The sequence below is a fragment of the Miniopterus natalensis genome, chromosome 11, assembly GCF_054644295.1.
Source record: "Miniopterus natalensis isolate mMinNat1 chromosome 11, mMinNat1.hap1, whole genome shotgun sequence".
In the NCBI taxonomy this organism is placed as follows: Eukaryota; Metazoa; Chordata; class Mammalia; order Chiroptera; family Miniopteridae; genus Miniopterus; species Miniopterus natalensis.
Window position 1 is genome coordinate 36,416,503 of NC_142091.1, and position 72,089 is coordinate 36,488,591.

The 72,089-nt window shown below is 39.6% G+C and overlaps 1 protein-coding gene and 1 long non-coding RNA gene across 2 annotated transcripts in view; both read left to right on the forward strand.

The window, feature by feature from the left end:
* The first annotated feature begins 4,274 nt into the window (after nucleotides 1–4,274).
* PAK1 (p21 (RAC1) activated kinase 1) lies at nucleotides 4,275–55,280 on the forward strand. Its single transcript, XM_087821643.1, has 14 exons — nucleotides 4,275–4,491; nucleotides 14,799–14,899; nucleotides 15,397–15,544; nucleotides 19,528–19,565; nucleotides 26,770–26,886; nucleotides 29,562–29,736; nucleotides 31,863–31,926; nucleotides 35,107–35,155; nucleotides 39,624–39,736; nucleotides 42,941–43,058; nucleotides 46,045–46,144; nucleotides 47,147–47,343; nucleotides 50,660–50,797; nucleotides 53,927–55,280. The coding sequence occupies exons 1-14, from the start codon at nucleotides 4,302–4,304 to the stop codon at nucleotides 54,011–54,013; spliced, it is 1,635 nt and encodes a 544-aa protein (XP_087677769.1). The 5' UTR covers nucleotides 4,275–4,301; the 3' UTR covers nucleotides 54,014–55,280.
* Nucleotides 55,281–65,771: 10,491 nt separating this feature from the next.
* The window catches only part of LOC107524445 (uncharacterized), a 12,985-nt gene continuing 6,667 nt past the window's right edge, over nucleotides 65,772–72,089 (forward strand). Inside the window, exon 1 of the long non-coding RNA XR_001601973.2 lies at nucleotides 65,772–67,872. This is a non-coding gene — a long non-coding RNA (uncharacterized LOC107524445). The remainder of the gene's footprint in view (nucleotides 67,873–72,089) is intronic.

A 72,089-nucleotide genomic window follows, 5' to 3' on the forward strand; every position in this document is an offset into this window, starting at 1 on the left:
CTCCCTACCAATGGCCCCTTTGAAGCCTCACAGTGACCCTGCCTTTATTATAGAGCCATTCAGTTGATTCATAGTTAAGTAGTTGCTCATAAGTTATTAGTCTCCCTGAGCCTTTGGCGCATTGGTAACACCTGGTCAGTCTGTCTTTCTGTCTGTCATATTAGTTTGTCATCTAGGATGGACAGAGGGATACCATCTGAACTAACATCCTCTCCTCCTGCATGTTGGCCTCAGGCGTAGCTTTATACTGCAGCGTGTCAGAAGGCAGAATGAACAGTGACGGGATCTGTGAAGTGTAAAGGCAGTGAAACTTCTGGAGAAACCATAGGAAACGATTGGTTGGAGGGCTACGGGGAAACTGGAAAAGTAGTATAGAAACATTAAGTCCAAGTAAATTCAGAGGGAAGGATTGAGAAGCCACAACATTGTGTACTGTGAGTGTAGTTGAAAGTACTGGCCATGTTTAGCAATGAGAAAGTAGATGGATGGGGCGGTGTCTTTTTTTCTTTCATTTTATTAAAAAAAATTTTTAATTAAAAATATTTTCTATTACAGTTGACATACAATATATTTTTTAAATGTTTTTATTGATTTTAGAGAGAGAGGAAGGGAGAGGGATCGAGAGATAAAAACATCGATGAGAGAAACATCAATCAGCTGCCTCCTGCATGCCCCCTACTGGGGATCGAGCCTGCAACCCCCCCATTGTGTCCTGACCAGAATCCATCTGGTGACCTCTTGGTTCATGGATCGACGCTCAACCGCTGAGCTACACCAGCCAGGCAACATACAATATTATATTAGTTTCAGATAACACAACACAGTGATTACACATTTATATAACTTACAAGGTGATTAGCCTGATAACAGCCTGATAAATTTAGTACCCATCTCATACCATACAGAGTTACTATAGTATTTTTGACTATATTCCCTATGCTGTACTTTACATTCCTATGAGTGTTTTAAAAACTGGCAATTTGTATATCTTAATCCCTTTGATTTTGGGGGGTCTTGAAAGATGATTTCAGGCGTCTAAGTTTTGTCTGGGGAAGAAGCAATACTCTTTTCTGAATGGCCTTAAGAAATAGGATTTAGAACTAATAGATGGAAGTAGTGTTTGTTTATTTGTTCACTTGCTCTTTTATTTGTTCATTTGTTTGTTTATTTGTTCAACAAATCTTCATTGATTACCTGTTCTTTACCAGGCCTGGTATTGGGAATTGAGAAGTAAGTAAGACTTGTTGTTTCTAAGGAGTTAATAGTCTTCGTCTGGCAGGGGAAGGGAGTAAAAGGGGAGGCAAATGTGTAAACAAGCAATTGCAATGCAGTGTGAGGTAGGTAGAACTTAATATAAGTGAGAACTCTCTAAATGAAGTGACCAGAGATAGAATAGGCTGATTTTTGAGACTGTAGATCTTTTGCCGCTGGAGTTTTTCAAGCACAGTCTGGATGATCTCAGCTGGAGTATGGTGCAGAGGATTCGAACATTGTATTCCACCAGCATATTTTATGTTTTAAGTAACTTGGGATCTTTTTGAAAGTGGAGTTCCACCACCAAGAATTCTCCAAGCTTGGTGAAAGAACTGAGAAATGAAGGAAAGCTTTATCAGAAAGGTTGATGAAGCCTTTTTTGGCATAATCCTGGGCTGCGGTCATGAGAGGGAGTTACAATCAATGAAGTTGTTGGCTGAGAGGCAAGGAAGGGCCTGCTTAGGGTATCAGGTGTCTGCAGGGAGTATAATTTTGGAACTGGCAGCTTGGAGAGGGAAAGTATACTTGAGAACTGAGCCAGTAGAAATTCTCTTTGGGGAACTGAGGGACTTGAGTTGGGGCTGGTAGGAAAAGCAAAAGCAAATCTGCAAAGTGAAACTGGAAGAAATTAATTTAAAAAATCACACTACCCAGAGAGTTAATCTAGACGAACAAGATTGTCCTTGCTTACTTGATTTCTTTTGTTCAAAAAGAGAAATAAGGAGCTGTTGGTTTGCCAAAGGAAGGTCAGGATGAATTATACAAAAAGATGACATTTGAATTTTACCTTGAAAGATGAATAAGATTTTTATCACTCAGAGGTAGGAGAAGTCATTGACTAGATTAATTAAAATATTTATCGAATCTACTGTAAGTCAGATACTGTACTGTAGGTACTTTTGGATCGCAAAAGTGATGAAATCGAGCCCAACCTTTGGGGAACATTCTGGCTCCTGGTGAAGACAATTATAACATAGTAAAAATAAATGTAATCATCTAGAAATGTACCCACTGTCATGGGTCTGGAGGGGATACCTAACTTCTTAGAAGTGAGAACATTTCCAAAGGGCATGTGGAGAAACCGTTGTGGGAGGAGAAAATGAATGCAGGGGATCATTTAGTTCTGCATTTATTAGAAAATGTTAAAAAGACTCTTACAGATTTTGTTTATAGCAGTTAAGCTATTGATATCTAAAGCAGTAGTATTCAAATCTGGCTGGCATTAAGATCACTAATTTTTTAAATTACAAATTTTTGGCTTTAGCCCAGACATACTAAACAAAAATTTATGGAGGTCAAACCAGGGCATCTGCATTTTCTAAAAAGCTCTGGGCAATTATTATGCTGCTTTTATTATTTTATCTTTTATTTATTTATTTTTTAAAAATATATCTTTATTGATTTCAGAGAGAAGAAGGGAGAGGGAGAGAGAGAGAGAAACACCAATAATGAGAGAGTTGTCATTGACTGGCTGCCTCCGGCACGCCCCCAACTGAAGATCGAGCCCACAAGCCGGGCATGTGCCCTGACCAGGAATCGAACCTCATTCTCCTGGATCCTAGGTTGATGCTCAACCACTGAGCCATGTCTGGCCGGGCCACTTTTATTTTTTTAAAATTAGAGACATTAGCCTTTAAAACATCGATGTGTTTTATTCTAAGGACCTTACATTCTAAGTAGTCATAGTTAAAAATATAAATTCCACTGTAGCATGGAAAAATTTGAAACTTCATTAATTCTGGAAACATTCGTGCCTATCCATTGACACTTATTTGAGGTAATAGCATCTATCTTCATTAAAAACTATTGCTACTATGTTACAGGGATTTTTTTCCCCTTTCTTTTTTAAAAAAGATTTTATTTCTTCTATTTTCCAAAAGCATTGGAGATAGCCAATAAATCCAGTATCATATAGGATAGGATGGTTACTGCATTGACTATCGTATATTTAGAACAAGGTCAAATTTAGAGGAAGGCAATAGTGCAGAGGTGATATAGGCCAGGTGTCAGCAAACTTTTCCTGTAAAGAACTAGATAGTAAGTATTTTTAGGCTTGTGGACATATAGTTTCTCTTGCAACCACTCAGCCCTGCCATTGGAATGTGAAAGAAGCCATAGACAATTTGTAAATGAATGGATGTTAACTATGTTTCAGTAAAACTATTTACAAAACCTCTTCTTGATCCCTCAATGCTGCTGCTTCTGGTCAATGATTTCTCTTACCTCTGAATGATGAAAATCTTATTCGTCTTTCGAGGTCAAATTCAAACTTCATCTTTTTGTATAATTCACCCTGACCTTCCTCTGGCAAACCAACAGCTCCTTCTCTTTTTGAACAAAAGAAATAAAGTAAGCAAGGACGCTCTTGTTTGTCTAGATTAACTCTCTGAATAGTGTGATTTTTTTATTATTATTAATTTTTTCCAGTTTCACTTTGCAGATTTGCTTTTGCTTTCCCTACCAGCCCCAACTCAAGTTCTTCAACTCCCCCAAAGAGAACTTATGCTGTTTACAGACCCTTGATAGAGTGATTCAGTCCATTCCAGAGAGGGAATGTGATTTTCCTTAGGTTACAGAATTAGAGATAGGCAGAGAATTCACTATGAGGAATGCTGTTAGCAGTTTTATTTAATCGTCATGTGAATGATAAATGGCACACAATAATTAAAGAATTTTTCTAAAGTTAGTAAGTGGCACTGGGATTCATACTTAATTTAGCTGGGCCAAATTTCTATCTTTTAAACTACATCATCATGGTTTTCTGTGCTCTCCAGTGCCTTAGATAGGAGAATGCAGAGAAAAGCAAGAACCTTGTGCATTTTCAGCAGTGCTTGGCACAGAGTAGGCGTTATATCTTTGAGTATTGTTGACTAAATTTGATAGTGTAGTCATGGTATGCAGTGGAAGGGCTTGTACTGGGCCCTGGAGGAGGGATTGTATAATTTGGATTCTTTTAAACTTTTCAACACATATTCCCTTTTGCTCAAAAATAATAAAAGTGTTATGTTCTTTTTTTCTGATTCCAGTAGCTGCTGGTGGTGGTGACAATGTCAAATAACGGCATAGACATTCAAGATAAACCCCCAGCCCCTCCAATGAGAAACACCAGCACTATGATTGGAGCTGGTAGCAAAGATGCCGGAACCCTAAACCACGGCTCCAAACCTCTGCCTCCAAATCCAGAGGAGAAGAAAAAGAAGGACCGATTTTACCGATCCATCTTACCTGGAGATAAAAGTACAGTATTACATTTTTTTCTCATCATTTGTGTACTTAATTTTTTATTTTTGTAACCTGAATAAAAGATCTGTTCTTTTCTTGACTTAATTTTTCTTTAATACTTTCCCCCCCTATTAAATATTTCCCTTGTCTGTCTTTCCTAAAGTGGCTTAGATAAAATGGAAAATAGACCTATTTTTAAACTCTGTTAATTATTCTGAGCAAAATTCTAAGAAAATAATTATGCTCTTGCCAGACTTTGGACAATCTGTATATGTTTATTTACTTAAACTGTTTATGAACTCTCACAATGTTAGAAATACTGACTTGTCTTCATTTGGAAATGTTTTTTTCCAAGCTAGTTTTATTTGGAACGTCCTTTCTCCAGATTCTTCGTTGCCTCTTCTTTATTCATATGTCCTGAGCTCACACCCAGATTTGGAGATTAAATATCAGTAAGAAGGGCAAGTAATAGCTGAGGAAAGAAAGCAGGACTCAGCATGAGTTCACTAAGAAAAAGTCATCATAGGCAGGCTCATTTCCTTTTTATTAATAAAACTTCTTGGATAATCAGGATTTTAACAGTGTATTTGATAAAGTCACTGAAACCCTGTGGACAGGATTTATCTTTAATGAAATAGAGGTTTGAGTGTCCATATGGATAGATGACTTTTGTTTGACACCCCCTCCCCCAAGTATTTAAGTGTCTGTTGATACGAAGTAAAATTCTCAGTCATGCTTGCAGGACTTTGTTCGTGTGGCATGCTGAAGAAATTGGCTTTCTGTCTGTAAATAGTTATCATGAGCTTCTGACTTTCGGTGGACCTGGTTCAAATCCTGGGTTCATCACTTACCTGCTCTCTGACCCTTGGTGTGTCAGTTAACTCCTTTGAGTTTTACTTTTCTATCTCTAGGAAAGAATGGAATTATCCTATCTCTAAAATTGGGGAAATATCTTACAGGGTTGTTGTGGGAAGATTATATGCCGAGTTCCTAGTACAGTACCTTCTGCACAGAAGATACTCAAATACTAGTTCCCCTTCTCTTTACTCATTTGTTGAAGGTGGGACGCGTGGCTAGATTACATGACAGTGTCAGAACTGAGATTCTGAAACAGTAGGCCAAGTATAACAACCACAATAATGAATTGCAGAAAATATCTTGTGTTGCAGAAAAATATAACTATATAACTATATAACTACAGATCGGGGGAGGTGGTAGATGACGGCATCATTAACCAAGCAGGGAGCCCAGGGAGAAGAGCAAGTCGGGAGCGGTGCTGGTTGGAGAGCAGGGAGGATGATGGCTTTAAACACTTTGCATTTGAGGTGAAAGGATAATTTCAGACACTTTGCATTTGAAATGTCTTGACATAGAGATGTCTAATAAACAATGAATCTTACAAATAGGGAATGGTTGGCGAATAACTGAAATGAGAACTCTCAAGGATTTTTATTGAGTACATTGGCTTGTATGTGAGTTTCCCCTTTCCCCTACTCTACCTTCATTGTGAGCTCTTTTTGGGTCTAGATAGAAGAAAGATGGGTAAGTTGCTTAACTTGTATTTTCTGGCCAGTTCATTTATAGAGTAGCTGCCGACTTCCTAGGCACAGGGGCTATGATGGAGGCGGTGTTACCCTGCCCTGGCATATATAGCCACTTTGTTTATCCTTCAGTTTAGGTTGTGGGCTAATTTTTAATACTATGCTTTTAGCAACTGTAGTTGTTATAAGATCTCTATTCTTATAACTATTAGGCCTTCAGCCCAAGTTTCTGCATGTAGTGAAGAGGGCAAGTAAAAGCTGAGGAAAGGAAGAGAACTTTTAAAATTAAAAATGAAAAGGTTGGAATTGTTCTTGCTGACAAATTAGAAAACACTAAAATTCCTGCCCAATATGCATCATCAATTAAAAACCTGTGCTTCAAAGGATACCATCAAGAAAGTAAAAAGATAATCCACAGAATGGGAGAAAAATTTCCCCAGTTATATAATTGATAAGGGACTTGTATCAAAAATATATCAGGAGCTATTACAGCTGAACAGTAAAAAGACAACTTACTTTAAAAAATGGGCAAAGGATCCAAATAGACATCTTTCCACAGAAGATACACAAATGGCCAATAAGCCCATGAAAAGATGCTCATAATCATTAACCATTTAGGGAATGCCAATCAGAACCACAATGAGAGACCTCTTCATACCCACTAGGAGGGCAATAATAAAAAGAGGTAATAATAAGTGTTGGCAAGGATGTGGAGAAATTGAAACCCTCTTACACTGCTGGTGGGAATGTCAAATGGTATAGCCAACTGTGGAAAAGCATGGCAGTTCCTCGAAAGGTTAAACACAGAGTTACCACATTACACTGAAATGAAAACATGCCCACACAAAAACGTGTACGTGAATGTTTGTAATAGCGTTATTCACAATAGTGAAAAGGTAGAAACAACCCAAATATCCACCAACTGATGAATGGATAAATAAAATGTGGTGTATCCATACAAAGAAATATTATTTGGTAACAAAAAGAAATGAAGTCCCAATCTATGCTACAGCTTGGGTGAACCTTGAGAACAGTGTTAGTGAAAGAAGGCAGTCAACGAAAGACCACATATTGTATGATTCCTTTTATATGAAATGTTCAGAATGGGCAAATCCGTAGACAAAAAAGTAGGTGAGTGGTTGTTGAGGGCTGTGTGGAGGGGCAGATGGGATTAGGGAGTTATAGCTAAGTGGTATGGGTTTTCTTTTGGGGTTGATGAAAATGTTTGAAAATTGATTGTGGGGATGTTTGCCAGGCTCTGTGAATATACTAAAAGCCACTGAATTGTACATTGTGTAGGTGAATTATATGGTATATGAATTATATTTCAATAAAACTCTTAAAAAAAAAAAAAAAAGAAGATTCCTGCTTGTAACAGCAGATGGAAGCATATCCTTCAGACATCATTGGAAACTGAAGGGATGATCTTAGGTACTGAAAAGGGAGGGGAGGGGGTCTGGATATCTGGGTTGTAGTCTTGGTTCTCCCATAAATTGGCTGCCTGATTTGGGTCAATTACTTCTCTGTAGACTTCAGTGCCTTCATCTAAAAACTTGGAATCAATCCAGTGGACAAATATAGGCTTTTATACCTTTGAAATCCTCTAATTAGATAAATGAGATATTATAAAGATGAAGTTGGATCAGGTTGTATATGTAGGTGAAAAGAATCTAGGCCATTGTAAAGTACTTGAATCCGTGATAAAGCTGTAGCCCCAGAGGTTCTGGAAATCCTTGCTGAGTAACCTTAGGCCAAATCTGGTCTGAAAACAAATCTCTTACCTCAAGATTAAAGCTATGTCTCTATAAATTCAGAGGTAGAAAAGCATAGAGTTACAAGAAGTTCTTGTGAAATGATCTAGTAACCTCTTCTTCATTCCCTAGTTATAGATTTTCCATACATGCCCTGAGCTCATTGATTTAAGATCCCAGATGGCTACGATTAATGTGTGCATCAAAATGAAATGTTTTGAAAAGTGGGGTTTTGCCTTTTGTTTGGAGCCTTTATTTAGCTCGACTTTGTGCTTGTTGATATTGCCATTCATCCAGTCAGCATTTGTTGACCTGCTGCTTTGTGCTTAACTTAGTCCTAGCAAGATACACAGGAGCATCAGCAGTCTTTAAAGTGGTATGTCCTTTATAAAGTATTTGAAAATTTATACCAGCTGCATAGAGAAATGATCTAGAACTGGACTTAGGTAACCTAGATTGAGTCCTATTGTGGTAGGCGGTTAGCAGACTTGAGCAGATGAAGGATGATGGACCAGATACAGATGGTCACCAGGGTGGAAAGCTCTGGGTGGCGAGCAATGAGCAAAACTGGGAAAACAAACACCTCACCCCAGGGTAACCTTTCCTCCTCTAGTATATTGCTGGTTATGTGGTTTAGACCCCCTGACCTTTTATATTGCTGGTCATGTGGTTAGGGCCCTCCCCTGATCTTTCCTCTCCTGGCATGTTGCTAGTCATGTAGTTAGACCCCCTTAGAGGGGGAACGAACAAGGGGTCGGAGAATAACCCTTAAGCATTAAGCCCCCAGGACAGTGAGGTTTTCACCCACATCAGATACATATAGGCCTCAGTTGTGTTTTAGCTCCAGGCCCAGAAAAGCAGCAAAACCAGGCAAGCGACACCATGGCTAACATCAGGACCAGCTGCATTGACTAATGACCCCTGCCCTGGTGCCCACATGACCCTGAAAGAACACACCTGGAAAGCTGAGGAATATTCTACTGAGATATTGAGGTCCTCCCCTGGAAGCTCCCCTAAACTCTCTGTCCTTAACAGCCCCTGGGAGGAGGACCCAGTGCACTCTCCCCGGAGCATGCCCACACCTTTCCCCTCCGCCTTTCCTTCCCTCTCAGGCCGGTTAGCTTTACCTTTCTCCTAAGCTCCAAGGGCCCTTCTGTTGCCTCTCGAACTTGTTCCCTATCACTTCTTTTACCTCTGTGACTGTTTTTTATTAAATTTTTTCTTTTTATTAATATGTCTTTATTGATTTCAGAGAGAGGAAGGGAGAGAGAGAGAGAGAAACATCAATGATGAGAGAGTCATTGATCAGCTGCCTCCTGCACGCCCCCCACTGGGGATCGAGCCCGCAACCCAGGCATGTGCCCCGACCGGAATTGAACCACGATCTCCTGGATCACAGGTTGATGCTTAACCGCTGAGTCATGCCAGCCAGGCTGTGAATTTCTAAATAAGCTTCCTCTTATAGTTTGAGTCTTTACTCAGAATTCTTTCTCAGCCAGAATTCAAGTACTGAGGTCCAGTCTGACTCTACCAGTCTAACACCTGGTGCCGCTCTTGCCACCAACACTACCTCTGACATTTATTAACTCTGTGATTACCCCCCTTCCCCTGCCGCCCCTTATGGGATTATTGTAATCCCGGTATCTTCATCTGTAACATGGTAGTAACTATAATTTCCATCCACCCCATACCATTAGTAGGCTTTTGTCATTTGACATAGTGGGTGTAAAAGCATTTTCTAAACTGCAAAACACTGTACAACTATGAAGTGTGTGTGTGTGTTTTACTAAAAACCTCCTTTCTTGTTTTATCTGATACCCACAACAACTCATTTTCAGTTGGGGAGGCTGAGGATTGGAGAAAAGTAAACTGTTCAGCATTTCACAGCTGGGAAGTGGCAGGGATGAGTGTGGAACTAAGTCTTCCTAAAGGATGTGCTACATCCTAGCACACTACCTCTGTCAGTTGTTCTCAGCCCAGATTACACATCTGACTCACTCATACTGCTTTTAAAAAATACAGTTGCCTGGGTTTCACCACAACTTTTGGATCTGGGTCTTTAAAAAGTTTGGGGGGTAAGAAAATAGAGTTCCCTGTGGGCTGCGGTGGTGACTGAGATTGGAGTTGGCAATCGGGAGAATGTCTGTGGGCTTTAGCTAATGCTGACCTCCAGCGAGGCTTCAGTGTGCCTGGGGGAATGCGTAAATGATTGGAAGAGGCTGTTGCCTAGGGCCTGTAATAGTTGGTGCTGAGCTGCAGAATTCCATGTGGGAAAGCCTGGTTCCTGTGGTTGGGACCTGGAGCCTCTGGTTTATTCTAAGAAGTCCTGCAGCATTTCGTTTGGAATCTTTTTCTGGCTGCATTTTCACAATTTCCAAAGTGGAATTCTCTGAGCTTGGGAAGCGTTTAGCAAAGTTAATTTTAAAACTGGGCGATGTCAGTGTTTATCTCTCCAAGTTTGGAGCGTTTTACTGCCTTAAGTCCAGATTAACTCAGCTGAACCAATGAGAGGTGCTTCTTAAAAATAAATCTCTTAAAAATATAAATAAGGCCTACTGCACGCTGAAACTTGGATGGCTGTACCAGCAACATGGGATTTTGCAGTGTTCGCCTCATTTCCCGTGTTGTCAGAAAGCCGAACAGATTAGGCCAAAGGTGGGGTTAAAGTTAGGATAGGTGAGGTTGTAAGCTTGTTTATCCACTTTATGTCCTCAAGCCTGTGATCTGTAGTTTCAAGAAATCAGGGTGGTTCTTCTTTCTCCTCAGTCAGTTTTCTGTCTTAATGAGTGAGCTGGGAAGTATTACTCAGACACCCTTTCCTTTTTTTCCCCTTTCCTTTCCCTTCCCTTCCCTTATTTTTTTAGCATCTTAAAACAACAAACACTTATTATTTCACAGCTTTTGAGGGCCAGGAATCCAGGAGCAGATAAGTTGGGCAGTTCTGACCCAGGTATCTCATGAGATTATAGTAGAGATGTTTCTGATACTTTCTTATGTTAAAGAGAACTCAGTTTAGAAAGATAACTTTAGCTTACAAAGCATATGCATTTTCCTTAGTTGATCTTCAAAATAATAATAACAACAATAAAAAAGTAGTTCCTAACAGAGTAATAACACAATAGTAATAACCTTAAAATAGTAATGACAATAACCTAACAACAATTACTCTTATCATTTGGGTCATGATTTTGTCAAGTAGCTTCTATCTTCTGTTAGGAGGTAAGTCTTAAAAAAAACATCCCTCAAGGAATCATACAAGATAGGAAATGACTAAATGCTGACTCAGTGTCTTGGGAATTCAGAGGGAGGAAAGGTCAGTAAATCCATTTTGGAAGAAGTGGGACTTGAACTAGTCTTTAAAAGATGGCTGAATATTTAACAGGGAGAGTGAGAAGAAGAGCAGAAAAAGTGAGCAAAAGCTTGGAGGTGGGAATGTGAGAGCAGCCTGTGGAAGCAGAGCTACCTTCAGCATTACCCTGTGTGTTTATGTGTTAAACGACTTCATTTCCCTGGGGCTCTCTTCTATAGACTCTTCATCCTCTGAGCCACTCTCTTTTTTGTGACTTCATTACCAAAATTCCTTTTGTATCTGCCATTCCATGCCTATGATGGTATTTATATAACATAATAGAAATAATATATAAAAATATAATCTATAAACATAAAACAAAAATATAAATAAAATATAAAAATGACATAATTGTTCTGAACAGACTTTTAAGTGACTGGATTAAAAGAAATTTGGGAACAGAAAGCAATTTCAAAGCCCTGCAACGTGTCCCATGCATTCTAGCTATGAGTAAGACAGGTGGATTTATGTCATAAACGACGGCTTAATTTCAGCCCTGGCAAACCCTTAGCTTCCCTCTGTCAAAGCAGTTGCTTCTGGAAGAGAAATTGTCAAATGCACAAATAGCTAAAACCTGTAGTCTTTTCAGATTGGTTTCTTTCACGTAGCAATGTGCACTTACGATTTCTCTTGTCATGACTTGATAGGTCATGTCTTCTTAGTGCTGAATAATATTCCACTTTCTGGATGTGCCACCGCTGATTTATTCATTTACCTGCTGAAGGACATCTTGGTCCTTTCCAAGTTTTGGAATAAAGCTGTTACAAACATCCGTGTGCAAGTTTTTGTGTGAACATAAGTTTTCAGCTCATTTGGGTAAATACCAAGGAGTGCAATTGCTTAATTATATGGAAAGAATATATTTAATTTTGTAAGAAACTGTCTACCTGTTTTCCAAAGTGGCTGTACCATTTTGCATTCCCACCGGCAGTGAATGTAAGTTTTTGTTGCTCAACATCCTTGCCAGCATGTGGTGGTGTCAGTTTTCAATTTTGACCACTGTAACAGGTGTGGAGTGGGATTTCATTTTTGTTTGCATTTGCAGTTCCCTAATGACATATGATGTTGAGCATCTTGTCCATCTGTATATCTTCTTTGGCAATGTGTGATCCATGTCTTTTGCTCATCTTAATTGAGTTTTTTTCTTATTGTTGAATTTTAAGTATTCTTTATATATTTTGGATAATAGTATATTTTGTTGTTTTTGCTGTCAATCCTCACCCAAGGACATTTTTCCATTGCTTTTTCAGAGAGACTAGAAGGGAGGGAGGGAGGGAAGGAGGAAAGAGGGAAGGAGGGAGGGAGGGAGGAAGACACATTGATGTGAGAGAGACACATCGACTGGTTGCCTTCTGCAAGAGCCCAGACTGGGGACTCGGAGCGAACCCACAACTGAGATACATGTCCTTGACTGGGAATCGAACTCATGACCCTTTGGTGCATAGGCCGACACTCTAACCACTGAGCAACACTGGCCAGGGCAAGAGTTCTTTATTAAATATATCTTTTGCAAATATTTTCTCACTGTCTGAGGTTTGTCTTCTCATTCTCTTGATTCTCAAACTTTTATTTAAAAAAAAATTTTTTTTTAATGATTTTTTATTGATTTCAGAGAGAGGAAGGGAGAGGGAGAGATAGAAACATCAGTGATGAGAGAGTCGCCATTGATCAGCTGTCTCCTGCACACCCCCAGCCCAGGATCGAGCCCACAGCCCAAGCGTGTGCCCTGACCGGGAATCGAACTGCGATCTCCCGGATCCGAGGTCGACGCTCAGCTGCTGAGCCACGCCCGGCCGGGCTCACCTGTATATTACCTTGTGTGTGCCCCACCCCGAGTCAAGTCTTTTTCCGTCACCACTTACCCTCCCCGACCCTCTTTTATCTCTCTCCACCCCAGTTTCCCCTGGTAATCAGCATGCTGCTACCTGTGTCTGTGACTTTTTTTTTCCTTCGTCCCTTGACCTTTTTCATCCAGCTCCCCAACCCCTCTCCCCTCTGACAGCTGTCCATTTGCTCTCTGTATCTTTGAGCCTGGCTAGGCTTCAGTACTATGTTCAATAAGAGTGTCTATCACTGTCTTGTTCTTGATCTTAAGGGAAACACTTTTAGTATTTGCTTGTTGGGTATGATGTCGGCTGTGGGTTGATTCTTAAACTTTTATATGCACCGAATCATTTGGATCGTACTAAAATTCAGATTTGTATTCAGCAGGTCTGTGGTGGAGCTTGAGATTCTGTGTTCCCCATAGTCTCCCACCTGATGCTGATGCTGTTTTAAATAGCAAGTCTATAGATCACCCTCACTGTCGTTAGGATTGGAGAAGACCAGAATGCAGGTGATAGGTTATTGTTAGAATGATTCAGGCCACAGGTAACAATGCCTGAGATAGGGTGGTGGCCATGAAGAGGGAGCAGGGTGGATAAATTTGATAACTGTATGGAAGATAAATGCATTGGGAGAGAGAGGAGAGATAATATAATCATAAGCAGCAGCAATCCACGAGAGGCAGATTGACAGAATAGAAAGGCTTTAGAGCTGGGAGTCTGAAAATCTTAGTTCTGGTCCCACATTTGTTTCTACCTTGCTCTGTGACCTTGGGCAGGTTATTTAACTTCTTAGAACTTCTGTTTCTTCTTCTGTCAAACGGACACCATAATCCCTGCCCTGCTTGTCATACAGTTGTTTTGAGGCTGTAGTGAACTAATATATATAAAAGTCCCATGTAAATATAAGAGCATGATACAGATACAAAACTGATTACATCTGCAATGACCCTATTCCAAATAAGGTCACATTCTGAGGTACTAGGAGTTAGGACTTATGATTTTGAGAGGGGAACAGGATTTAACCCCTAACTAGGCTGCTTCAGCACCATAACTTTCTGCCAGGTCAGCAGGACCTTAGTCAACATCTACTTTATGCAAAACCATTTTTGGGAGAGGGATGACTGCAGTATTTGGACTTAATGATCCTTTAAGGTTTTGGGCCTGGGCACTACCAATTACTAACCATTTGATTTTGGGCAAGTAACTTACTCTCTGTGCTTCAGTTTGTTTATTTGTAAAATAAGGATGATAGTACCTAGCTGATGGGGCTGCTGTGAGGCTAAACTTAATTAATACATATAAAGAACTCGAACCATTTTCTGGTAAGCATCTGATAAGATATTAGTGATTCACATTATTAAACTTCCAAATATAAAATTCTGTAATTTAAAGAACCTTAAAGCAGTCTATAATCAAAGACCAAACAAGTAGGACGCAGGTTATAGAACTCATAGGATATAGGATTTCAGGGCTGGAAGTGTTTTTAGAGATGATCTACTTGAGCCTTGTTTCTCTTTTTACAGAGGTGAGGGAAACCAGGGTTCAGAGAAAGGAAGTGACTTTCCCTGGATCCAATGGCGCATTAGTGGTAGAACCAGGACTGTTAACTCTGATGAATGTTCTTTCTGTGCCTCCCTTACTTTAGTTTAACAAAAGATTAAGTCTTTAATTGCGCATTGAGCATCTATTCCAATTTAAGTCTTGCATTGGGCTCTGTAAATACATAAATGAGGTAGACAGTTCTTGATCTCTAAAGAAGCCTACAGCTCAACAGAGTGCTAAATAAATCTAAAAATATAATGATGTTTCTGTTGTGTGATTTTTTAGAATTTCATTTTCCCTGTTTCTTTTGCAGCAAATAAAAAGAAGGAGAAGGAACGGCCAGAGATTTCTCTTCCTTCCGATTTTGAGCACACGATTCACGTTGGCTTTGATGCTGTCACAGGGGAGTTTACAGTAAGTCCCAGGTCACAGAAAGGCCTTTGGTCTTTCAGAGTTCTGGCTATTCACTGTTAGAGTCAATCCTGTCTAGTTTTCCCAATGCCTCTGTCTTTGCCTAAGACACTCATACTATCTTTATATTCATGAGAGGAACACTTTACCCACCTCCAAAATTACACCAAAGAAATCTTTGCATCTTCATTCGGTAAATGGAGCTCTGTGAGGTGGCCCATTGGCAGCAGGCTCTGTGCTGGGCACTGATGATACAGAGACAAATCAGACATGGTTCCTACTCTAAAGGAGGAATAGCCTGGTGAAGGAGCAAAGTCTCAAGAAGTGACTAATATGAGATAAGTGTAATCAAAGAGGCTTGTGTAGCTCTCTGAGGGTACAGAGAAAGGAATGACCAAATCCGTCCTTGGCTGCCAGTGGGTATCAGAGCAAGTGCTGATTTTCCCTCAGGGCTCCCTGTGCCTGTGTCCTCCTGACCGCCTTGCATGTCTCTCTTACAGGGGATGCCAGAACAGTGGGCCCGCTTGCTTCAGACATCAAATATCACTAAGTCCGAGCAGAAGAAAAACCCACAGGCTGTTCTGGATGTATTGGAGTTCTATAACTCAAAGAAGACCTCCAACAGCCAGAAGTACATGAGCTTCACAGGTACGAGGGTTGTGTCCAGGGCATTCTGGGGAAAAAAGGATTTTCTTCTGGGTGGAAAAGAGCCACTTGCCTGTTGGTGTGGGGTGAGAGAAGAAAGTATTGGGAAGAGTGGAGACGGTACTTTCACTAAGACAGAATTTTGGAATTTGGGAGCCAGAACATTGGTTTTTTGCATCAAACTTGAGTCTTTACTCTGAAACTGCACGTTTTAAAAAAGTAACATGTAAAGAACGTATACTTTGTGCTAAATTCTCACACTCACTAGCTTCTAACTGTCACTTCATTTCTTTGAGCCTCAAAACGGGAATAATAATTCCTGTCTCTGGAGATTGTAGTGAGGAATAAATGAGACATTGATTTGAAAGTCCTTTATAGATTATAAACAGCACCATGGAAATGTAGCTGTCATTATCATTATCTTTAATATCATTAAGTTATTTAATAACACATTTAATGTGTATCTTTTAAGTAGGCAAGCCCAATTTTTCCTCAAGGCACTGATTTTTATCAGTCAAATGAAAAACAGGTCAGTAATAATCAATGTACTTTAGATGTACTCTCTATTATATAAGAGACTGTTTTTCAGAGTTGCTTTTAAATAGCAGAATTGAGATTAGAATCCAGCTCCCCTAATCCTATACCAGCAACCTTTGAGTTTACTACTTGCCTCTAGTAAGTTCATTTGGAGAACCTCCTTTCTTTCTTTTAAAAAAAAAAATATATATCCTGATTTCAGAGAGAGGAAGGGAGAGGGAGAGAGAGTTGAAACATCAATGATGAGAGAGTCATTGATCGGTTGCCTCCTGCACGGCCCCTACTGGGCATGAAGCCCACAACCCAGGCATGTGCCCTGACCGGGAATCGAACCTCAGTCTCCTGGATCCTAGGTTGATGCTCAACCACTGAGCCACGCCCGGCTGGGCAGGAGAACCTCCTTTCATAACAGAGAAAATTTTCTTTTCCTAGATAAGTTATGAGAAGGCCTGCATTTCTGGAAACTTACCTTTTGTGTAGCATCTTAGAATGTTAGAGCAAGAAATATCCTTAGAATATATCATTTCCAGTTCCCCCTTATTTTGCAGACAAAGCCAAAAAAGGCTTCTTTAATGTGGCGAAATTAGTGGCAGAGCTCGTCTCATCTCTGAGTTCAGTGCTCTTTCCAGAGTTCATGCTGTCTTTTTTGAAGGGCAGTGTTGTTGGGGAAGGTGAGAACCAGGATGAACTAGCTAATTTTGAAGGATGCTTTCCCCAGCAAGTATCTGGCTTGTATCAAAGGGCACAGATGGTGAGGATGACAGACTGCAGCTTTGCTCACGCTGTCATGGTGCTGCCCAGGAGAGGGTCGTGCATGTCCCCAGCAGTATTTCCTTCTTCACGTCTGGCCCTGCTGGGTCTATCTTACTTCTCCCATTGAAGGACTGGGGCATTCCAAGGAGGAATTGGGGTTGAGGGATGCTGGAGGGCAAGTTTTCTAGTCAGGAGATTAGAGCTTGTGTTTTAGGGCATTTGTCATGGAGACATGAGATTAGAGCTGACTTTGAAAGCCTCAGCAGGAAAGTCTTTGGAAGAATTTCTGTTTTTGTGTGTACATGTGTATAGATGTGTACAAGGGCCATGGATGTATATGGAAGCATAGCTCTGTGGGTTTGCTTATGTTTGGAATTAAAGTCCACTTAAGTATTCATGAATGAATAGATACACACATTCAGGTAATTGTGTGTATACTCACCTATGCACGCATATGTGAATAACATTGAGTATGTGTGTGTGTGCACACGTGCATGCACATATGCATGCAGGATTTTTAATTTTCCAGAAGTTGAAGATCAGGGCCCACTCTAGGCAAAATTTTATGTTTGGCACAGTTTATTTTTAATGTCCTGTCTCTCCTTTTTCTATTTCCCCTCTTCTCATACTATTCATTATGATAACGCTACCTCAGCCTGTATATGCTTGTATATGAATGATCTCATTTTATTCTCATCATCACTTTGTGGGGTTGGTAAGGCAGATTATTGTCCCCATTTTACAGACTCAGAGAAATTAATTAGGCTTAGAGAAACTAAGTGACTTACCTTGGGTGACTCAATTGATTTGTGATGGAAGTATGTTTTAAACTTGGGCCTTTCAACCCTCTGCGGTTTATAACCCAAGCAAAATCTTCCATGCCAATTTTTGTCAACTTTTATGTTTTTTCAGCATTTTATTTTCTGTATCAATTAGTAGCTAATGTGATGGGCAAAAAGTAGTTCAGATTGGCAGCTCGAAGCTCTGGAGTTTAGCCCTACATTGCCACTGATTTATGTAATCTTGAACCCGTTTCTTTTCTTCTCTGAACCTTAGTTTCCTCATTTGTAAAATGAAGGGATTGGAAGTACTGTCTGCTCTGTCATTCTGTGCTGTGGAATTTGATTTTGATATATAGACATTGTAGATTGCATTTAAAAGGAGCAATGCTTACTTCTTATATGGACGAGATATTTATAATCAGAATATGCAGTTCTCAAAAACAGTGTAAGGTTGGGGTAGTTCAGCGAGGGCATAGTATTGTGCTTTGCTTTGCCTAAGCTGATGTTCTTTCGGACAAAAAGAACAAATGAATTATGTTTAAAGTACATCCTGAATTGATTTCTCCAGAGTACTGCTGGCTATTCAGGGCTTGTTCTAAGAACATTTTGTCATAGCTTGTGGGTTCATTATTTGTCATAGGCCCGAAGAAGCTGTACCTGGCACTTTCTTCTATAATGGAATTGGGATTGTGGACATTCTCTTGGCTTGGTTCTTGGTGAGGAAGATGTTGGATGTAGTAGAATATTTCTCCTTAATTCCAGCAAAGTCATTTGAACCAGCAAAGTCATGTTCTTCATGGGTCTTTAGGAGTTAATAAAATCAAACACAATGCTTGGTCTTTAAACTTATTTTCTTGCTAAAATCTCCATTGAGTATATGTTTCATATTTCATTAATTCTAAGATATCACTGATTATAAGATGCATCATTATTTTATATACCACTAAAGGAAAAAGGTTGCCAAATAAAACATGAAATGTGCTCTGGCTGGGTGGCTCAGATGGTTGGAGCATCATCCTGTGCACCAAAAGATTGCGGGTTCAATTCCCGGTCAGGGAACATACCCATTTGGGGTGCATATGGGAGGCAACCAATCGATGTTTCTCTCTCACATTGATGTTTCTCTCTCTCTCTCTCCCTTCCTCCCTCTCTAAAAATCAATAAAACTATATCCTTGGGTGAAGATTAAACAAACAAACAAACAAACATGAAATGCCTTTGATTATTGGAAACATCTCTGTTTTAGAGATGTTAATGTGAAAAAATGTGCATCTCAATGAAATATGGTAATTACCTTATTGAGGGAGCTTGAATCTATTATCAGAAACAAGATCCTGTCTTTAATTAGACTTGACATGATTAATGCCTCTCATTTCCTGAGCCTTAGCCTTTCTCTCCCTATGGGGAATAGACATGAATGTAGAGGATCCTTTCTAGAAGCTGGAGCTGCAGGCTGGTCATAATTAGTCATGGATGGTTCAGGACAGTGCCAACCATGAATCCTTTCTCTTTCTTTTAGATTAGGGGAAATTTCCTTGAGCATTCAGGCCTGATGATGATATAGTTGCTGATGTGGATACAGTTCTATCATAGTATTTAGATTTCGACCAGAATGCAAATCTTGTCTCCCGTTTAACCACTCTATGTACCTTTGGCAAATTACTTAACATCTCTGAACCTCAGTTTCCAAATCTATAAAAGTAAACATAATAATAGTACTCAGAACTACAGTGAGGATTAAGGGAGGTAGTGTGTATAATGTGCTTAGCATGGTGTTGGGTCCATAGCACCAGTAATACTGTTCTTATTCTCCGAGCCCGGCACATGCTCGCCTGGATAGGCTTCCTTAGCTCTTAAGAACAGATGAACTGTAATTGTTTACTGACTGAGTCCCTGGTCTTTTTTCCTTTGCAGATAAATTAGCTGAGGATTATAATTCTTCTAACACATTGGTAAGTCTTTATTTTCTCTATTCTGATATGGGCAGGTATGGTGGTTAGGGATCAAGGACAGTGTGGCAGATGCAGAGCCTGGGCTGGGAGGCACTGATCTTGGTCACTCCTGCACCCTAGGGCCTTAGAGACCCTGTCTATACAGGGAACTGCAAAGGAATTGGACTTAATAAACAGTAGGTATCTCTTCCAGCTTTAATTAAAAAAAATTTTTTTTTTAATGTTCTAGAAATACTAACCTTGGAACCAGAAGAACTGGCTTTTAGGCTCAGTTTTTCATTTGCAGCTTTGAACCTTGGAAAAGCCAATTGCCTTTCTTGAGTTTTTTCATCATTAAAAAGAGGATGATACACTTTGCCTTACCTGGCATGTCTTTGAAAATTTGAATTTAGAAGAGAAGCCCCTCTCTTTGGTTTGGGCATACAAAACCAGGATTAGGACTGATTGTTGAGGGGGGCATATTCTGTTCATTTCAGGTGTCCTCTGAAGTTGTGAATGCCCTGTCATGTGAAGGACTGGAGAGTAAAACTAGATGACCTCAAAGGTCCCTCCTCTGCCTCTTTCAGCTTACAGATTCTATTTTCTAGAGCAAAGAATATATTGATGTGTTTGAAAGGATTTTTAAATAGTAAGCTGTGATATATGTGTGTGATATATATGAGAATACTGCTGTTCTTTATACCTGATGTCTCTTGCACGAAGGTGGTTATGTCATATTGATTTACTAAACATTTGCAAAACCCCCACTCTGTGCCAGGTCCTGTGGAGAAGTGGCAGTATAGGGATGAATCAGACATTGTCCCAATGCCTGATAATCTCCTACGTTAGTCTTCTGAGTGACATGAAGGCAACAGCAAACGTTTATGAGGCCAGGGGTTAGGTCTGTATGCATGGCATCTGGCAGGCAACCACTTACTGAATGAAAGGTTGGATGTATAAGAGAAAGTTTCCTGATGTTAGAGTCTGAGCTGAATGAGTTAGTTATCTGGGGTAAGAATTAAGGAGAATTAATTCCAGACAGGGACAGAATAAATAGCATGTGCCAAGACAAGGGGATTCGCAAGGTATGCTTGCACAGGAAATGCAAGAAGTTTGTTATGATTGGAATGTGAAGTGTGGAGGGACTAGAAGTGGGTGACAAGGAAGAGTGGTAAACAGGTCAGATCATGTAGGAGTTTTAACTTGGTCTTAAAGGTAATGAGAAGCTATTGAAGAATTTAAGCAGGAGAGTAGTAAGTTCTAACACACTATTGAGTCATTGTTAAAACACTTTGAACCATGCTTCCAGCAGTGTGGATTGGTTTACTCTGAGGCATTTATACTGTTATCAATTATTAAAAATGTTCTCCTGTCCAGTGCCTGATAGCATACTCAGTCCTTTCTTATTTACTATTTATTTTAATCCTGACAGGAGTTTAATGAGGTCAGTTATTATTTTTGTTTTGTGGTTGATAAAACTGAAATTGAGAAGGGTTAATGGCAATAGTTATCAGATTCCCAGTCTGTGTTGCTTTCCCCTGATTCATTCTTTCATCAAATGGAAGATACATAATTGAAAGATAGGGGAGCATTTGCAAATGTTAAGACCTTTGGGAGGTTCTTACCGCTGTTGAATAGTAAATTACTGAAGGAAGCAGAGCGGTGCTTTGTGGCTCAAATATCCTTATGCTTTTATAGGAGGAGTGACCGCTATCATATATTGAGTGGCAAATATGTGCCAGGCACTGTGCTAGTAACTTTATATATATTAGTGTAATTAGTCCCCACAATTACCTTGTGAAGAAAGTGTTATCATTCCCATTTCACAGGTAGAAATACAGAGTTTCCTGGAGACTTGTAATTAGCTATTGTGGGAGAACTAGATTAGAACTAGGGTCTTCTAAGTGCTAGTCCAGGATTCTTCTCACCATGGCAGGGAACTGAGGAAGACATGAGAGAGGTCTTAAAAAGGAGAGTGCAGTAAAGCCATAGCTATGTTGTTCATTAGTAAGGAGGAAAAGGAGCCCTGGGGCTCAGGCCATATGGCAGAGAGGATGACACCTGCTTGGTAAAAATCTGTACTGGTTTAGCATCTACAATTAAAACCACTCAGGCTGTCAAGGACGTTTTCTCTCCCAGTTCAGAACATTTGTCCCCCTGGCTCAGTACTCTATATTTCCTTACTAGTTGTACCTGAGGGATGTGGTTTCTGTTGTGGTAGCATGTCATTATTTACCATATTGGTTTCATGCAGATCATTTCACTTGATTTGTAAAGTAATTGGACAGGGTTGTTATCCCCATAACACAGGTTAAGAAATTGAGACTCAGAGAGATTAAATGACTTTCTCCCTACCCTCGAATGAGTTAATAGTAGAAACCAATAGAAAATTCAGTTCTCCTGATCATTCATTTATTCCTTCATACTATAGATATTTGCTTAATACCTTCTTTGTGCCCAGGTGTTGGTGATACAAAAATGAATATGCACTATCTCAGTCCTTCAGGAAAAATTAACAACAGACTATAGGGATAAGGGCTGCAAGAGAGGCATACATAATGTACAGTGGGGGCCATATTTGAGGGAGTGATTTATTCTGTCTGGTAGGTAGTACAGGGAAGTTTGCACAGAGTTGTTGGGCCCTAAGATTTGTTCATTTAACATACATGATCTTTAAGGGCTTCTGGCTCTTAAATTCTGTTATTTGTGGCATTGGTCTGAGATCTCAGATTGTATGTCTTTTAGTGCCTGAATTCTTATTTATAAAATGAACAGCTACTGTGTGATAGACTGAGGCTTCAAGTACCAGTAAGGTTTTTGCTCTTGATCTCACAAATTAGTGAAGAATCAGGACACATAAATAAGGATTTATAATACAGTATCAGGTAAACACAGGTAGGGAAAAGAAAAATGCTTTAAAAATTTTTTTATTGATTGATTGATTTCGAGAGAGAGAGAGAGATTTGTTTTTCTACTTATTTATGCATCATTGGTTGCTTCTTATATGTGCCCTGATCAGGGGTCAAACCGGCAACCTTGGTGTATCAGGACGATGCTCTAACCAACTGAGCTACCTGGCCAGGGCAGGGCAATGCTTTCTTGTCTGAGGTAGCATGAACAAAAGCCAAGTTCAGGATCCATTATTTCAGGCCAAAGAACTTGGACTTCGTGCTGGAGCTAAGGAATATTTTAAATAGGGGATTGATATAGTTGGACGTGCATTTTAGACTAAGCTAATATCTTAGGGGATAAAAAAGAATTCTTAGAAATTAAAGATATTAAATAAATAAATTCACAAGGATTAAAAATTAAATACATATAAGGGTGAATTAATGATATAAACTATATAAAGACAGATGGAAAACATGAGAAGAAGGGACGGGGGTTTAGGTGAGGAGATTAAAGAAGAATTAGAGAACTGAGGCACAAGGGTGAAAAAATAAAGGAAGAACTTGGAACCCTCATAACGGCTGGTGGGAGTGTAAAATGGGCAGCCTCCGTGGGAAACAGTCTGGCAGTTCTCACAAGGATAAGCATAGAGTTACCATTTGACCTAGCAGTTCCACTCCTAGGTATATATCCAATAGAAATGAAGACACACATTCACACAAAAACTTGTGCATGAATGTTCATACGAGCATTATTCATAATAGCCCCACAGTGGAAACAACCCAAATGCCCATCAATTGATGAGTGAATTAAAAAATATTATATCAATACAATGAAATATTATTCAGACATGAAAAGGAATGAGATACTGAAAATGACACAATATGGATGAACCTCTCAAACTTTATGCTAACTAAAAGAAGCTAGAAACAAAAGACTATTTGTTGTATGAGCCCTTTTATATAAAATGCCTAGAAAAGGTAAATTTATAGAGACAGAAAGAAGATCCTTGGTTTCCTAGGGCTGGGCATGGGAGTTTGAATGACCTGCAGAAGGGCACAGGGGAACTTTTTGGGGTTATGGGTATGTTCTGAAACTAGATTGTGGCAATCATTGCACAAGTTTATAAAATTAATAAAATCATTGAAATTGTATGGATGATTTTTTGGTATGTAAATAGTACCTTAGCAGCATTGAAAAGTAAAAATTTTAAACTGTATGTAAAACCAGTCAATTCTCAGTATACATTTTAAATAATATAGAAATAAAAGGAGTTAAAAGTGAACATTCCTCAGGGATACCTGGTAAAGATGGCAGATTGAACATAGGCGTCTATTCCTTTAAATCTCACTGGAACTATAATAAAGGAATGGTCTTTTAAAGGCATTAAACCTAGAAGGATGGAGAGAACAGGAAAAGAGGCAAGAGCAGCAAAATAGGAGGCAATGACAGATAGAGATAATCAGTAACCGATGCAAGGAGCCTGGGTCCAAAGCTGACAGTGGGCAAAGCTGATCTATATATCTAGGCCGCAGAATTCGCAGAAGGCCCAGAATTGGTAGCACTTCTGAAACTGGAGATGAAGTGGAGCGGGAGGGGAGAGTACATCAGCAGATGCAATTAAAGTTATTTAAGATGCCGTTAGATCCCTGAATCTCTTCCCCTACTCTACACCACTGAGTGATTGCCCTTCTCTTCCCTAGCAGAAAACTGGAGGTTTATTCTCTGGAGAAGACAAAACCCGGCGAGGCTTTCTGGATAGGATGTCAGACACAGTTAAATATAAGAGTATCATATCAAAAACAGGACAATTAAGTGAATATATGCATACTGAGTGCTCACCCTCTCTGCTTACTAGGCTCCTAGCATACTAGTAGTCCAACTTTTATTTTTAAAGCAGATTAGAAGGTTCTTCTCTGGATCTGACCAGTCTAAATTCTAAAGACAGAAGAGGGAGGTTTCTCCAAATGGTCCAGTTGGATTATTCTGTAGTGTTACTCACAAACAAACAAACAAAAGAAAACCTAGATTATGGTGATGATCACACAACTCTAAAAATTTATTTAAAATCATTGAATTCTTCCATCTGCCAGGAATATTCTTTTCCCCAGTGAGTCCCATGGCTCGCTCTCTCAGTTCACTCAGGCCACTGCTTATATGACTTCTCATTAGAGAGGCCTTTCCATAAGTATTCTGTCTAAAGTAATAGTTCTCTACTCCCAACCAGTCCCTACTCTCATAGTTTATCTTATTACTGCTACCTAACATGTTGGTTAATTTTGACTGTTTCCTCTTATAAAATGTAAGCCATAGACCAGGGACTTAATTTTTTTCTTCAAGATAGCCCCAAACTATAGAAGAGAACCTGGTACCCAGCGAATGAATGAATGTGTTGAAATCACAAACAGAGATTTGTGGTGATTAGACATAATGATAATTTAATTGATTCTTTACCTCTTTCTAGCTCCTTACCACTTACAAAGTGTCCCTATACCCTCCTCGTGGCCCTCTGAGGGAGGCAGGGAGCTGCTGTCATTATCTCCATTTTAGAGATGAGAAACTTGTGGCTTAGCATAGGACAGCGTTGCTCAAGGACTCAGGGATAGGAAATACAAATTTGGGACAAAAACCCATATCTTTTGATTCTGGTGGTTGTTAGTACTTCTGCCCAAAGCTATCACCTAGGAACACAGAATGTGTTGCTAAGGAAGATGATGAAATCGCCTTCTCTACCAAGTTGCAGGGAGCAAACAAACCTAGAGTTAACAGTATACATCAGGACGCCCCAAGGCCACAACCCTATGGTGAAGAAGCAGCCGAGTTATCTTAATTACCATTTTGGGTTCCTAGTTAAATGTTGTTGAGAGGAATAGTGGAGAGAAAAGAAATTAGAGCAGAAAAATATCAAAATATATACTTTGACAGAGAAAGAACCTCTAGTGGATTTTAGAACTGAAAGTGACCTATTATGATTATATCACTACTTTTCCTCTACATTCCTTAAGTGATGAAACTTGAGACCAAAGGATCAATTCATTGCCTGTGGCCACTGAAGCTCATTGCTTACGTATGCCTGACACTGTCAGTTTTTAAGTTATGCCCAGCACCAGAGGTCCTGCTAAAAATCTATGAGATTGCCAGTTTTCCTTACCTTAGTATGTCAAATGTGGTAGAGGCCAGCTTGCCACACAGCAGCAGTAGCTCTAGTCTAGTATTCCACTAGGTAAGTTTTTCCACTTATCCCCGGTCATTCTGGCTCCCTAGTGTCCCCTAGAGGCCCCAAGTGGCAGGCAGAAGGAAACTCACCCTCTGTCTCCTACGTAGATCAGATGATGAGCTGCTTTAGGCCATGGGCCGACCACCTTTTTCATCTTTGTATCTTTATGTCAACAGTATCCATCACAGTATCTTACTGAGCACAAAGTAGGTGCTCTGAAAATATCTGAAACTGTTGAATTATATCCATATATATTAAAATATCTCTATTGCCTCTCTGGTCCTGTGCTGTAATCATTTAATCTCTATCAAACATCTCATGTTTTGGAGCTACTTTGTCTCTCGAATCTGTGTTATAAACAGTAACGGTATGATAGTGTTACCTGGACTCGCCCCAAACCTGCCACTCTTGGCCCAGCTTTGTTACAGTTTGCGTGTGAAAATCAAGTTGCTGATATTATAGCAGATCCAGTTAGTTGTGTTAGTGAGGTTCATTCCGGACCGGGCAAAGCTTAGTGAAATGGAGAGTAGCCAGTCTAGGGAGAAACTCATTGTTCTCTTGAGACAAGGGGCTCTGGGTGTTCTGTATCTTCAGGTTGAGGTACCCGAGGACATAATGAGTGTGTAAGTAAGTTTTGGTAAAAAAGGAAAATGAGAGGCAAGAGCCTGTCTGCGCTTCCACTAACCATATGAGAAAGGAGTAAGGAATTATAATGATGAACTTGGTAAAATTTCAAACTTTTGATCCCTTCCCTACATTTAGTATTTTATTACCTGTTCAGTGTGGAGAGTAAACTTTATAGAATAAGAAGGAACTAAAACTTGTCTTCAGGGTGTGTATTGGGGAAGGCAGGTAGAAAAGCTGTAAGCTGGCTTCCCAATCCATAAATTAGCTTTGGATGGGAGAAAGACTGAACGGATAGTGGTAACTAAAAGAGAGGGAAGCCGACTGAGTTCCTGACTGGCTACGCAAAGATGGAGAGCTCAAAGGCTGATGTGGGTTTCAGAAGGGGTGTCAGGATGGGGTTTCTTTGGGGAGGGGTGGGGAGATTTCGATTCTGGTAACTTAAGTTCCATGTCAGCTGGACCTGATGAATCTGGCTTTTTCTCCGCTGTACAGAATGTGAAGACTGTGTCTGAGACCCCTGCAGTACCACCAGTTTCAGAAGATGAAGATGATGATGATGATGCTACCCCACCTCCAGTGATTGCTCCACGCCCAGAGCACACAAAATCTGTGAGTCTTTGGGGACGTGGACAGCCTTGTGGTTTACTGGAGTTTGGAGAGGGAGAGGGGTTGATACTCGAGGCCTAGAGGTTTCATAGTCTGGTGGTGGTCATTAGATTTTGGAGTTGGTGAGATCACTGAACCAACTTGATTGAAAGGTACTTTATGATTAAAGACGGTAAGTCGAATACATACATATTCATCAAGGGTTTGCAGGTAGTCCTAAAGTGTCCTAAATAATTGGTGTTTATACCAACCCAGCCCTCATTTACTTAGTCTGTTCTCCACAGACAGGAAGATATACAGAATTAATGTTACTTAGTGCAGGACTAACATAAATTATTCCATTCTCCCGGGAAGCAACAAATTAGCCGGCTGCAGATCTCCTTCTCTGTTAAATGTGCAGCGTTCAGTCTCTTGGAACATCATTGATGATACTGAAAGACCCAAGAGAGCCGATAAATACATTAGTGCTATTAATATGCTGGATATCCGGATGCCGGATATTGGCAGTGATTTTTATTTAACTTCCTTGGGGGTTCTTCCATCTCAGAATAGCCACAGTCCTACTCTCACTTTGCACAATATGAGCCCCATGCCTTTTACTTGATTTAGCATAAGTGAGCACTGACCTATCATCAGATGATATTCTGCTAGTGTTTTTTTTACTTGGGCTTTTTATTATGACAAGAGCTTTGTAATGAAAGAACGATCTAAGGCTTAAACTCTGTGATAATACAAAAAACAGCTACCTTCGATTAGGGAGGTGTTTAAGCAGAAGTTGGTTGACTGACTGTGGGGGATGCTGGGGAGGACATTCAGGGGGATTAGATGACCTTTTAGGATGAGGACTTATAAACAGAATCCATGGAATCACCCTTTTCTGTAGGTCCCAAAGTCACCTTAAGGAAAATGAGCTTCAAAATTGGAGAGTTGTCAAGATACCTTACATTGCTATGGCCTTTTTTGTTTTGCTGGCATGTGCATTTAAAAAAAATTTTCCCCCTACTAAATCATGAACTCCTCAAAAGTAGAGGAAATATATATATATATTTACAGTGCTTAATATAGTTCTTGGCAGGTATCAGAAAAGCATTAAGTAATGGATGAACAAATCAATAAATCTGACCTTCATAGCATTCCTTTCTAAAAAGGCACTGTTAGTTCCTAATTTATAGAAAAAGAGATTGAGATTTGGAGAGGTAAATTGGTCTACCTAAAGTCTCCCAATAAGCAATAGAGCCAGGATTGAAAGCAGGTATTTTATTCTAAGTCCAGGTTCCTTTCCACCATAGCACAGTGGCCTTTTTGTGTGGGCAGGTCTGTGCTGGAAGCCAAAGAAGGAGACTATTTGAGAAGGAAAAGGCAGGGTTTGTACCCTCAAGGAGCCATGTCAGGAGAATTGAAGAAGAAAGACAAGGCATGAAAATACAGCCTTAGGTGACAGGGAGACCCTTTGTCTATAGGTATAAGAGTAGAAAATTAGAACGACATTATGCTGGTATAGTCAAGAAAGAAGCTCTAGTCTCTGATCTCACTGTCTTGACTTAAGTTCTCTCCTATTAAAATCCTGTCTATCCTTCAAGATCCAGCTGATGAATCCCATTTATTTATTCATTGATTCATCAAACATTTATCTAAATGCATGCTTTTTATTACACAACTGGTTAGATACAAGAACTCAGGGAGGAATGACACATTCACTGTCTTCATAGAGCTTATAGACTAGCCAAAAGATAGTTGTGGTATTTTTATGAAAAAAATCTGATAAATGCCTCAAAGGACCTTCTAGGGTAAGGGAGTATAACTTATCTGAACTTCAGTAGCATGTAGTTTGCTTATTTTTAGATGACAGTTATCCCTTTCTGCCTTGTAGTTATAACTTTCTCACAAGACTTGATTCACAAGAGGATGGGGCAGCATTTTGTACAGTGAGGCAAAGAGTAGATTCTCAGTAAATGTGTGTTAAGTGAATAGGAAACAGAAATAGCAAAATGTTAAAGGCTCAATATCAGTTGGGCATGATTTCAATCATTTCACACATTGATTATTACTACAACAACCCCATAAAATAGGTATCATTAGTATCACCATTTTACAGATGAGGAAACTGAAGCACAGAGGAGCTAAGTAACCTGCCTAAGGTCATACAAATGGTAAAAATAAGAGTTGGGATTAAGCCCAGGCAGTCAGGTTCTAGAGTCTGTGGCGCAAATGACTACACCCTACTGCCCCTTCAAGAAGGACAATTGTAGTTCCTTCTCTGCAAGGGTTCAGGATTTAAAGAGGGAGTAACTGAAAAGAAGATAATGTGTTGTAATAGTAGTGCAAACGCAGTATATTCATTTCAGCTTGGGAAAGAATAGAATTTTGAGATGAAGGGGATTTCCATCCAAGGATAGAAACTCCTTTAAGTCATTTCTGTTGAGAGTTGCCCCACCTGTATTGAATATCTTCAGTGTTCAGACTCTCACTAACCCCTTGAGAGCAAGGAAGTCCAGTCCAGCCACAGAGGACGGGCCTGGCACAGAGGAGGAGGAACATAGATTTTGACCTGGGAGAAGGGATGCATTTGTTGGAATTTGTTCTTCTGTGGATGTTCTAACACACATTTAGGAGAGGCTCCTGAGCTTCCCTATGCTAACAGAGGCTGGCCTTGTCAAATTCTTGTACCAACAACGCAGGTATACACGCGGTCTGTGATCGAACCGCTTCCTGTCACTCCAACTCGGGACGTGGCTACATCTCCCATTTCGCCTACCGAGAGCAATACCACTCCTCCAGATGCTCTGACCCGGAATACTGAGAAGCAGAAGAAGAAGCCTAAAATGTCTGATGAAGAGATCTTGGAGAAATTACGTAAGCACTTTGTAGCTTTCTGAACCTTCCTCCGCCGTGTGATTGGTCGAGCACAAAGACAGACTTTTGTTGCTATGAAGATCTCGGTCCTAGGCTTGCTGTATGTGGCTGGCTAGCTAGGCTTGATATCTTAGCCACAAACTGTGCTGCTCCTCACCCTGCCCTTGTTCCCACCTCCCCTGTCTCACTAGCCCTGATTGGGTACCACATTAGGGTGGGAATGTGATGAGAGAGAGTGTGGGTAGCTCACTTCAAGATCGAGGCATCTCTCAACCTAGGCATGGGTTATGGAGATGATAAATGGCTTTTATCTAGTGAATAGTCTGTAATGTTGTATTGAGAAAGACTGAGGCCTTGTCTATACCTCGTGGGAAAGAGTGCTGTGATTGATTTTTTTAAAATATTATTTGTATGTTTGCCATTGACCTAGGAGAAGACAGATCTGCCATCTTGGTTGTAGGAAAAGAGGGAAGGGAAACTAACATTTTGTGGGCTTGTGCTATATACCAAATGACAAGCAAGGTATTTTCTTGATTTTTTTTCCCCATTTACCCCTCATATTAGCCTTATGAAGACACACATTATAATCCTCATTTTTTTTTTTTTTTTTGCAGTTAAGGTATTTGAGGCTCAGGAATGCTAAATACCTTGCCCCAAAATCACACAGCCAGAAAGTGACAGGGCTGGGGTTAGAGTATGACTTAACGCTCCTGTAATTAGAGCAGGCTGCCTCTTGCTCTCAGGTGGAAGCTAAGATTTTATTTTCTTTAACGGACATAAGTGGGGATCTAGCTTGTTTCGTGCTCTAGTAAACTGCAAGAGAGTTTATGTTAGAAGGAAGAACAGTGTGGGTCTATGGGCTTGAAAAAAATCATTTGGCAGGGACTTTGGTTTATTCTTTGTACCTGTTTACTTCTAAAGAGGATGTGATGTGACCGATTTGGCCAAATCTGTGAGGTGGCCTTACTTTCAAAGGCTGAGGTTTCTGGTTCTCTAGCTTAGCAGCTCTCAATTTCTTCCGTATAATTCTTGTTTGACTTCTTTAAAAAAAAATCACTCTCTTAAAAATTTCGCAGAGCCCTTATGAAATGATGAAATAAGAAAAGCCACTTACTTAGTCATCTTTTTGCTCCTATATGTAGCCTGAACCAGATTTTGAAAAAAAATTAATACTTAGAATTATGGAAAGCAGACTGCCGTGGTAGCTAAGGACACTTGGGTTGAGGCCCCAGCCCTGCCACAGAATTGGGACTTGGGCAATTTCCTACTGTTCTCCGGGCCTCTTTTTTCTTATCTTTTAAATGGAGATGTTAATACCTGTCTCCTCTGTACATCAAATGAGATATGATATATATGTATATGAAAAGTACCAAATCTTAGTAATCGGTATTACCAGAAAGCACTTTGGACTGGGAGACTGAAAACCAAACTTATCTTAGCCCTGACACCAAATTGCTGTGTGACCTTAGGAGGAAATATCTTCCTTTCTGTGGGCCTCAGTTTCACCATCTCTAGAATGCAAATCATGAAACCCGCTGAACTCTCTCATACCTCTTTGTCTTTGCAGTTGATTGATGTACTTCTTGCTGTAACTGCTTCTTAGCTTCTCTCCCTGACTAACTCCTACGTACCCTGTATCAGTTGGGATATCACTTCCTATCTGAAGCCTGTCCAATCTGTATTTGTTCCTCTTTCTGTACCCCCTGGCTGTCTAGCACAATCATCATTATACTTTCATGGAACTTTATGCTTGTCTGTCTCCTCCATGAACTTGAGCTTCCGAGAGCACAGTCTTATCTGCCTCATATATCTCTTTATTCCTAGCACTCAACATAGGGCTTAGCACATAGGAAGGAACATATTAAATGAATAAGTGTTTATTGAATGAATGAATTTAAAATGAATAAGTGGCTGTTAGGAGTTTAGAAATGGAATAGATTACTATGAATAAAAGCGTAAGGAGATGAAACTTTTGGATGGAACGTACGGGGGAAGCTAAGGACTCCTTAGTATGGTTTCTGGGTATTGGAGGTACATTTGCCAACTCCAGGGTTTGGGGAAACATGGGACCTGTTTTGTATCTTGATTTGGGAAAAAAATGATTCATGGTCTCTCTTCTTTTAAAGGGAGCATAGTGAGTGTTGGTGATCCTAAGAAGAAATATACACGGTTTGAGAAGATTGGACAAGGGTTAGTAGGCACATTTTTTTTTCTCTGGAGAAATGACTTAAAATCATGTGTACTAGTGTATGTGATTTTGCTTTTGTTTTGCCTCTCATAAACCTTGTTTTTTCCACTTCAGCCCTCACCCATCTGAAGGTGTTATGTTAGGCTGACTTCAGGTTCAGCAGAATTATGCTTAATAGGAGAGATATGTCATTAGCTGACCATGTTGCTAAAAATATCCCTTTAGTGAGAATTGAAAAACCATTTATTTTCTTAGCATAAAACATGCTTCTGAAATTACAGCTCTGCTTTTCCGTATTAACCCTATTTACCTGGTACTGAGATCTATCAGTACCAATATGAAATGGAAGACACTGAACTGCAGAGCCTTCTGCTAGTGTAATGGGATCTGTTTTTCTAGGTGGGTGGCAGAATTTATGTCTTCTGCTCTCTGGTTCCTTTTCTGCATCTTGTATGCTGCCCTGAGTGTACTGAACTCAGCAAATCTTAATTGAGTCCTGTTATGTGGTAGGCACTGGGACTATAGCAACAAATCAGACACAGTCTGTACCTTCAAAGACCTCATGTCTGCAGTAGGGGATAGTCAAACAAAGAAAAATATAACGCAGTTGACCCTTGGACAACACAAGTTTGAACTGCATAGGTCCACTTACATACAATTTTTTCAATAAATACTGTTCATGTATTTTCTCTTCCTTATGATTTTCTTAACATTTTGTTTTCTCTAGCTTACTTTATTGTAAGAATATAGTATATAACACATATAACGGGCAAAATATGTGTTAATTGACTGTGTTATTGGTAAAGCTTCTGGTCAAAAGTAGGCTATTAGTAGTTACGTTTTTGAGGAGTCAAAAGTTATACATAGATTTTTGACTATGCAGGAGGTCAGTGCCCCTGTGTTGTTCAAGGGTCAGCTGTATACTGTGATGTCTTAAAAGTGGCTATTATTTTGAGCAAAAGAAGCCAGACATAAATGAACAGATACTCTATGATTTTATTTATATGAAGTTCAAGAACAGGCAATAGAAGCCAGGAAAATTATTGCATCTGAGAGTGGGATGTTGGTTGGGCAAGGGCCATGAAGGAACTTTAAAGGGTGATGTTGGTGGTGAATACATGGGTGTATACATATTGAAAAATCATCAACTTGTTCACTTACGATTTGTACAAATTACTTTAGGTAAGTTATATTTCTATATGAAAAAGGAAAATAATGAGATTTCTACAGACCTACAGAAATAGCTAAAATTAAAAAGAAACTGAAAAAAAAAGTATCTGGCTTATAGAAAGCTCTCATTGTTAGTTGAATGAAAATGTTGCTAATGAAGTCACAAAGTTTTCTGAAAATAAGACACAGTATTGTATAATATACTGATGTTTTATTTGTATAGCATTCTACAGCTTAAATTTGTTATTTGCATCTATTGTTTAATCTTTAAGACAACCCTGGACTTGCGTGAATCTCATTTTTTTTCCTGGTGGAGTGTTTTTGCTACCAGACATGCTTTCATGAGTCTGAACTGGTATAAGGTAGTTAACATTTGAGAAGAAAGTAAGGGTAATCTGATATGGCATTTCCTTTAGCTAATTACATTATTGAGAATGTAGCAGAAAGGTACACAAACAAGTGTAGGCAAGTCAGGTCCCATCTCTGGACTTCAGTTTCTTCATCCATAAATTTAAGGAAGAGAAATTGTAGATTCTGGGCCTTTCACGTGCAAAACTTCTGACTTTCTTTTAATTCAGATGTGTGAGGTCCTTAAATAGGCAAAGTCTATAAAATGTGGTTTCCTTGCTTATTTGACAGGTCTTGTTAGTGTAAGGGAGGAATGAAATATTAATCACCTATGCTGATGCTGTCACATTCCATGATTTAAAAAAAAACAAATGTCACATAATTATAATGAATTAGTGCTACTACAAGCTTTGCTTATTCTTCCCTTTAAGGCCTGAAGATTTTTTTTTTTTGCTCCAAAGTTCATGTCTAATCATGTGTGTATTCAAGGTAGAAATGATCAAGTGCTAACCAGTGAGCCTGAGTAGCTTTCTAGACTTCTGTAATCACAGAGATATAGCCCCAAAATGTCCATTCCCCAAGGCCTTTTAAGAATGGTGCATCTAGTAGGATGGGCAGGGAAAGTTAGACACCAGCTTTGTGACAGGTGATGGCTAGAGTTAGGATGATCGATCAGTCAGTGGGGAAACAACTGCCAATACAAATAAGCCAATCCTTATGTGATAGCCCGTATCTTATGATCACAGTTTTTTTGGCATATAGCTGGGGTCCCAACTAAAGAGTGGTGGTTAGGAAGCTGGTGACCATAATTTCTAGCTCCAAGGCAAACTTACAAATGACTTTTCTCCCTGAATTGTCCTGACTTCCCTGGGAAGCATAATCTCAGGGTTTATAGAATGCTTTTTTTTTTCATACATGGAATTAAATTTTTTCAAATTGCATTTTACATATCTGACATGTGACATGTAAAGTTACAAATATTGTTGCATATCATCACCTACAAATATACAGGGTTCATGGTTATAGGCACAAAATGAGGTTTTAATTATTTAGGGTAGACATGATTACTTTCCTAGCATTATTCCTAGTATTTCTTTCCCTCCCTCTCACTCTTATTTTCTTTGTGTGTCAGAGTGTGTGTGTGTATGTGTGTGTATGTATGTATATATATAAATGTATATATAGTGAGGGGTACAAATATCAAATTTTCTGGGAGCATATGTATTTGAAAAGCATATTTAATATTTTATGTTTGAAAAAAATGAAAAATACAAACCTGTTTTATAATACCAACTGCAAAATAAAATTCACATGTTCTCTTGATAGCATAAATAATTGATTTAAATTCTCTTATACACTCTTATCTTCACTTTGCAAATGAGGAAAGTGAAGCTCAGAGAATAACTTGCTCAAGATTATATATCTAGTAGATACTAGGTAGAAGTTTCAGATTAGAACTCAGATACTAGAGCCTGTATTCTCTTTACTAATTCATACTGCGTCTCAAATATGAGCAGGTAGAGGTGGGCAGTGGGGATGAGTACTTTTGCTGCTGTTATTATTAATACTTGCATTACCAGATTGTGTGTACAGCTGCATTTGACAAATATCACTTCACTTAATACCTATGTTTTTTTCCCCGCTCCCCCCTACCTGTTTTTCAGTGCTTCAGGCACTGTGTACACTGCAATGGATGTAGCCACAGGACAGGAGGTGAGTATCTACTATCAACTACTGCTCCTTCAGCTCTACTGTTTCTTTTTATTTTTGGTTAAATTTTAACCCTTCTTAGCTCGGTAGGGACAATTTTAGTTTCTTACTATAGCAGGTTAGGACCAAACAGAAGAGTAACAGTGTGAGACTACAGATTTTAGAAAAAGTCACTGTGGCTACAGTGTAGAGAACAGACTGGAGGAGAGAAGAATGGAACAGCTGAGTCCGGAGGTTATTATGTAACTTCAGGTGGGAGGTGACGGTTTGGACTAAGGTGGTAGCATCGTAACAAGCGGAGAAGTGGATGGATTTGAGAGGCACTTAGGTAGATTTGACAGAATTTGGTGATTGACTAAATGTGAAGATGACTCACGAGTAACTGATATTAATTAAGGAAAATGAAAAAAAGTTGGAACTATAGGTTTCAAGAAGTTGGATGCTGCCTGAGTGATTTTGTGGAACTGCCAAGTGAATAATTGTTTATACAAGTTTGGTGCTTGGGAGAGAAATCTAATACAGAAGATATTTAAACAGGTTTCTTGACTCATAATCCAGTTGTCCTTCCATTGCTCTGTGCCCAGAACTTTAGTAGCCATTGAAGCCCTCATTTGGAAGCACCTCTTTGTTTTTCTCATTTCATTAATCTGGGAGAACTCTCACCTTACTGCCAAGGCCTGCTGACCAAGATCTTGTCTTCAGCAGAAGGAAGCCATGAAGGGAATATCGAATACTTGGGGTTTCCTTGCATATTATATATATATGTATATATATATTTTTATATATATATAAATTTTAAATTTATCTTTATTGTTGAAAGTATTACAGATGGTCCCTTCCTCCCCCCTCCATTGACCCTCTCCACCCCGCTCTCGTGCATTCTTCTCTTTGGTTACAGAGCAGGAATGATGGCAGGTGGGCAGTGGATGGAGCTGCCTGGGCATGTTCATAGGTCAAAGAGTACTGGGGCTCAGGGGATGAGAGAGATACCTCTTATTCCAATGAAAATAGAGTTGGGCTCCTCTGAGGAAGGCTACTAGGAACTGCTTATATCATTTGGTGGTTGAAATCCTCTGGTACAGTGGAGAAGTCATCATGGTTCACAGGGACAGGATATCTCTCACTGCACTATCGGGAGTCTTTTACAAGGGTCTAAGCCAAATATTGAGGCTCCGTAGAGGGTGAGTCAACTTTAAAAAAAATATCGTCATTATGGTTAAGGATTTATTAATTGTTCTTTGAGGTAAGATTTTAACAACTTAAATGTTTACCTTTAGCTACTTATAGAACCTTGGGCAAGTCATTTGACCTCTCTGAGCCTGACTTTAATTTATTTATAAGATATACATCCGTACCTCACACAAGTGTTGAAAGAATTCAGTAAAGCAATGCATGTGAAAATATATCATAAACTAAGAATTACATATTAAGTTTTATTTCTACATATTTATTCTATATAGCCTTTACTGAACATTTGCTTTATGCCACACCTAGTGCTAAGAAGAACTATGTGAGAGATTCAATGCCATGCAAACACTAAGACGTTAAAACACTGTCTAAATAGCTTTTCTGTTGCCGTGAAGGTGGGAAGATCGGGGCTGGCTGAGGATGGTGGAACTCATTGTCCTCCCAGCCCATCCACCCTCTCCCAAAGGCCCTCAATAAAATGGTTTGACACTCCTGCCCCCCAAATCATATATAAATGCGAGAGACCGCACTTTCCATTGTGTCCATGTCAAAGTATTATAGTGCTAACAGGAACCTGTGTTAAAATAATTGTGCCAATTTTAAATATGGTAAATTGGAGGCAGAGATAGAAAAGAGGGGTTATACCAGTCCTAAAAAGAACTCTGTGAGGTAGGTAATAGTATTTCCTTTTTACTGATGAGGAATTTGAGGCTCAGGGAATTTAACTTTTATAGGGTTGTACAGTTAGCAAGGACTGGGTTAGAAACTTTTGATTCTAAAACCTAAACCTGTGCTTTGGCCACCGCAGAGCTCAGGTTAGACACTAGGGCCCCTTGTCATGTTTCTGGCCTCCTGGGACTTATAACCCTTAATGGGAGGCAGGCTCATGGTGGGCAGTTCCTGGAAGGCCTGGAGGCTGCATGTGTGAGAAGCTGGCCACAGGATACAGAAACTTGACTTAACTATGTGCCTGCCTTGTGGTTATAAAACTATGAATGGAAGCGAGTCCATTAGGGTGGCTAATGCAGTGTGGTCAGGAAGGCCTCATTTCCTGCCCCAGGGAGTATAAATCTTTAGTGGAGTTGGCAAGATACTCTCAGACTGTGAGTGAGTGTTTATTGGGGGCTATCCAGCTGGGAAGAACAGAGCTATTGTTTGTCACCTATAGGGAGATTAGCATGTTAGTGCTGGGAAGTCCTCCAGTGACGGATTCAACAATTATTATTATTTTTTTATATCTTTATTGATTTCAGAGAGAGGAAAGGAGAGGGAGAGAGAGAGATAGAAACATCAATGATTAGAGAGTCATTGATCGGCTGCCTAGCCCGCAACCCGGGCATGTGCCCTGACCGGGAAGCGAACCCCAATCTCCTGGATCCTAGGCCTACGCTCAACAATTATTTTTCAAGCCCATTTTTCTAGAGGGAATACATCGAATAGAACAGACTAGACGAGGCTTTGGAGTCATATGGCCCTGTGGGCATTGATTATGACTTTAGGCAATTTTCTTGTAAGTCTTAAGCCTCAATTTTCTTACCTGAAAATGGAGATAATGATTTTTACTTGGCAGGGTTGTTGTTAGGTTTTACTGAGATAATGTAATTAGATCACCTAACATGGTGCCTAGTACACAGTAGACATTCAATAAACAGTAGAAGTGGGAGGGTGGTTGGTTTTTGCTGCTGTTCCCGTTGATGTTGTCATTCTTGCTGCTCTGTGCCGGGTACTTATCAAATGCAGTCATTACTATGATTAACATTTCCATTGTTGCCTTTATTATTTAAATGTCTTTTTGTATATGAGTAACACATTGGCCACTATCTCATTTAGTCCTCAGAACAAACCTGTGAGCAAGGGAGTCAGAGTTGGTATTATTTTCCTCAGTGTATTGGTGGGGGGACGGAGGCTTAGAGAGCTTGTGATTGGTCAAGTTCAGTAAGTGGCAGACTCAGCCCTAGAGCTTAGGTCATCAGAGTTCAAGTCCGGTTCCTTTTCTGTTATAGGAGCACTATCTGCTGGCGTGAATAGGAGGGATCTGATTCGGTGAAGGGCATGTAGCCTAGGCCATAGTAGCTATTACAAACGATCCCTGGTGTCCTGCCACTGCCTCTATGTTATCCTCTGCCTGCCTCTGTTCTTTCTGCTGCCAGCAGTGACTTCTGTGAGGTTCATAAGTACTGTCCCATCCTTCAAGATGGCCTGGGGAACTCCAAAGGCATTCCTATGGCTCCAAATCTTAACATGTGTTATAAGGGCTTACTATATTTAATATAGTATGTCTTCAGATTAGTGTGTTGCCCTTCAGACATATGTATGCAAGTCAGATATCCTCTCTGAATCACAATTTCCTTATCTGTCAGAAAGGGTCAGTAGTAATGCCGAATTCAGTATCTCTGAGGATTAAATGAAATAAACTTGAGAATACCTTAGATAGTACCTGACACAGAAAAGATGGATACAAAAGTGCCTTGGAAACTAACGTATACCTTCTATTTGTTTTATGTGGAAACTGATTTATTTCTATAGACAAAAAGCCTGTCAATATCTTTTTTTATACACAAGTACCTGGTCCACTCTGATTTGTCTTTCCATACCAAGTTCAAAAGTCATTTCACCCTTTCTGAAGGCCTCTCTACATTTCCACATGTATTTCTGTAGCACTTTGTATGGACTTTTGTTATAGCACACCTCTTTTATACTGTGACTGTCTTAAAAGTTTTTTGTTTTTTTTTAATATAACTATTTAGTAGCAATTTGATTCTCCAACTTTGGTATATATCAGAATCTCCTGGAGGCCTGGCCAGGCGTGGCTCAGCTGTTGAGCATAGGCCTAGGATCGAGGAGATCATGGTTTGATTCCTGGTCAAGGCACGTGCCTGGGTTGCGGGCTCCATCCCCAGTCTGGGGCGTGCAGGAGGCAGCTTATCAGTGACTCTCATCATTGATGTTTATCTCTCTTTCTCTCCCCCCTCTCTCTGAAATCAATAAATATATAAAAAAGAAAAAAAAAGAATCTCCTGGAGAGTTTATGAAAATACGGAGTTTCTGATTCAGTAGGTCCGGGTAGGGCCTGAAAATTTTCATTTCCAACAAGTTTCCAGATATTGTTGATTCTGCTGGTCTGGAGACCTCCACTGGTCTTGTTAATAAGTTGTAAATTCTCCAAAGGTGAGACTATATCTTATTCATCTCTGTCTGCTTAGTGTTTAAGGTCTGGTACTTAGTAGATGCTCAGTAAATGCTGAGTAACTCTAATTGCGTATTGAATGTACTCTGATTTCAGGTGGCCATTAAGCAGATGAACCTTCAGCAGCAGCCGAAGAAAGAGCTGATTATTAATGAGATCCTGGTCATGAGGGAAAATAAGAACCCAAATATTGTGAACTACTTGGACAGGTATGGACAAGTCCTGTCCGAGAGACAGGGCCTTTGGGACTGATGGATGGTGGAATTGTTAAAGGAGAAGCCTGCATCAGCACTCAGAACTGTCTCCATTGAAGAATTGTCTGTGATGCTTCGCTCTGTGCCTCTGACCCTGCATATTGCTGGACACCTCTGACTGCTTCACAATCTTTCTGGGTTAGGCTGACCCCTACAACCCTGTAGCTCCTAACAGCTGGTCATAGTACTGTTTGTTCTGCCTTAGGGAAGCCCTTGAGCCCATCTGCCTGGGTCAGACCTGTAGGCCTTTAAATCATTCTGCACCCCACATCTCTCATCATATTCACCCCCCTGAATAATTTCTGCGCTTGTCTGTATTCTCGTAAAATGTGACACTCTGTATTTTTATTTCGGGTTTGACCAGAATGCGCACTGGGACTTTACCTTTCTTCTAAATGCAGCACAGCCTGATGATTTCATTCATGATTTCATGATTTCATTCATTATTTAGGAGGCCTGTTTCATTGTTGACCCTTAGTAAGTTTATAGTCAGTGAAAATCCCTGATCCTTTTTTTTTTTTTTTTTAAACGAGCTTGCATTAAGCTGGTAACGTAGAATATTTTAGATGTCTTCATTAAATCTCATTTTGATTTTTTCAGCCTGTTGTTTCAGTCCATCAGAATTCTGTTCTTAACATAATAATAGTGGTTGTAGCTAGCATTTGTGTTACACTTTACTTGTGAGATTGAGTTTATTATCTAAGAAACTGAGGTACATAGAAGTTAGTAACTAGTCCAAGACCAGTAAGTCAGTAAGTAGCAAATGAGGGTTTTGGATTTGAGTATTCCTAGCACCAACATCATGCCCTTTTCATCATGTCATGTTCTTTTCTCCCATATATGAAAAAAGAAAATGCTTGCCTGGGTTTCAGAGACAGCACAGGGGGAGGCGATACTGGATTAAGTCTTGGACTTTAATTCCTTTATTCTTTATATATTGCATTGCCAACTAGATTTCATTTCTGCCAGATTTCTTGTTTTGCATCCAAAACATAGGTAAGCTTCAGTATCTTTAAAGAGGAAAGGAGTTGGACTTTGACCTCCCCAGCACATGATGTTGATAGCTGTAGAGAACAAAGCTTTGTCCTTTTGGGAGATGATTGTGTATGATGTGGCTCGTGACTGGCTCTGAAGAATCCTCTGAAAGTTATTACCTTCTCATCTCTTTTAAGAACTTATTATACAGAGAATATAGCTTGGACAAACTACTGAAGGCTATAAGTATACCAGATGTATTTCTATGAGGGGCTCAGGATAAGGCAGAATGAAAGCTGTCCAATACGGGTACGGCCTATCCCATAAAATAGTGAGTTCCTCATCGCTGGAGGTAACTAAACAGTAAAATGCATGACCACGTTGTTGAAGAAATTTGTGTTCTGGGAATAGGATTAGAAGATTTATAAATTTATTGATTATGCCTTTGCTGGTGTATCCAGAAGCTTAAACTGTAGAATCAGAAGTAAATAAAGCTCAGCCCCTACCCTCAAATAGCTTCTAGTCTACTGTAGAAAAAAAGTACATGGGAGCTCCTGTGGGAGGACAGAAGTGGGTGGCCTTAACCTGGGCGTTCAGTGAAGGAATTGCAGTGGAGAGTATGTTGTTTTTTGGGTTTTCCCAGAGGAGAACTTCATCCATATTTGTTCTTCTCCAAATACATGATGCTCTGAGGCTTTACTCAAGCTGTGATTTTTGAAGGTACCTTGGCACAGTGTGTAGCTACAAAGTGTTCAGCACAACCTGAATCTGGACTTGCATTGTTTTAGATCTGTGCCCAGGTAAATGGACTCTGCTTTGTAAGTGTCTGCAGATAGTCTCTTGGACCCTCATATTTCTCCCCCAGTGAGTCCAAATTGACAGATGTCTTTTTGATGTTCTGGGAGAGAGGCCATAAATGTACAGTTTTTTGTGTGTGTGTCAGGGAAGAAATAGGTTCACGTCCGAGGAGGACTTTATACCAGTCCTGAGTTCTCTTTCGGTCCAAGTCCCCATAGTCTTCTCTCTCAAAAGAGATTGTTGAAGAAAGACTTAATTTGTCATATTTATTCTTTATGGAAATTAAAAAACTATAAGACTTTTAATTATAAAGAATACAGAATCTTATGGAAGGAGTACTAGATTCATAGTCTCATAGTCAAGAGAATAAAATTTCCACCCCCTGGCAGTGTCCCCATCTACCCAGCAGTAGCCCCAGTGGCCAGATGAAGAGAAGGTGACATAGCACACAGCTCAAGCCAAGCCAATCTAACGTCTTTGTCTGACGCTAGCAGAAGAGTCTGTAGGGCTCTGAGCTATCCTTGTTTTTATTTGTCTTATTCTACAGTTGAGGATACTACAAGACTGGCTAAATGATCTTTTTATTTATCACATAACAGGATTGAGTGACCCTATCCGTCAGTGAGACTGTGGGCTCTAACTCTTGTCAAACTCATAATCTCTTTAGGGATACAGTACTAAATGGCAGCCCTCGGCTTAGCAGAAGAGACTTTGGCTCAGCAGCCCTTGCTGGATTCATTCCATTCCTGGAATCAGAGATACTGGAGATTGTTGCCAGCGTGATGACTATGTGTATACCACTTTACAGCTTTTAAATAGCTTTTATAGCCATTAATTCTTTTAATATTTATAGTTATTTTTTTATTTTACCCATTCATTTCTTCAGTAAATATTGGCATCAACTGTGCCGGATTCTAGGGGTGGAGTTTTGAGCAACACCCAGTACTCGGTCTCATGGGTCTCAGATCTAGTAGAACTCTCAAGGAGGTTTAGTGACTTTCCTAATATCGGTACCATGGACTCCACATCCTGTCTTTGTCAAGGTTGGGTGCTCTCTGCTTTGGTGCTTCTAGAGGTGTGGGAATCATGTCTAATTTTAGGAAGCATTACTTTGTCTTGTCATGAAATATAATTTTATATTTATATAAGTGATCTTTAATTCTACCCTTTGGGGCTTCACAGAATAGCCCGCTTTGTCTTCTCTGGGTGGATTCTTAACAAATATTAAGTAATTCTGTCCTCCAGATTCTGCTTTTCTCCAGAAAACAGAACCCTAGACTCTTCCAGAGCTTATGGAAATGCAGGTTCACTCTGTGGATATGCTTAGTCTGAAATCCAGCGCTATGGCTCAGTGTCTTCTGTTCCTTCTTATCCGTTATCCCACAGTTACCTCGTGGGAGATGAGCTGTGGGTTGTCATGGAATACTTGGCTGGAGGCTCTTTGACAGATGTGGTGACAGAAACCTGCATGGATGAAGGTCAGATCGCAGCTGTTTGCCGTGAGGTAAGGCCAGTGGCCAAACCAGCCTTCAGCAGAATGTCTGTCATGTTCTGTCATGTTTGTTAAAGTTCTACACCTGATGGGATCTCAGCCTGGGCACTGTGCAGGTGGGAGAAATTAGATGCAAAGTTAGACTTTCCCATCATTCTTTTATTATACCTGTTCTGAAATTTCTATCACCATGATATTTTCTTTAAAGATAACTTTATTCTGATTATAAAATTATGTACCCATTGTAGAAAAAGTAGAAAGTACTAAATAATAAGTCACTCATAATTTCAACCCTTAAAGATAACTGCTGTAAAACACTTTGCAATATTTTCTTTTATCTCTTTTATATGGATATATATTTTAATTATATTTTTATTCTGCTTTCCTGCTTTTTTGATGTGCTATGAAGTTTCCTATGAAGCAGAGTAGGAAGGTGGTGACAGAGAAAGCGCTATTTTAGACAGAGTCATCAGAGAAGGCTTTGCATAGATTTGAATAAAGATCTGAATGATATGAAAAAGTAAGCCGAGCTGAAATCTAGGGTAAAATATATCCAGGCAAAAGAAATAGAACGCAAAGCTTAAATAGGTATTCTCCTTTCTTCTCATTGCTATTAAATGTCTAAGTTGTATAATGTGCTGGTGTAAGAAGGGCAGAGAAAAGCTTCCACAAGGGCTCCATGAGCAGCACACAGAGGATAACTGCATTTTCATCAGAGCAAGAAGATGAAGGGAGTATTCAGAGAAGTTGAGGATATTGGGTGTTTTGCTGATTATGAGGCTGGAACTTTTCAAGAGCCCAGAGAAAAGTTTGGGAATTGGGGAAAGAGAGAGTAGAAGATTATATTAGGTTCAGAGTTTTATGGGGATGAGTCTAATATATGATTGGGGTTTCATGATGCAGCACATCTGGAGGCGTACAGATGAATTTATGTAGTTGTATATTTAATCAATTTAGGAAATATACAACCATGTGAAATCAATACTGTCCTAGAAAATATCACCTTTGCATTAAAAACCATGCGATCTAGGACAAGCACAGTAGGTTAATGGAATTAACACGGGTTTGGGATTCTTAGATCTGACTTCTTTTCTGTACCACTGATGTTTCTCAGCTTTTTCTCCATTACCTCTCCCCCCACCGCAAAGAGTCTTTTGAAGACTTTTTTTCCCTAATTATGTGCCCATGAAATTTTAATATCATAAATATATTGTATATCTGTTTATGTACTGTGCCCTTTGGGAACCACAAACCATTGTAATATCTAAGATGTTTTTCACTCACCCAAGGAACCCACTTTTACTGGTTGAAAATACATGCATGTGTACTTGAGGAAATCAATTTTGTTACCCCGAAAGAAACGCCATACTCATTAGCAGTTACTTTCCCCTCACCCTGCGTCCTGGCCCTCTCAGCCTTATGCAACCCAATAACCTATTTCTGTCTATAGATCTGCTTGTTTTGGATATTTTATATAGGTGCCGTCATACAGTATTTGCTTATTTGTGACTGGCTCTTCCGCTTAGCATAATGGTTTGAAGGACCATCCGTGTTATAGAATATAGCAGTACTTTATTCCTTTTATTAACAAACCAGATTCCATTTATTTATCTGTTCATCAGCTGATGGACATTTGAGTCATTTCCACTTTTTGGCTATTATGAATAATGCTATGAACATTCATGTACAAGTTTTTGGTTGAATGTATGTTTTAATTTCTCTTGGGTATATGCCTAGGAGTGGAACTTGTAGGCTTAACATTTTGAGGAATGGCCAAATTGTTTTCCAAAGTGACTATACAATTTTATATTTCTGCCAGCAGTGCCTGAGGGTTCAGATTTCTGGAAACCATCCTTTTTGATCATAATTTTTAACATCCAGAGTGCAGGGTCTTCAGCCTCCTAAGGAAAACAACTCTTTTATAGGAATAGCCTCTTTTGGATATTGGTTTGTTTTTAATTTAGTCATTAGTGTATTTTTAGAAATAAAGTATTAATTTGAGGACATTTAAGTAATTTTTTCCAATTGGTTTGTATCTTTATTTTTCATTTGGGGAAGCTTCTAAAATTTTAGCTTTGGGTTCTGGACTTAACCTAGTAGATTTGATAGCAAACCTGAGGTTATCTTTTCTGATCTTCACATTTTACAAATGGGAAGACAGTAGCCCAAAGGGGGTCATGATGTGTCTAGAGTGATTTTGTCCATCAGGTAGTGGCAGAACCAGGCGCTTTCATTATTCCATTCAGTCTCTATGTTATTCATTTTGCCTGCTAAGTATAGGTGTTTTCCAAAGTTCTTTTCTTCTCCTGTTACCTTCTATAACACTTGCCAGTTCCAACCATTTCTATAATTAAAAAGAAAAAAAATCACTTCTTCACAAACAACTCGTAAATATTTATCTCAAGTCCAGGTCTCTATATAGAACTTAAGACTCATATGTTTAGTTTCCCACTGGACATTTGTCTACAAACGTTATAGGTATATAAAATTCAGCATACCCAAAACTATAAATGACCTCCTCACCAAAATGAGATTGTCCTCCTAACTTCAGTGCTTCTAGTATTAGTTCCAGATGCTGGTTTCCCAAATATGACTCTTATTTGTCACTTTTCTACAGTTTTATCATTGTAAGATCCTTCCCATTCTTCCTCAGTAGTCTTTTGGGGGCCTCAGGTTCTTTGCCAAGTATCTAATGTTTTGTAAAAAACTCCAAAATATATTGGAGGAACTCATGTACTTAAAGAAAACTATTACAAGGTATGTTATAACAAGGTATAAGAAAGGTGTAAGGCAGCATGGGGTGTTAGAAGAATACTTAGCCAGGAGACAGAAAACTAGAGTCTAGACCTATCTATGCTACTGATTTGGGACAAGTCCTCTTACTCATTAGGGCCTCACTTCCTTTATCATAGAATTAGGAGATTGGATTAGCTGATTTTCTGTAAATCTTCATCTTATATGTCTTTTTTTCCTTCCTCTCCCCACATCACTTCAATAGTGCCTGCAGGCTTTGGAGTTTCTACATTCCAACCAGGTCATTCACAGAGATATCAAGAGTGACAACATCCTGTTGGGAATGGATGGCTCTGTCAAGCTAAGTGAGTAGGAGTGATAATACTTCTTTTCCCTGTGGAACCCTGTCTCCTGTGGAACAGTATTCATATAATAGTAGCTACAGGACTCACCAGAGAGTCTATTTATTTCCTGGGATATGCAGGATCATTATATTTCTCAGCGCTATATAGGGTGTCATTCCCCCTCCCCCCATTCATTTATACATTTAGCCAAAAAAATGTACTGAATGCCCACTATGTGCTACGCCTCCTGATGAACGCTGAGGATGCTTTTGCCTGTCTTCAAGTAGTTCTCAGTTTACGTGAAATACATAATTACAAAAAAGAATTTAGTGTAATTTTTGTCACTTAGCAAACTTTTATTAAATGTCTATTATATCCTGGACCCTCTGAGAATAAAAAAATGAGTAAGAAAACATAATCTTTCCTATCAAAGGCCTCATAATTTAAATAAACATATAATTGCAATGTCATTTAAATGAACTGCAAGCAGAAAAAAAGTGAAGGACCAGTAGTCCAGACAAACGGGTTGTGTCATGGGTGGATGGGCAGCTTTTGGGAAGACTGTTCTCAGTCTCTGTTCTGGGCACAGGGTGAGGAACTGATAAAAGCAGGGCCATGCCTAATTAATTGTAGGTGGTTAGAGTTTAAGTCTGGGACTCATGCCCAGGAAGTAAAGCAAGGACCTACTTGCCAGATTTGGGGATATGGGAATGGTTTTCAAGAAGAAAGAAGATTTGGAGCAAGTAATCAAGGCTCAAATGGGCAGCTTGGACTTTAATGCCTAGTCCTTCTGGCTTGAGGATGGGTAAAAGGCCAGAGGTGATATTTGTTATGTTGCTGTAACTTCTTTTCAAGGTTGAACAGGGGACACAAAATTGGCAATTATGTCATTCCAGCTTTGGAGAGAGAGGGATTGCAGCAGGTGGGAGTGAGGTGGAGATTGACACCTAGGGGTAGGCATATAGTCAGTACTAATGAAGGAGTACCCTAAATATAATTCCTTTCCTTCTTTTCTTTTTCTAGCTGATTTTGGATTCTGTGCCCAGATCACTCCAGAGCAGAGCAAACGGAGTACCATGGTGGGAACCCCATACTGGATGGCACCAGAGGTTGTGACGCGGAAAGCCTATGGGCCCAAGGTTGACATCTGGTCCCTGGGCATCATGGCCATCGAAATGATTGAAGGGGAGCCCCCATACCTCAATGAAAACCCTTTGAGAGTGAGTGTTGCTAGTCCCATTTCAAGATGTTTGGGCTGTTGTCTTTAGTCCCGGGAAATGGGACTCAGGCTCTTCTCTATGGCTTTCAACCTGGATCTCTCTTTTCTGGATAAAACCAGGCACTATTGAATTTGAAGTATAAATGCTCAAAGAAAAGGGATATTAGTAGTCATTCATTAATTTACTATAGTGTTCAACAATTGAGTTCTATCATGTGTAATAAAATGTTTTAATATTATAAAACAAATCAATATACAGTAACAGAAGGTAAGTATTGTGAAAAAAGGCAGAGTAAGCGCTGGCTGGTGTGGCTCGATTGGAGTGTTGTCTTGTGCACCAAAAAAGTGGCGGGTTTGATTCCCCGTCATGGCACATACCCAGGTTGTGGGTTTGATCCCCAGTCAGGGCGCATGCAGGAGGCAGCGTATCAGTTTTCTCTCTCACATAGATGTTTCTCTCTCTCTCTCTCCCTCTCCTCTCCCTGTCTTCCTCCCTCCCTCCCTCTAAAATCAGTTGAAAAAGAAGAAGTGAGTAAGGAGTTCAAGAGAATAATCAGGGAAAGAGGGAGAAGTGTGCTATTTTTTTTTTGAAGGCAGAGAAGTAAGTCCTTTCTTACAAGTTAATTGTGCAGAAACCTGAAGAAAGTAAAGGAGGAAGCTATGAGATTAATCTAACCCAAGAGTTTTCCAGGCATCAGGTACACAGAGGACTTAATCTGAGAACATGCTTGTTGTATGCAGGGGAAACCAAGGAGCCAGGATCCGGAAGTGAGTGAGGGTGGAGAACGGTCGATAAGGCCACAGACCTAGCAGGGAGCCAGATCACATAAGAACTTGTGGCCATTGTGTGAACTTAGCTTTTATTCTGTAAGAGATTGGAAGCCATTGGAGGATTTTGAGCTGAGGCATAACATGATCTGATTTATGTTGTAAAAGGATAATTTTGGTCGCTTTTATGAAAAATAAACAGGTACTGTTGTAATCATTCAGTTAAGAGTGGATAGGAGAAGTGAAGGGTGTTTGGACTCAGGAACATTGTAAACATACAGCTGACAGGGTTCATTGAATGTCAGAAAGAGGAATCAACAATGACTAGAAGATTTGGGGCCTTAATTGCAGAAAAAATTGAGTTGCCATTTACTGAGAAGGTTGAAGAGCAGGTAGTTGTTTTTGGATGTGTTAATTTGAAATGTTTATTAGACATGCAAGTGGAGATATTGAGTAGATTGGCATATGAGCTCAGAGTTCAAGGGAAAAAGTCAAGACTATAAATATAAATTTATTAGTAGGTAGTATATAGGCAGCATATTTAAAAATCAGAACTAGATGATAGATGAGATCACTTACCTAGGGAGTGAGGTTTGAGACCTGAGCCCTAGGGTACTCTTGTGTTTGAGGTTGGAGAAACTAGCAACGTAGACCAAGGAGTTGCCTTCACTAATGGGAGGAGAACTGAGCAATATGTGTCCTGGAGGCCAAGAGAAGAAAATGTTTCAAGGAGGATGTATCACATATGATTGCTAGGTTGTGTATAATAAAACTGAGAAATAAATATTAGATTTGTCAGTGTCGAGGTTACTGATGACCTTGATGATCAGTGTCAGTAGAGTGATGGGAATGAAAGCCTAATTAGAGTAAATTCACAAGAGTGGAAGAAGAAGTTGAGATGGTATGTATAAGCAGTTGTTTTGGGGGAGTTTTCTATTTAGGGAACAGAGAAATTGAACAATATCTTGGAGTTGAGGGAGGGTTTCTTTTATTTTTATTTTTATTTTATTTTTTAAAATACATCTTTATTGATTTCAGAGAGAGGAAAGGAGAGGGAGAGAGAGAGATAGAAACATCATGATGAGAGAGTCATTGATTGGCTGCAGCCCACAACCCGGGCATGTGCCCTGACTGGGGATCGAACCCAGATCGCCTGGATCCTGGGTCGAAGCTCAACCGCTGAGCCACGCCCGGCCAGGCTCTTTTTTTTTTAAAGATATTATAGCATGTTTGTGTGCTGATGGGAATGATCTAGTGAAGAGGAAAATGGTTTTGTACAAGGGAGAAGTGACATCTGTAGGAGTGATGTCCTTAAGTAGATGAGATGAGTTGGATCAAGTACTGAAAGAGTGTTGGATTTGCATAAGGACAATTTATCCATTCTAATAAGAGAGGGAAAGTAGAGTACATGAATACAGAAGCTAATAGGTTGGTCACTTTGGTCATGGGTAAATGTGAGGGTTATTCTGATTGTTCTTATTTTTTCATTTATTCTAACCTCCCATCCAGTGCAGAAATCCCCTGTGTGTTGTCACTGATAGGTGTCCATCTAATCTTAACTGGACACCTCTTATTGGAAAGTGTTTCAGTGTACCAAATTGAAACTACCCTTTGGTTCCAGCTTTGCCCTCTGAATCTACATACCACTCATCTTCCACATCTCAGAGTGACCTTGAAAATGATGATCAGTAGGGTGTGATGAAAATAAGACTGGTATATGAATCAGAGGACATGAGCTCGTATGAACAGTGAGATCCCAGGCATATCACTTTATGTTTCTGGATTTTATCTGGGAAATGGGGATGATAATTCTTGTCCTGACTATTATCTCGAGTTACTGTGGTTATTAAATGAGATAATGCTTTGTAAGTGCTTTGTGAATTAAAGTGTTGAGTGCTTGAAAAGGTTTAGTATTACTGTGTGCTTCTTTGTGTGTGTGTGTGTGTGTGTGTGTGTGTGTGTGTGTGTGTGTTTTCTACCTTTCCCAGGAGATGCTTCATGTTAGGGGACCAGGAAGGCAACAGTAAAACAGGTTGCTGCTTTACAGAACACTTTCTTTTCATATTCCTTTCCTGCTGGAAGAAAACAGTTCTTAAGTGTCTGAGAAATTATTACTGAAGAAACAAGTAATAATTTCCTCCAGCAAATGGGCAGATGTGTAACTCATCAGGCTAAATGAATAATAAACCCTGTAGATCTGTAATCAAGAATATTAATAAGCCTTTGGCCCTGTAACACACTTCATAAGTTTACAAAGTGCTTTCCAACATACTGTCTTGTTCTATGTTTACAGACATGTGGAATAAGCACTGTTAGCACTGTTATTGTCCCTATTTTACAGATGAAGTTGGAAGTTCACTGGCTGCACATGGTCACATGGCATTTTAATGTTAAACCAGATCCTTAGGTCATATTCTTTCCAGTATACCAAAGCTGCCTCTTTGTGTCCTGGAGGCATCAAGCAGCTGACCATATTTCTAGAGGGCATTTCTGGGACCAAGTGAGGACCTCATTTGGAACCTAAGGTGATTTTCCACTTGTGTTTTCAGGCCTTGTACCTCATTGCCACCAATGGGACCCCAGAGCTTCAGAACCCAGAGAAGCTGTCATCTATCTTCCGAGACTTTCTGAACCGCTGCCTTGAGATGGATGTGGAGAAGAGAGGTTCAGCTAAAGAGCTGTTACAGGTAACTGGTCTATGCAGGCAAATACCTGGTTTTTGGAATCACTAAATCAAGCCTTTTTTGCTTCGTTTTTGTCTGTGAGGTACTAGTTATTATAGAACCAGGCTTCTCTCCTACCACTTTCCTCACTCAACCTATATTCCTAGCTCCTTAACCTTCTTCATCTTGGGCCTTTGTTCCTGTTACTCCCTTAGGCTCTTCTTCAGCCTCTTAAAACTCTACATACTCCTAGGCTCAGCTTAAAAATCTACTTTCTGACCTCCTATTGAACTTCGCCCGTATCTTTCTTTAGTGCTTGTTTTGTTCTGCCTCATTCAGTTTAGCAGAGGTTGAGTCTTGGGGAGAAGCTCTCTGATATGCAAATATTACAAAAGTTATATTTTACTGGGAGATAAGCTCAAAAGATGCATTTTCAGTAAAGGATACCAGAGGACATAAGTTTAGGGGACAGAGTGCAGCTTTTCACGTCTTCCCAGTTTCTTCATGGAAACCCACCCAGATGGTGGCAGTGAGATCCTGCCAGGCTTGGGGAAGCCTAAAGTTGGGGGTTTACCAGGTGTTTTCTACCACCGCCCGCTTAATCCTGAAAATACAGCGTAGTTACTTTATATGGTTGCAAAAACTACCTTTAGCAGGCCACATTATTTGTATTTAACATTTATGCTTCAGGTACAGTTTCTTATTACTAGTGTATTTTACTACATTGCCTATGGTGATTTAATAATAAGCATCACTTGTAACTTCATGACAGTGAGTAATCTGCAGGATTGCACTGTTCGTTATTTTTGTGTCATGAGGACCAAGAGCAACTAAGCAGGGCCAAGCAGAGCAGGGCCTATCGTACTGCCTTGCATTAAAGTTACTTATAAACATCTCTGTTTCCCCTACTAGATTATAACCTCCATTTTATTAATCTCTGGGTCTCCTCTTATACCTAGGACCTAATTCAGAATAGGTACTTAGAAAAAATTTGTTAAATTGAATGGAATTGCTTACATTGAAATGGTCCCTCTGGAACATATTTAGCATTTCTTTGTAATTGGGGTTACTGGTTATAGAGCATTGGTCTGTCTATTAGATATGAGACCTGGGTTCTGCCAAGTGTAATCCAGCAGTCTCTAGAATCCTTTGGGACTAAAATCCCCTTAGAACAGGTAGTAAAAATAGGATCCCTTTGCCTTTCATATGAGGTTTGTTCTGGAAACCCTGGGCATTGGGAAATGTGCAAATACTATGATAAGCCTGTGATTGGCTAAGATATTGTTAATTAGGTACCAGATTGTAGTTATTGGAAGATTAGCGCCCTCAAGAGTTTTCTTCTGATATAATAATATAACTAATAATAAATGCAGTATACGGACTCTTGATCTTACTCTAGGCACTAAACACTTTATATATTTTTCATCTGTACTTTATAACAACCCTGAGAGTTATAGTTCTGTTATTCCCATTTTTACAAGTGAAAAAACTGAATGTTCAAGCACTTAGTAACTTTTCTATGATTACATAGCCGATAAGCAGTGAATCCAGGATTTCAGCCTGTGTTCATTAGGCTCTCAAGTTTGTGTGTTCTTGGCCACCAGTCTTTTGGCTCAAAGAGTAGTAAAACTGGAAGGGCCTTAGGGTTTGTCCAGTCTACTTTGTTCGTTATATAGAGAAGGAAACTGAAGCCTCCCGCTTGGGTATTTGATCATGCTGCTTTCTCAGCTCAGAGGGTTGTAGGACATGCCATCTGAGGACATGGCTCTTTAACTTGTTACTGTACAGTGTAAATATTTAAAACCACAACTTTCAGAATCTTAAGTAATGAAAGCTTCACATCTATTTCTGCTGTGCAAACACATATGTGAACAGAAGTACATGAGATGTTATGTTGGAATTCGTATCTGTATGATTTAGCCACATCTTTTATTTCTTCCATGACAATCATAACTTGTTGTACTTCAGTACCTCTTTATGTCCTATCTCTGTCCAAAAGGAAGTTGAAGCAACTTCTAGCAAAGAATGTATATATGTTTCTATATGTGTGTGTCTATACACATATACAGAGTGATTAAAAAGGGACTTATAAGAATGGCAAAAAAAAAATCAAATCAAATATGCAAATAATTTGAGTTAAATAGTTTTGTTTAAACATCAAATTTGGTTCTCAGCTGTCTGGTAGTCAGGACAGAAAAGGAAATGTGATAGTTCCTGTATTTCTTATCAAGAATTAAAGAAACATCTCCCATCCTCAAGGCACAAAGCTTTTTTCACACCTAAATGTAGGGAAAGTCATTTTTAGTTAAGAGACTTTGACTTACATAAAGAATTGTTTTTTTTTAACAGTTTTACTGAAAATGTAGATACAGTTTTCATATGGTGTTTTCACCAAAATGATCTTCTTCAAAGTTGGGGATATGGCCCAGAGTACAGCCCAGTGAAAGTGATTTGGGAAAGGACCAAGCTATTGATCAAGTCCTTACTGGATTAATTAGCCTTACTGGATTCAAGGATAGCACAACAAATGATGAGATCAGTGCTCCTGAAATGCAGTATTGCCATTACCATTGAGTCAGTATTAGTCAGTACCTTCCCCCAGAGGTAATTGTAATTCTGATTATCACCATAGTTTAGTCTTACCTAATATAAACTCTCTTGTATCTGGCTTCTTCCACTCAACATAATGTTTGTGGGATTCATCTTCTTGTCAGTGTATGGATTATTATGTTTTATTTCTGTGTAATTTTCTCTGTAGTAGTTTATGACCATAACATTATTCATTCTTCTGTTCTCTTGGACACTTGGGTTCTTTTTAGTTATGACTGTTAGAAGTAAAGCTGCTATGAACATTCTTACATGTGTCTTTTGGTGGATACACAAACTCCTTTCTCTTGGAAATACCCCTAGGAGTGGAATTAATGGGATATAGGATAGATTGTGTTTAGTTGAAGGTAGATACTGCTAAACAGGTTTTCAAAACCATTTCCAAAATGGTTTGTTATATTTTAAAGATGCCCTTGAATTTGGGGATAATCTGAAGCTCTCCAGGTAGCATCTTGTGCAAACATGGATGCCCTTAACATCTTATAATGGTTGCTGAGGGAGAATGGTAAATAGTCATGTGTCTTTTGTTCTTTTTTTCTTTTCTAGCACCAGTTCCTGAAGATTGCCAAGCCCCTCTCCAGCCTCACTCCACTGATCGCTGCAGCAAAGGAGGCAACCAAGAACAATCACTAAAACCACGCTCACCCCAGCCTCATTGTGCCAAGCCTTCCGTGAAATTAATGCTAATTCCAGAAATTCCAACCCCTGATACTCTCTCTTCCTTGCCTTGCTCTTCCCATTTCCTGGTCTAGTGCTCTCAAGACTTTGATCCTTGAAAACCATGTGTCCAGCAATGAAGAGAACTGCAACTGATTAATCAGATGATGGCCATCTAAATAAGGAATTTCCTCCCAATTTGTGGATGTGAGGGTAGTTTATGATCTGGGCTTAAATGAATAAACCTTTGAACTCCTATTTCTACATAGCAAAATCTTCACACACCACCTCCTGCAACCCCCTAGCCAATCAGTTTTTGGCTGTATAAATTTTTGGCTTTATAACATTATCAATTTGTAATTGGTTGAGGTTTCTTTAGTGCTTGATTTTCTGTGACTGAACTGCCCAAACACCTTATTGTACTTGAAAATTGGAACAGCTTGAGGAATGCCGTGGTGGTGGATAATCTATCAGGGACATGAAATGGCTCAGCTTTCTGGACTATGACTATGGCACAGCTGATCCTGGTGCGGGAGAGAGAGCTACCACGTTTTCCTTTGTGTGTGCTTCTAGCAGCTGTTTGGGAGTTTCTTGACCCAGTAGTGTTCCCCATGCTATTTCTTGTGAAGTGGTCTTGGCTATCTATGTAGCAGCTTTTGACTCCCTATATCCTCTAGGCTGCTGCCCCCATTCTGTCCTTGTTTAGAACGCTGAGAAGTTTCCTAGGACATATGCTGGGTGAGAGCGGTGTGAGAAGTCAGAAGAAAAATTTAGCTGCTTTTAGAACAAGGCTGGACATCAGCACCTGTCCAGCTATAGCTATGCGATATTTTAAGAACTCAGTCTCTTTTTCCTTTTGGGATAAGGAGCTGAAAGATTAAGTGAGATCTTCTGATGGCCTGAATCTTTGGGTCAAAGGGAAGGATCTCCAAATCTGAGACTACATGTTAGTTTTGGATGGATTTGGTGGCTTGAGATGATCCTCTACCAGCTATGAGGGGACCCTGTTTTTACAATGCATGGCCAAGCTCTCTGCAAATGGAAATGCTTGCACTGGGTGTTTGGGATGTTTGCTACCTCCTGTTATCTCTGTGGTTTTGGCCCTTCCACTATGGTAGGGCTCCTGGCCAGCATTGTGGCTTGTCATGTCAGCCCCATTGGCTACCTTGTTATGCTCTGAGGCACCACTGCCTCTGCAGCACAAGTTTTATTTCCTTCAATAAAAGGAGATGAAAATACTCTACTTGGAGTATATGCCTTTCTTTTTTCCTTTCCTTTTTCCCTTTATTTCCTGATTTTTTATTTTGACATCTCAAATTTAAGAAAAAATTTACAAAATAAATATATATTTTTTTCTTCTCAAACCATTTGAGATTACGTGCAGTTAAAATGCCCCTTTACCCCTGTATACTTCAATGTGTATTCTTTTCTTAACACTTTTATTTTAAATACAACTAAGAGAAATGGGCCAAAATGGTTGTATAAAGGATTGGCTCAAGTAATTATGGAGCCTGAGAAGTCCCATGATCTGTGTCTACAAGTTGGAGACCCAGAAATACCAGTGGTGTGGTTTGAAAGTCGGACAGTCGGAGAGCCAATGGTGGAGATTTCAGTTGAAGTCTGATGCCTGAGAACCAGGAGCACCAAGGGCAGAAGATCAGTGTCCCAGCTCAACAGTCAAGCAAACTTAACATTCCTCCACCTTTTTCTATTCAGACCCATAACTAATTGGATGATGCTCACCCACATCGGGGAGGGCCATCTGCTTTACTCAGCCCACCAATTCAAATGCTAATCTCTTCTGGAAACACCCTGCAAACACACCCAGAAATATTGTTTAACCAGATACTGGGCATCCCATGGCCTAATCAAGTTGGCACATAAAATTAACTCCCCAGCCCCACCTTCAGGTGGAGGCAACTAAGTGAGCTGACAGCTCTTCTAATGCTATGTGGTTATGGCTTTTAGATCAAGGGGTCAGTGTATTAAGATTGGTGACCCCGGTGTTGTTTTGTTGGGGGCAGAGGGGGGGGAGGCACAGGAGATCCTCCATGCAGTTACTGAAAGGACAAAGTACAATTGGATTGCTTATGAGTAAGAGAGAAGGAATGTTAGATGATGGTATGGGAGTGATGAGAACCCAAAGACTGTACATCTTCACTTTGAGATTGCAGTGGTAAACTGGGGAGTCTGATGAGGCCTGAGGAATTGTTAGTTGATTGCCCCTCTGCAATCTTAGAGTTGTCTGATTATTTGGATGTTTAAACAAAAGCACTGGCTGTCCTGTGAACTTTCCAATACTAAATTTAAGCATTATAGGGATGACTTGACTGCTGGGACATCTAGATATCTATTCAGATAATGGAACATTTTTCATGCTTAGGCAGCCTAACAGCATATTTCCATAACTTTTTTTTAATGTTTGCAGAGTAATGGAGGCAAGAGAGCCCTGAAACTCTACTCATAGGCAGTTGCTGCTTGTCTAATTTTATATTGGTACCAAACATATCTATCCCCTGTTAATTTTCTATTGCTACGTAACAAATTACCACAAACATTGTGGCTTAAAATAACACAAATTATCACACAGTTTCTATAGTAAGAGCTCTGGGCACAGCATGGCTGGATGTTTGGCTCAAGGTCTTACTAGGTTTTAATCAATGTGCCATCTTAGAATTCTGCCCAGCACACCCTACAAGGTTCTATCTGCTCTCAGCCATCGGTTAACAACCCAGGCAGCTGGATATAAGGGTTTAGAGCTCAGACCTCAGGTCAGAGCTAGAGAAATAGCCAGAGGAACCAAAGATTAAGCAAAGCTAGAACAGGCCCACTGTTTGAAGCAGGTTAGGAAAAACACAACAGCAACAAAAATAGTAAAAAAATGAGGCAATCTCTGAATTACAAGGCCACAAAAAATGTCTAAACTGAATGATTAACAAGAACTAAGTCTATACTTGTTATTTTTATAAGGACCGAAACAGAACAAAGCACAGAGCACACCCTAAAAGGCACACTTCAAATGTGCCCGTTCCAAGCTAAGGTTGGGGTGCGCTTTAAAGTCAGTCTCCCGGAACCTGAGGGCGCCTCTGAGGCCACGCCCATCCCTGGCCCCGTCCCTGACCACGCCCCTTGTCCTGGCCACGCCCCCTCTGCACGTCGTTCAGACCGGCCTCCATCTTGAGAGACCCCTCTGGCGTCGCCAGTGTGAAATCCTCATTTGGGTTTGGGCTGTGAAGTGGCGGTAAGTAAAGTGCCCAGCCCCGGCCTTCCCACTGAAGCATCTCCCGAGACGGGAGCTGCGTTCGCTATCGAGTTGGCCGCCAGACCCGAGGCGCTGGGACGCAGTGAGCTCGCCGGGTCGGTTGGACCTGGAGCTGCCCTGAGGCGCCGCGCTCCTGGGAGGAAGCCGACCCGCAGCCCTTCCGCCTGCGCGGGCCGTGGGGGCAGCAGCGCCAAGCCCCGCAGACCCGGGGCTGGCCCCGGGGCGGCCTGTCCGCAAGTCCCCGGGCGGGAAGGGCTGGGCTCCTTTGTCTCTCCCGCCTCGACAGTCACCGCCCGAGGCCGCGTGTTGTTCAACGTCTGAAAGTAGTTGTTCAGCGTGTTCTGTCCGGTTTTCTGGGGTGTGTGGCGGGAGGCCAAGTCTTTTCCTAGTTCTCCATCCTCACAGGCCCAGCCTGGTTTTTGACTCAAGCGCGTGGGTGAACAGTGGCGCCCTTTCCTGAGATGGGAGGTGCCTGGGGAGGACTTGGTCTTGGAGGGAAAGTGAGGGATTCGGTGTTGGACCCGCTGCATTCGCGGTACCGGTGAGCGACGCAAGTGGGCCTTTCAGGAGGCTGTCGGGTGTGTGGGTTTGGAAATCAGAGCAGAGGCCTGGAAGGGAAACGGTGCTCATTGATTCCCCCCCCCAAACATTGAATTTTCAGTGTGGACTTGGCTGCCCTGGCTGGTAGACTGAAATATAAAGGACCTGTAGATATGTGGGAAATGGCTGTGGTAATGATTCTGGTTAAAATGCTGCCTTTAACTTGGTGTTTCAGCCGTTTACCATCCTCTCAGTCAAAGGATAATTTGATATTTGCAACATAGACACCAAGTTCGTGTAGTTTCATTCTAGTTTCATCATCAACTAGTTCAATGTTTTTTCTTGTTTCCGCTGTGATTATCTTCCTTTGACCCATGGGTTTTAAAAAAGCATGGTTTTAAGTATGGAGGTTCCTAAAATAAAAGTAGAACTGCCATATAATTCAGCAATCCCTCTTCAGGGTATTTAAAAGAAGAAATCTAAAACACTAATTCTAAAAAGTGTATGCATCCCTATGTTCTTTGCAGAATTATTTACGATACCCAAGATATGGAAGCAACCCAAGTGCCATCAGTAGTCAATTGGATAAAGATGTGGTACATACAGGGTGTCCCAAAAACATGTATACACACTTTAATAGCTGATAGCGCAATTGGTGTTTCTTTCTTTTCAGCCAGACTAAACTTTGAACAAAGGAAATTCATCCTAAAATGCTACTGGAAGTTTGTAAACGCAGTTGAAGTGCAAACACTGCATAACACTTAATTTTCACTCCTTTTCAGGTTTTACTAATTTGAAATAATGGGTGAAGCCAGACTAAGCTTTGAACAAAGAAAATTTACTCACCAGACTTTTTAATGGGGATACATGAAAGGTGAAGTTTATGGTACAAAACCGGCTACAGTTGACGAATTGAGGGCACACAAATACTGAATCGAAATGATTCTTGATGTTTGCGATTCCATGGCTTCATGTTCTTAGCAGTGCTTGGACCAGGATGGTCATCAGTTTGAAAGCAGGCTTTGACAAAAAAATTATTCATTTCTGTAGATTCTTTTAAATTTTGAAAATGAACTGTGTGTTAATAAACACTTTATAATCATTCAAAGTATGTGTACAATTTTTGGGGTCACCTTATATATACAATGCAATATTACTTGGCTATAAAAAAGAATGAGATGTTACCATTTGCGCTAAATATATGGAGCTAGAGGGTATCATGCTAAGTGAAGTAAGTCAGACAGAAAGACAAATAGCATATATTTTCATTTATATGTGGAATCTAAACAAGAAAGTGAACAAACAAAACATACTCATAGATACAGAGAACAAATTGATGGTTGCCTGATGGGAGAGGGTTGGGGGGCTGGATGAAAAAGGTGAAGGGATTAAGAAGTACAAGTTGGCAGTTACAAAATGGTCCCAGGGGTGTAAAGTGCAGCACAGGGAATATAGTCAATAGTATTGTAATAACTGTGTATGGGCCAGGAGGGTACTAGAATTATCGGTGGGATCACATCATAAGTTACAGAAATGTTTAAGCATTATGCTGTACACTTGAAACTAATATAATATTGAATGTAAACTGTAAAAGAAAAAAAATTTTAAATAATGGTTTTTAATTTCCAAGTGTGGAATTTTCTAGTTATCATTTTCTTATGGATTTCTTGTATATTACAATGTAGTAGAAAATATCCTCTTAAGATTTCAATTTTTAGAAGTTTATGAAAACCAGTTGTGTGGCTTAATACATCATCATTTTTGATAAATGTTCCATTTCCACTTGAAAAGAATGTATATTCTGCAGTCATTGAGTACAGTGTTTTATAATTGTTAATTAGATTAGTTTGTTAATCAAGTTGTTAGAATCTCCTATATTCTTACAGACTTTTTTGTCTACTCATTATATCCTTTATTGAGAGATCTCCCACCATAATTGTGGATTTGTCTTTTTCTCTATAGACAGGCTATGTGATTAGGTGCCTATAAATTGAAAATTCTTTTAAAAAAAATCATAAGAAATGGCTCTCCGTCTCTACTAATACTTTTTCCCTCAAGGTTTTTTAATCTGCTGGTAGTATAGTGAGGTACGGCCCCAATTCTCATCCTTCCTTTAGTTATACCTTTTGTGTTTATACCCTTTGCCATGTAACTTTTTAGTGCTCTCCTACCGTGAGTTGACTTGCTCTGCTTTTGCCTTTGACTTCACAACATCCCTTGAAGCAGAGGCTGTAAATGGGCTTGCATATGGGAACTTGCTTTCTTGAACACTTTCTATCTCCATGAGAATATGCTTAGGCCAGTCTGATTGTGACACATGGAGCAACACTAGGTCACCCTAGTCATCCTAGCTGAGGCCAATCTACATCAGCAGAACAGATAACTGTTTCGCTCAGATGTGTGAACAGTAGATGCTTATTTTTATATGTTACTGAGGTTTTGTCTTTGATTGATACATGGCATTATCCTGGTAATGCAACACTGATAAATATCACATATAAGGTATATGAAATATTAAATTATATTTCATTACAACACAAAGTAATGCCTCCTAAATTTAAACATGATTCCCACACCTCTAGGAGCATTTCCCTGCTCCAGGGCTTTAAACTCTTGCTGTCATACATTTTACTTTTACAATTGTAAAATGTCTATTCAGGTCCTCTGTTCATTTCTTAAGCACATTGTTTTTTGATTCTGACTTGTATGAGTTTATTTCAGCCATTGCTATTTTGAATATTCCATCATTCTTGATAGAGACCTACCCTCACCAATTCCATATGGGAGAGGAGAGAAAGGGAAGGGGCAGGAAACTGTGTGTGTGTGAGTCACTTAGTCAAGGATTGTATTTTTCATATACTTGACCCATGCCTCTAAGTTCTCAAGTTATTCCAAGAGTATGTAACGGTTTAAAAACATTCATATATATTATCTAATGCGATGCTTTTGCCATCTGTTAGTTGGCTACTACAGAGAATATGGTCCATTTTAGAGGTGAGAAAACTAAATGGTACAATGACTGCAATAAAGATGTAAGTTATTGGGAAAAGTGGGATGAAGCTCTAATCTTCTGCAATGAATCCAGTGCATTATCTTAGATTATAAAATTTTTAAAAATTTCATTTATTTTTTATGGAATTTTCTATAGAATAGTGGGGTAGGAAACATTTAAAGGAGAACTAGATCCTCATGTTTTATTTGTCATTCCAGCAAAAGGGTATACCATGCTTAAGAAGGTCAACAAGATTGAAGTAAAGAGCCAGAAGAGAAGAAAGAAAAAGCATAAGCCATGGATTATACGCATCTTCAGCCACGAGTGCTATATCACCTACCTTACTGGCTGCTACAGCTGCCGGTGGAAAACCAAGCTGGAGAAAAAATCTAGACGTGGATTCTGCTGCCGCTCTTTGGTACAGAGAGATGGGAAGGAGCTGGACCACACTTCCTGAGATGTGGGAAACATGGGCTGTCCCCTGCCGCCATGAGGGCTCATTAGTCTCCAGAACTGGGCATGCTTGGGCTCTAAGGTCTGCTGCAATCCTGGAACCAGTTTACCTTACTGAAACATACGCTTGCTTCTTTCACTTTCATTCTTAACCTCTCGTTTTCCTTACTTTTTTATATCACTCATTTATTCACTCACTTTTGCTTCTACTCACTCAGTGAAGCTTGAAGAAAAAGAGAAGTTTAAGTACATTTAGATGTTTTTGTCAAAGGATTACAGGAATGCCTGAATATTTAATTTTCTTTTCATTGTGAGTTTCCCTAAGGAGCTCTGCTTATGAGAAAAACCAGCAAGTGGGAGACAAGGTGCTCTTTTATTTATTTATTTTATTATTTTTTAATGTTTTTTATTTTTATTTGTTTTTGAGAGAGAGATGCGGGAAGGGAGAGGAGGAGAGAGAGGGGAAAACAGTGATGGGGGAGAGAAACATTGATTGGCTGCCTCCTGCATGCACTCCGACGGGGGATCGAGCCTGCAGCCTGGGCATGTGCCCTTATCGGGAATCGAACCAGCGACCTTTTGGTGCATGGGGTAACGCTCAACCAAATGAGCCACACTGGCCAGGGCAAGGTGCTCTTTTATTGTTGGTCAGGCTAATGCCTGACTTTCCCTAAAGAAGAACCCTGGTAAAGCTGAGTGGTGGCCATGTAGCCTGGCCTCATTGAGGGCCTCTTTCTTGCTCTAAGCTATATGTTGGGGCCCTCTGGTAGGCTAAATGATGTAAAAGATAAAATGATGGGCATACCGAAATGAGAAGAGGATGACCATATAATGTACTTTCACTTACTTGCAAACTTGGTCCAGCTAGGGTCTGAAATTCTGACCAGTTGGATAACTAACTTTATGCCTGAGATGGGGAGCACAAAGAAAGTGATAGAAATGGGAGGCTTCCCTGGATTAGGCAGGAGTGTTCTGTCCCCTGTATTTTTTCTGCCCAAATATCTGGCTTCTATGCTAGTGATTGAGGATAACAGAAGTTCCTCAGGCATGGTTCCCATTCTCAAGGAATTCATAGTGTACTGAAGGAAAAGACAAGTGTACAAACTATCTCAATATAGTGAGAGAAGTGCTATCATTGTGAGTGTGTGTGTGTGTGTGTGTGTGTGCGCCCGTGCCCACATGCATGCACCCATGTGTCAAAGGAGGGGTTGAAAATAACTTTATTTAGAAATGGAAAGTTGATTAAGAATTATATAGGTAAAGAATAGAGGATGGAAAAAGAAATAGCATTGGTGGAGGAGTAAAAGGGCATTGGTGTGAGGTTTATTTTAGGTGGAGCAGGGGATTTAAATGGAGAAGTGATGGGAAATGAAGTCAGAACGAGAGATGGGACAGACATGTGGTTTTTAGAATTCAACATCTGCCTGTAAGGAATAAACAGCCCCAAAAGATTCTAAGCTAGAGATGCTACCTGAGCTATGTTTTGGAATGATTTGATCATGTGGAGGATGCATCGGAAGGAACAAAACTAATGCAGGGAGATATATATGCATTCAAAGGAGCTATGCTTATGAGAAAAAAAAACAGCCAGTGGGAAAAAAGGTGCTCTATTATGGGTCAGGCTAATGCCTGATTTTCCCTGAAGAAGACTGGTAAGGCTGACCGGTAGCATGGGGCCCAGCCTCATCCCAGTGGCAGTATTCAAAGTAAGAGATGGTTACCTAGATTAGAGTAGTGATGGAAAAGATAGAGAAGAGTGAATTGATTCAGCAGATACTTATTTTGTGGGCATGAGGTTGTAAGTCACATGAAAGCTTTAAAGAAGGACATAGAGGGAAAGATAAAGGGAGGCTTCATGGGAATGATGACATTTAAGGCAGTGTGGTATAGTTGGAAAATCCCTGGACCAGGGCCCGAGAGTATGTTTGGGTCCTAATTCCAACTCTGCCCTTGGGCTGCTTATGTGAATTGAAGTAGGTAATTCTCATGGCCCCATTTCTGCTCAGGGGGAGGAGTATAGCATAGAATGTAAGAGCTAAGACCTAGGGTCTGGGAAAGACTGCCTGGATTCAATTTATGGCTTCACCACTGACTATCACCAAATTAGAGTTTTACCACTGTGGAAACTTGGGCAGCTTAATTAACATTGTGGTGCTTTATATTCCTCAATAGAATAAAGGAGATGATACCAATAGTACTCACCAATAGGGCTGCTTGTGAGGATAGAAGAGATAATATGTGCAGACACTTAGAATTGGGGTTGGCACACAACTTGCACTCAATAAATACTAGCTATTTTTATTAATGTCTTGGAGTCCTTGCCTTTGTAAGTGACCTTCCATGGCTATAAATGATTGTGCAGGCGATTCTGAATAGGAGGTATAAGGTGGTCATAAGCCCAGAGATAGAGAAGCACAGTGGTGTGTTTAGGGAAAAACAAATTTTCAGTATTGAATTTAATGACATGTAAGTTTATAAGTGGTAAGTGGTGGAGTTGGAAAGGAACATTTATGAAGCTTTTCTATGCCATCCTAAAATATTTGAACTTTATCCTGTGAATAGTCGGGAGACTGAAAGTTTTGAACAATAATGGCAACAATAAGACTCAAAATACAAAAATGGATGCAATCAACTAAAACAGTATTATTGAGCACTTACTATGTGTCACAGTGATTAGTACAGGTAAGGCCTCTGGTCCCCCTACACCTAACATTCTAGTGAGATGACTTAGGTAATAAACAATAAAGAAAGATGATTTCAGATGGTGGTAAGAGTTTTGAAAGTAATAAAAAGAAAAATGTGTTAGAAACTGGGATGGGAGAGTGGTTAGAGAAGACCTCTTTGAACAAGGGTAATGTGAGCTGTTTCCTAAATGAAAAGGTAGAGCCAGCCATATGTGCATCTGGGGCAGAAGCATTCCAGGCAGAAGAACCAGGAAGTGCAAAGCTCTTGTGGTGGGAACAAATTTGGCTATGTTCCAGAAACAGAGAGAAGGCCAGTGTGGCTGGAATTCAGCAATGGATTCAGTGTGTAGACTGGGATAAGGTCAAGGGTGGGGCAGGGTTGATCATGTAGGACCTTGTGGGCTGTGGCAGGCAGGTTGGATGACCCTGTAGTGTAATACGAAGCTCTGGCAGTGTTGTGAGCAGGGGAGGGACATTATCTGATACGTGTTTTTAAAAATCCACCCAAGTTTTGTGTAGAGAATAAGACCTGAGTCAAAGCCTGTGCTCTCCATCTTCCTGTGTTCAGAAGTGGGAGTTTAGTGCCGTGATACCTGTTATGTTTTGTCTTTGTGGAATACCATTGCTGTTTTCCATTTTATTTATTCTTCACAATCACCTTATGATTTAGGCAGGGTAAGGATTATTGCATCCATTTAAAAAAAAAATTATCTTTTTTGTTGAAAATATTACCAATGTTTCCTTTTCCCCCCCCTGATAACCTCCACCCTGCACCCCCCGTCCCTCCAGGTCTTCACCACACTATTGTGGATTATGCATATATGCATATAAATTGTTAGGTGGTTCTCCACCTCTCTCCTCTCCCCAGCCTTCCTTCTGAGAGTTGTCAGTCTCTTCCATGCTTCTGTGTCTCTAGATCTGTTTTGTTCATCAGTTTATTTTTTCATTATATTCCACATATGAGTAAGATCATGTGATACTTGTCTTTCTCTGACTGGCTTATTTCACTTAGCAAAATACTCTCCAGGTCCCACCATGCTGTCTCAAAGGGTAAGGGAACCTTTTTTTCACAGCTGCATATTATTCCATGGTGTAAGTGAGAAGATGCTTGATATGATTTCAGTCGTCTTGAACTTGTAGAGACTTGTTTTGTGTCCTAGTATGTGGCCTATCTTTGAGAATGTCCCTTGTGCCCTTGAGGAGAATGTATACTCTGGAGCTTTGGGTGAAATGTTCTGTAGATGTCAATTAGATCCATCTGATCTAGTGTGTCGTTTAGAGTCCCCGTTTCCTTGTTGATTTTTTTTGTCTGGAGGATCTATCCAGTAAAGTCAGTGGGGTGTTAAAGTCCCCTAGTATGACTATATTATTGCTGTCGATCTCTCCTTTAAAGTCCTCCAGAAGTTTTGTTTTTTTTCCCTAGCTTGTATGAGTCTTGTTCTGAGGTGGGACCCTTGTAGATAGCATATATTTGGTTCATGTTTTCTTATCCACTCAGCTACCCTATGTTTTGATTGGAGCACTTAATCCATTTATATTTAAGGTTATTATTGATAGGTACTTATCTATTGCTATTTTATTTCTTTTTTAAAATATTTTTTAAAAATATGTCTATTGATTTCAGAGAGCAGAAGGGAGACGGAGAGAGAGATAGAAACATCAGTGATGAGAGAGTCATTGATTGGCTGCCTCCTGCATGCCCCCTACTGAGGATCGAGCCCACAACCTCAGCATGTGCCCTCACTGGGAATCGAACCATGATCTCCTGGCTCATAGGTCGATGCTTAACCGCTGAGTGACGCTGGCCAGGCGCCATTTTATTTCTTTATGCCTATGTTTCTCTTTCCTCTATTTTAACTTCTTATTACAGCAGTCCCTTTAACATTTCTTGCAATGCTGGTTGGTTGGTGATAAACTCATTCAGCTTTTTCTTGTCTGGGAAGCTCTTTATTCCACCATCTATTTTGAATGGTAGCCTTGCTGTATAGAGTAGTCTTGGTTTCAGATCCTTGCTTTTCATTACCTCAAATGCTTCATGCCATTCCCTTCTGGCCTGTGGAGTGTCTGATGAGAAATAAGCTGACAGCCTTGTGGGAGCTCCTTTGTTGGTAACAGCTTGCTTTTCTCTTGCCGTCTTTAAGATTCTCTTTGTCTTGAATTTTTGGCATTTTAATTATGATGTGTCTGGGTGTTGGCCACTTTGGTTCTTTTTGCTTGGGACTCTCTGTGCCTCCTGAACTTGTGTGACTTTCCTTCACCAGGTTAAGGAAGTTTTCTGCCATTATTTCTTCAAACAGTTTCTCTAACCCTTGCTTACTTTTGACCTCTTCTGGTGTTCCTATGATGTGAATATTGTTGTTTCATGTTGTCCCACAGCTCCCTTAGACTGTCCTCCTGTTTTTTAATTGTTTTTTTCTTTTTGGTTCTCCGATTGAGTTATTTTTTTCTACTATGTCTTCTAATTCACTGATCTGATTCTCAGCTTACCCTAATCTGCTGTTCATTCCTTCCAAAGTTTTTTTTATTTCTACTATGTCATCCTTAATTTCCTTCATAGTTTCCATTTCTTTTCTCATGCTGTTGAGCATCCTTATGATTAGTATTCTGAACTCTATATCTGATAGATTGCTTATTTCCATTTCATTTGGCTCTTCTTCTGGAGAATTCTTTTGTTCTTGTACTTGGGGCGTGATTTTTTGTCTCCCCATTTTGGCTGCCTGTTTGGATTTGTTTCTATGTATTAGGTATATCTGCTAGGACTCCCAGTCTTTTAGATGGCCTCTGGTGTAGGCCAGTGTCAGATGCTGTTTATTACTGGCCTTGAGCACCATGTTTGAAGCTTTCTGCACTTCACAGCTTGCAGTTCCCTCTGCTTGGACTGGGTGTGTTTGGAAAGCACCAAGATGCTATTCCGTCCATTTTTAACAGTAAGAGCATTGTCCCTAAGAGATGGATTTCTTCTGTGATAGAGGTGTTAGGATTATAGCTCAACAACCAAAACCTAATGTTCTCCAGAAGGGTTTGGCAACCCCTGGCATGGCTGGTTTGTGACTTGATTTTCAGTATAGGAGGTTGCTTTCAAGGCGTAGTTTGAACACCTCCTCTGCAATGACATCCTCTATCATGCTTTGTGCTCACAGATCCAATCTAGGCAGTATCCTGTCACTTCTTGTCTGTGTCACCTTGAGTCAGTTAGTTTACCTGTCTGAGCTTTAGTTCTTTCTGATGCAAAATGAGGATAACAATACTTATAAAATTTATATTGAAAAATAAATGAATGTAGCCCGTGAAGTGTCTAACATTGTACTGCCACAAAATACTCAAAAACAGGTTTATTCACTAACCCTCTCACATCCCCCCCAAATATTGGTCGATAAATGACTAAATGAACTGATGAACAATGAATTAATGAGTTATTCAGTGAATGAGTTATCAAACAAACATTTGGTGGATGGAGAGGTGGATGAATTCATCAGATAATTTCTGAGAGCCAGCTGCATTTAAGGAACTATGCTACATATTAGCAATACAGAGATGTGTAACAGAAGTTCCATTTCCTCAGAGTAGAAACTGTCACAACAGATACAAACATAAACACATAATTGCAGTTCAGTGTAATAAATGTTATAATAGGCTTGTACCAGATTCCATAGGGTTTAAAAGAATACAGTGTTCACTGTAGCCTGTGAGAGTAATGCATGGCCCTGTAACTATACAGAGCTTTGGAAAGCGTATACAGATACTGCTGAGATAATATGGATAAATGGAGTTAAATTCTACTTCCATTTTTCTCTTCCCAGACAGAGCTGTTATATTTCCTATTTCTGGTTATTGCATTTTTCGTGTCTGTGATTTTGCTGTTCGTGTGGCTAGCAGCCTCAAATGAATACAATCGCTTTGACTGGTGAGTTTCACTTTTTTATTTTCATTTGTGAAAGGGCTTTTTGGTCTAATAGCCACCTGAATCCTACCTCAGGTTGAAAAGAGGGAAGGTGGGTAAAATTGTGCTTTAACCTGTTGGATGAGAGGCCTGGCCCTGAGGCAGGGTAAGGATGCTGAGCACCCTCGCCTGTTGTATTTCCCGTCCACCTGTGCTCATTCACATTTAGACCAAATCTGGTTCAGTGGAAAGTTTCTCTGTTATTTCAGTGTTTGCATTTCTTTTATTCTGATGACTCCCTGACTGATACCATGTTCCTCAGTTGCCTTGTCTGGGTTACTGATGCCTATATCAATTGGTATTCGTCGTCTCTGTCCATGAACCCTGATGTCTCTGTCTCACTTCCATCCTCTGCCTCTTTCTCTGTCCTTAGGAGACTTTCTAGGACTCTGTATCAGAAATAGGTGTTCCTTATCAGCACCCTTTCATGGTCAAATTCCTACTCCTGGACTGTGCCCAGCTCTTCCAGTTTCTCTGGCTGTTGCAAATCTTACCCATTTTTGGTATTTAGGGGGAAAAGGCGTATATTTGAGTATGAGGCTTTTTAATGGAATACAGTTTATTTTTCCCTTTACAGAAGCAAAATATGGTTTATTTTAAATGTGAAAAATGGAGAAAATCAGAAAGTATAAAATTAGCTTAGTAGCATTCCATAGTGACAGTCACTTTTTGGTTTCATTCCCTGCCTTTTTTTTCTATGCTTATTTTATATTATTATGCTCATACCATATATATAATTTTGTTTTTCCTTTTCACCTAGCATAAGTATAAACATTTTGGTTAATTATTAAAACTCTTAATGAATAGCTCTTAAAATTGTTTCAAAATATTTCATGACATGAAGATGCTATAATACCCTTACTTAACCACCCTTTATTGTTAGGCATTATGAGTGTTTCCAATTTCCTTGTTTTCATAAAATAAGGGTGCAGAGAAATCATTCTGTTCTGACTAGTGTTCTTAGAATAGTTTCCTCCAAAGTTGTGGTATTGAGTTAAGAAGACGAAAAACTTGTAAGATTCATTATGTCTGTTGCCAAAGTACTTTCTCAAAAGGTTGTAGCAATTTCTGTTCACAACAGAGGTATATGAGGGTATCCATTTTAAGCTGCCATTGACAAAATGAACTATTCTAATTTTGAAATTTTAAAATTAATTTTTAAGACAGAATTTGTTAAAATTTTAATTTCATCATTAAGTTTCAAAACTAGGTTATTTAACTAATTTATTTTCTTTTTAGTTCCTTTGCCAATTTATCTTTAGTAAATCTTTAATAAGCATTCTTATCAGTTAATATGTAATCTTTATTTGTGGATGAGTTCTAAATTATTCGACAGCACTTGAAATAAAAATTTATTTATTTATATTTATAAAATTTCCCCCCAGTTAAAAAAAACTTCATTAGGATATAATTGAAATATGATATTGTATTAGTTTCAGGTATACAACATAATGACTTGGTATTTGCATATATTTTGTAAAATGATCACCACAATAAATGTAGTTAACATCTATCATCACACATAGTTACAATTTTTTCTTGTGATGAGAAATTATAAGATCTACTCTCTTAGCAACTTTCAAATATATAATATATTAATAACTATAACCACCATGCTATACTTACATCCCCATGACTTATAAAATAAATGTTATAAAATAAATAACTGGAAACGTACCTTTTTTTTTCGATTTTCCCTACCCATTTTGTCTATTACCCAGCCTTTGTCTGTCTCTTGTAACCAGAGTTTGGTTTTCTTAGGATCTACATCAAAGTGAGATCATACAGTATTTGTGTGTCTCTATCTGACCTATTTCACTTAGTATAATGCCCTCAGGTTCCATCCACATAGTTGCAACTGGCAGAATTTTCTTTTTTGTGGATGAATAATATTACATTGTGTGTATGCGTGTGTGTGCATGCGCGTGTGCACGTGTGTTTGTGTACACATAGTGACAGTCACTTGTCGGCATCATTCCTAGCTAAAGGAATTTGTTCCCACCAAACCAGCATTATAAGAAATGCTAAAGGGCTTGCTTTAAGGTGAAGCAGGAGGAGGAGCCTCGGAGGGGGAGGGGAAGGGAAGGAGGGAGGCGGAGGAGGAGGAGAAGGAACCAGAGGAACATAGTTAAAAGAATAAAATGGCAAAGAGTATGTGCCTGTCAATAATTACTTTAAATGTAAATGTCTTAAATGCTGCAATAAAAAGACATGGGGTAGCTGAATGGATAAGAAAAGAAGACCCATATATATATGCAGTTTACAAGAGACTCACCTCAGAGTGAAAGATACACACAGACTAAAAGTAAAGGGATGGAAAAAGATATTTCATGAAAATGGAAGGTGGGAAAAAAAGCTGGGGTAGCAATATTTATATCCGACAAAACAGACTTTATACCAAGGCTATAGTAAGAGACAAAGAAGGACACTACATAATGATAAAGGGAGCAATCCAACAAGAGGATTTAACCATTGTAAATATTTATACACCCAACATTGGAGCACCTAAATTTGTAAAGCAAATCTTGATGGACATAAAGGGAGAGATTGACAGTAATACAGTCATATTAGGGGATTTTAACACACCATGGACATCAGTAGGTAGATCTTACAGACAGAAGGTCAACAAGGAAACAGTGGCCTTAAATGACAAACCAGATCAGATGGATTTAATAGATATCTTCAGAGCATTTCACTCCAGAGCAGCAGAATATACATTCTTTTCAAGTGCACATGGAATGTTTTCTAGGATAGACCACAGGTTAGGACACAAAACAAGTCTCATTAAATTTATGAAGATTGAAATCATATCAAACATCTTCTCTGACCACAATGGTATGAAACTAGAAATCAAACACAAGAAAAATGAAAAACACGAAGACATGGAGGCTATAACATGGTACTAAATTATGAATGGGTTAGCAGTGAGATCCAGGAAGAAATAAAGGGATATTTTGAAGCAAATGAAATGAGAACACAACAACTCAATGTCTATGACGCACAATGAAAGCAGTCCTAAAGGGGAATTCATAGCATTACAGGCCTATTTCAAGAAACAAGAAAAAGCTCAAATAAACAATCTAACTTTATACTTAAAGGAACTTGAAAAAGAATAACAAAGTCCAAAGTGCATAGAAGGAAGGAAATAATAAAGATCAGAGCAGAAATAAATGAAATAGAGTCTAAAAAATGATACGAAAGATCAATGAAACCAAGAGCTGGTTCTTTGAAAAGGTCAACAAGTTTGACAAACCTTTAATCAGACTCATCAAGGAAAAAAGAGAAAAGACCCAAATAAATAAACAGAAACGAAAGAGAAGAGAAGAAATAACAACTGACACCAAAGAAATACAAAGGATTGTAAGAAAGTATTATGAACAACTATATGCCAACAAGTTGGACAATCTAGAATGGGTGGGGAACCGTTTTTATGCCAAGGGCCATTTGGCTATTTATAACATTTGAGGGCCATACAAAATGATCAACTTAAAAATTAGCCTGCTATATTTGGTTAAACATTTAATTAACTCACCCCTAATGTGATGGCTGGAACTGTTTTTCTTTGGTGAGGTTTGTGGTGTTAGCTGGTATTGATGATGCTGCTACTCGAAGTTGCTTTTCCAGGTTTGCGTTGGTCAGTATAGAGCGCAGTTGACTCCTTGTGATGGTAGGTTTTGGAAAGAACTGCTCGCAGCAGTAAGTTGTTCCGAACACAGATGCATATTTCAGTGCATGTCTCCTCAAAGTGGGAAATTCATTATTGCTTATGTAACATTTGTGGAACTCAGCGGAAGGTTGCTGTACCTAGCTTTCATCTCATCATCGCTTTGCAGCCGAATGGTTTTGTGTTGTAGGCTATCAGGCACATAGGTTCCACATTGAATGGGTAGCAAAGATGTTCCTTTTGTTTACATGTCCTTGAATCTTTCATTAAATGCCTCAATTAGTTTCACACATTCACCAATATATTAAATGTCATAGAAGGCTTTTGTCCTTCCAGAGTGGGGAAATGCACTGTGTTATTCCTTTCCAGTTATACTTTCCACAGCTTTAATTTAGCTTCAAATGATTTCACGTTTGAAAGCAGAGAGCTAAGAAACTGGTGGGGCCTGCAGCTTGATGTTTAGCTCTGAGAGGTACTTGGTAATGTCATTGAGTTCCCTGACAGGTTTTCCTTTCAT

Coding starts and splice junctions, on each gene's coding strand:
- PAK1 (XM_087821643.1), top strand. CDS start 4,302: ATGTCAAATAACGGCATAGACATTCAAGATAAACCCCCAGCCCCTCCA. Junction 29,737..31,862: donor AGAGATCTTGGAGAAATTAC/GTAAGCACTTTG, acceptor CTTCTTTTAAAG/GGAGCATAGTGAGTGTTGGT. Junction 50,798..53,926: donor CAGCTAAAGAGCTGTTACAG/GTAACTGGTCTA, acceptor TTTCTTTTCTAG/CACCAGTTCCTGAAGATTGC.